Here is a 68,561-nt window from a genome sequence, read left to right as displayed (position 1 = left end):
TGGGGTGTTGCAGATGATTGATATACCTCAACTAAAGCTCAGCACTTTCACTGGTGGCGGGGAACATTCCAATGGCAGGAGCAGCCGCCCCCGTGCTGGAGCAGATCCAACCAGCCCCGGCAGCCCACGGCCCTACTGCCCACGGTCCCGCTGCCAACAGTCCTGCTGCCCATGGCCCTAATGCCCACGGTCCCGCTGCCCACGGTCCTGCTGCCCATGGCCCTACTGCCCACAGTCCCGCTGCCCACAGTCCTGCTGCCCATGATCCCGCTGCCCACGGTCCCGCTGCCAACGGTCCTGCTACCCATGGCCCTACTGCCCACAGTCCCGCTGCCCACAGTCCTGCTGCCTATGATCCCGCTGCCAATGGTCCCGCTGTCCATGGTCCCGCTGCCCACAGTCCTGCTGCCCACGATCTGACTGCCCACAGTCCCGCTGCCCACAGTCCTGCTGCCCATGATCCGACTGCCCACAATCCCACTGCCCACGGTCCCGCTGTCCACGGTCCCGCTGCCCACAGTCCTGCTGCCCATGATCCGACTGTCCATGGTCCCGCTGCCCGCGATCTGACTGCCCACAGTCCCGCTGCCCACAATCCCGCTGCCCACGGTCCCGCTGCCCACGGTCCTGCTGCCCACTGTCCCGCTGCCCACAGTCCTGTTGCCCACGGTCCTGCTGCCCACAATCCCGCTGCCCACGGTCCCGCTGCCCACAGTCCCGCTGCCCACGGTCCTGCTGCCCACAATCCCGCTGCCCACGGTCCCGCTGCCCACAGTCCCGCTGCCCACGGTCCCGCTGCCCACAATCCCGCTGCCCACAGTCCCGCTCAGCTGTGCTGGGCACCCTGCAGCAGCCAGCAGGGCTGGAGCTGGGCCTGCCGGGCTCGAGGGAGGTGTGCCAGGGGAGGAGAAGGCGGCGGGAGCCCGTCCATGCCGGTGGGAGCGGCGCGGCGCTGCAGCGGAGCGGAGCGGCCCGCTGGGGGCCAGCGCCCGGAGCCAGCGGAGGCCGGACCCACAGGAGGAGAGCAGCTCGGTGACCCTGGAAGCTCTTCTGGCAGACGGAGCAGCGCCGTGCTGCCGCGGGGCTGGACACGAGAACTCGGCCTGCGCAAACCACGCCAGCGCTCTCCTTGGCAGGCGGCGGTGGCCACGTCCCCTGACACCAGAAGCCATTTCCCATGGGCTGTCACTTCTTCTCCAGAGGCCTGAAGGACTATTTATTATGTCCATGAAAGAAACAGTTTTGCTTTTGAGTGTTGTCTTGTGGGCCCACAATTAAAGTGTAAAACGGACTCAGTAACAAGCAAACGGAGCGTGTTGCCGCCACTCTGGATTTTCCATCTTGCTTTGTGAGCTCTTATTTAATGTTGTTCTAAAACCTCAGCGTCACCTGCTGGGAAAAGGGGATAAGAGGGATGGCTTTAATTTGTTACCTGAGTGTGCTTAGCTGATCACAAGCCAGATCTGTCTCTCATTTGCAGAAATAAAATGTAAGGCCTGAGCCTTCCTTGCGTGGCAGTGTGTAATTATTTTACAAATTATTATTATTTTTATTGTGAAGTGTTTACTCCAGTTCTGGTGTCTAGGTTTCTTCTGCAAATCATAGAATTCACTCAGGTTGGAAAAGACCTTTAAGAGTGAACATGAAGACCTGCATCACATCACATCATATTTGCGTTCTGGGGTTACCTGGTGTTGGGCTGCTCCTCACCCAGCTTTGTTTTGGCAGGTTCAGGCTGTCTGAGCACTCAGGATCACGGGGAGGGAATTTAGACTTTGTCATTATCTGTGCCTCACGCAGTTCAAAGAATCGTTTCAGTGCAAGATCACCCATCAGGTATTTCAGTAAATTTGCAGAGGGCATTCATGGAAAGAGACACAGAGCGCTGCTGTAGCTGACGACACTGTGGTGTCATCACGTGGCCCTGGGATGGGTGCACGCCCTGGACTCAGAGATTTGGGCCCCGGCTCTTCCGGTTTTATTTAGAGAGCAACAGGGGGAGCAGAAAAATCCCTCCCTGAAAACTGTGGGAGCTGCTCCTGGTGGCTCCTCGCCAGGATCTGCCCTTCCACTATGGCCACCCACTGGCCACGGGTTGGAGCCTGGCAACCCATCAGGAAGGTGATTTAAAATCTCCCATAAATGTCAAAAAGATTCCTCCAACGGTTCTGTTGCTGCCCCAGTGATTGTTCTTCCTCAGTCACAAATTTGTGACTATTTTTGCTGCAGTTTATTTTTAATCGTGCTGGGACTCAGCAGCTGTTACACCATCGCAGAGCTACACTAACCAGGCCTTCAGAGCTTCACCATTGCTGTAACAAAAATATCCACTTCAGATGCCTTTTAAAAGGGGCTTTGGGGACATCCTGGGAGGTTTTTCCCGTGCAAATCCCTCCCAGATCCCAGAGCAAAACCACAGCATAGTGTCAGTGAATTTTACAAGCGGGCTTTTTGGAGACTGGACTGCAAATGATCAGTTCTGCCCCTTGGAGCAATTTCATGCCACCATCTACAGCTTTTGAGAGCTTGCAGTGAGAACACTGTATAGTGTGGCATGCAGACATTTCAGCTCTGAAATGTTCTTTCTTTTTCAGCTGGTTCTAAGAGGAATAGAGGAGAACAAATACACCATATGGTGTTTGCTTGTGAATTGTTGCCTTTGACATTTTGAAAGGCAGAGTTTGATTTTGAAGCAGTACAATATTCGGGTGAATGGAGTCCTCTCAAAGTGCATCTTCACTTTCTGAAGCTGTGCTCACCCCGGTGTTTTAAACTGCCATCTAGGCGCTGGGGAAGCTGGTTTATAACAATCACATTGCTAAATTCAGAGTAGGCTTTTATTTACTAAAATAAAAAAGATTCTGTCTTTAAAAAACACAACCTTTTCACACAGGGTCTTACCCTGCTTGGTCTTGGCTTGTGGTGGAATAAAGTGTAACAAAAGGATCTCTGAATGGTTGCTTTCATTAATGTTGCAGTGAAAATTATGTGTTTTAGGAGGTTTATATGAATTTTTATGAAGCTTTGGAGAGAATATACCCAAGGGCATCTTTGATAGCACAGGCTATTCTGAAAAATAGAGTTAATTCCTGTGTAAGTCAACGCTGCATGAAGCGTTTGCATCTTCCAGAGATTTCAAATTCCTGGGACATTTCTGCTAGTCCATCAGGCATTTCAGGAGGGAAGTGGGGGTCAGTGGAACAGCCTGAACCTGGCCAGGTCCTGTGCCGAGGGGAGCTGCAGCCGCAGGATCAGCACCCACCTGGCTGTGAGCAGGGCTGGGGACGGAGCCGGCGGTGCCCTCGCCTTTCCCTGAGCCCAGCCCGCTGCTCTCGGAGCGATGGGGTGGGTTCGTGCCGTATGGATGGGGGGCAGGATGGCAATTTAGTGCGGAAATGCTCCCTTTAAAATGTGTGTCTGTCTGTCCCTAAAGCCTGCTGGGCACCGCAGCGCCAGCGGGAGCGCTCAGTGAGAAGTGTCCCGTCACACCAGTTCAGTGCCCCAGCTCCCGGTGGCTCCCACCTGGGGACCCACAGGCAGTGACATTTCCCCAGGGAGCAGTGACATGCAGGGAGGGAAGAAAACGCTTTCAGCCCCAAGTGTCCTTCCTGTGTTCTGCAAATCCCTGTGCCCACGAGCAGCTGGACGCTGGGAAGCCACCGGTTATCCAGGTAAGTCCTTCCCTAAATCACTCCGCAGTTTAGGAGGGGAAAGGGGAGAGGAGATTTGCTGTGTGCAAGGCCTGGACTCCGCCAGGCACAGCAGAACTTACCTCTGTGTGTGCACACATAAACACAAGTGTTCCATGTGCTGAACGCCTGGCGAGCCCCGGATCAGGACTCCAGGCCGGGAAGGTTTGTTTCCAACCTCACAGCTCCATCTTGCCTTCTCATGACAAAGGTCAGCCACATCTTCTCACCCTCCTTCACCCGAGGAGATGGGAATTCCTCCATTAGGAGAACTTCTCCTGTGCTGTTGTAGGGATAAAACAGACAAGAGGTCAGCAGACCACAAGTGAAATACACAGAGGATCTGAGCTCTGCTCATACAAGCCACCTGCTTTTCCAGCTTGCTGGAGGTGGTGGATACTGGAGTTATTCCATCCCTGAGCAAGTAGCCCACGTTTTTATAGGAGCTGGATGTACGGGATGAGTGTGGATGTGCAGCACTGGCGTCCTACCAAGGAACACTCCTCAGTCCCCAGAGCGGTCCCTGCAGGGGCACAGCAGAGCCTTGCCTGAGAACATCTCCTCAGGCTCCGGAGTCAATCCTTGGGCACAGCTGGGTGTGAGGAAAGCTGGGCAAGGCAAGAGGGACACTTGTACCGCTGCTGTCTGTCCACTGTAGGTGCACAGTCCTCAGGGAGGTCCACAGACCAGAGAGAACCCTCCTGGGAACAGTTAAATACAAATTGGAGGGGCCTCCAGATTTCCTTGTGTATCCCATGGAAGTGTCCTCTGTGAAAGGAAGGAAGAAGAAAATCCTCTCTCTCCAGAGAAGATGGTATGTGATGTTTATTCATTATGGGCTCAAAAGTCTGTCACTGCAGCAGAACAAGGCTGCACATTGAGGTGCTCCTGCCACTAACTCAGCCTGCTGAGCAGCTCTGTGTCCCACAGCCCAGACAGCTCACCACCCCCTTCCTACAAAAGGATGCAGAGGAATCAGCTTTTCTGCCCCAAATTAGCAGCAGATCAGGGGCTCGCGTTGCCTGTGCGTGGCTGATGCCGTTTCTGAGCTGTGTACATCTCATCCCGCCGCCTGCTTCCAGAGCTGTGCCCCAGCACCCTCTGAGTGCCACCAGCACCTGGGGGAGCTGCCCCACAGCCCTGGCAGCAGGAGAGACCTGTGTGGGGACAGGGACGTGGCAGTGGTGTCTGCAGAGAGCTGGGTGGCAGTCACTGTGTCACCCCTTAATCCTCAGACAGGCTGTGCTGTCCCTCAGCCTCTGATGGATAAACAAACGGGGAACCCAAGGCCCCGGTGGCAGAAATGTCAGCCTTGAGCTGCTGAGCAACACGCTGAAATATTTAACCAGGGAGGCATTGGCAGCAGGAGCCCTGGTGTCTTCCTTTGGCTGTGACTCCCGTGTCTCCAGAGGCACGGAGTGACATTTCACGCGACCGAGCTTGGCGTGGGCAGACCTGTTTGTCACCTCTGCACTGGGGCAAGGGGCTGTTCCCACAGCAGGTACTGTGTCACTCCAAATTACATCCCTGGAACACAGGAGCTGTCAGTAAAGGCTGAGCTGCTCCCTCCTCTCGTCTGCCACTTTGAGCCGCTCCCCCAGGAGTGACACGGTCTCTCCGTGCTGCTGGATCTTCACAGGAGCGTCACTGTGCTCACACTCAGCTTCTGTCAGCCAGCCCTGGTGTTCCAAGCCTGTGTTTAGGAGCCAGGCTGAGCTGCTCTGGGACTTGCTCTGCAGCCTGCTCCTCCCTGAGCTCTGCTGAGCCCTGTGTGTGTGTCCTCGATCTCACTTGCAAAATAGGACGGGGTGGGAGGGGTGGTGAAAAAAAAATGCTTTGAGTCTGACTGATGAAAAGAGTGAGGTGTGATCCGGTTTTCTTTTCCAGCTGTGAAGCTTTTATAGAATCATGGCATGGTTTGGGTTGGAAGGTACCTTCAAAGGCCACCTGGCTTGGGGCACTGCAGCTAAAACGAGTGGCAGCCCCAGGGAGCCCAGCTCCTGCAGCAGCTGGTCCAGGGAAGGGCAGGCACGGAGCCCACACATCCCGGCTCACCGCTGGCTGAGGTCCCTGCTGGGCCCGCAGAGCTCTCTGCTCAGCAGCCACCGTAGAAGAGCCAGGATCTGCCCACTGAGGACAGAGAAAAGAGGGTGTGAAGGGAGAAATCCTGGGAGGGGAAGCCGTGGAAGAGCAGAGTGGTCGACTCAGGGAGCGCCAGCGGGAGCCTGTTTCCAGCTGAAGTGCCTGGGGTGCAGAACTGCAGCCAGACAAAGGTCTCCTTTCGGGCGATGCCCTCGAGCCAGGGCTGGCACTCCGCAAGGCAGCTCTTTCCCGGCCGCCGGCAGGTGGGAATAGCCGCGTGTCCTGCCTAAAACTGATTTCAGAGTCGTGCAGCTCTTGGGGCCGTGAGCCGTCTTAGGCAAGGACAGGCCGCCCTCTGCAGGGAAATTCGTCAAACTTGGGTTCCTGCTTTCCCCATCCACTGCCGGGGTTAACCCCCACAGATCAACCCCAAACTGGTGCCACCCCAGGGCTAGAGCCCTGCTCTCACCTGACATCCTCCAGCAGGCTTCCATTTCCAGTGCCTGTGACGCACAGAAGATTTGCAGGAGGGTGCACTGGCGGTCCGTGATTTGACGCCAAGCTTTTCCCCCTGCTGGGGAAAATAATGGGATCGCACCTGCTGGGATACGTGCAAGCTGCGAGGAGCAGGTGTAGGTCTGGGTTTGCAGCGTGCTGAGTGCTCCCTGCTCCTGTGAAGAAAGCCAGGAGGTGTTTAGTCCTGCTGAATTGCGTCTGGCAGGTTTTTCTCCAGTGAAGTATTTCAGCACGTCATCCCCAGGAAGGTCAGCAAAGTCATTTAAGCCAGCTTTGTTGCCTGCATGCGAGTGGCTGTGCACTTTGCTTGCTTGGGTTGGTATTTTGGCAGCAGATGTTAGAACAGAAAAGGAAATTTTGCTGTTTCTGGAGACCCGAGCCTGCACTGGCCAGGCCTCCTGGGTTGTATCAGTGTGGCTGAAGAACAAAAGTTCCCATCCTCAGCTTGGACAGCACGTTCAGTGTCCCCTCTGACAAGGGCGGCAGAAGGGATGAACCACGTTCCTCTCCCCAGGTAGGACTGAGCTGATGGCTGTGCCTGCTAAACCAAGTGGCTTGTAAAACCCAAGAGGCTCATCACTTGTAACAATATCAAAGATTTGCGTTGCAAGCTGCTTTTGGTCTCACAGAGAGCAACGTGTGATCTCTTGGAGGAGCTCAAAATGAGAAGTCGGAATCTTTCTGAGCAGTAACCTGGTGCCGTAGCTCTCGGAGCTCTGCATCTCCCCAGATATTTGGGGCAGGGATGACGGACAGGTCTCATTCACACGAGTTTATCAGAAGCTGAAAGAGCACAATGCCTGGTTGTTTGTGCCTCTGTAAGCACTCTGTGAGGTGAGCATCCCGAAAGCAGCAGGTGCAGCTGCTGCTCCCGTGAGCGTTCTCTGAGGGCCGCACTCCGCAGGAGCTGTGGGGCAGCGCTGGGGCTGAGGAGCAGCAATGGACTGACCCTCCTGAGCTCAATCACGCAGAAAACACACCCTGACTGCTGTCCTGCTCCAGGCCTGTGAGAATTCACTTGTGGGGAATTTTGGAAGGAATTTGAGACAGGACCTCTGAGTTGTTTTTGATTATGTGATTTTTTTCCTATCTTCTACACAGACAGGAAGGGTGAGTTCGGCTCACATCTTCACTGCATGCTTCAGAAGGCCACAAGACCCTAAGTTACAAGACCTTTGAAGGAATTGTTGACCAATAAAACACTGCCAACAAGGTTATTTATACTTTTGAACTGATCCTTAAATATTTCATCTTATGGACTCATGCTACAGTGTGAGCTTTCTTAGTCAGTCATGTTAAGACACATGAACCTACAGCACTGCATTCTGAGCTTCCTGTTTACCTCTGTAACTACATTTATTTTTTCTATACCTTAAACTCTGAAACTCTAAACTTTCCTCCACTTAGCTCAGCGTGTCTCTGCTTCAAACTATAAATCCACATTCTCACTTCTAGCACCTAAGTTTGGGAGCCTCTTCCAAGGTCTCAGATCAAATCCTGTGTTTAAGTCTAAGCTTTGGCTTCAGCCTCAGCCCACCTGATCCTTGCAGTGAGGAAAACAAGCTTCAACCAGGAGGGAAAAAAGAAACAAAACATGTTAGCTAAGTAGGGCTGGATTTTTAAGAGACTCAAGTTCCCTTGCTCTCAGAAAAGAGATAAATCCTGTTTGTGAAGTTGTTGAGAATTGGAGACTTCCTTTCACAACATCGATGATTAAATCTTGATTGAGTTAGGTTCTCTGTAATTTAAACTACAGAAGGGCTTCTGAGTAAGTGCCAAAGCTCGCCTTATAACACAGCTTTTGTAACTGTCTCATATCTCCCTACCCAGATGCCTCATAACCGAGACATCTAACACTGTCCCGAACCCAGATATCTGTGTGTTCTGTGAAGTCATGAAATGCACAATTGATGTAAAGGATTTCTGTCCTCTACTCTTTGTGTGAGACGTAAAAACTCACCATGATATACCCTCGATCAGGTATTTTCCAGCCTAAACGTTTCAGGGTTTTGATATCAGCCCTCTTCCACAGGAGAAGCTGGGTTTTAAGGTTCAGCTAGCAACACATGTCTGGCGGGAGCACATGTAGGATGAAATGCAGGGGAGTTCAAGCAGGACACAGAGGGAACACTGTGGCCAGCAGCTGTGACACTGCTTTAGCACAGTCCCATGGATGGCCCTGCCTTCAGCACTGCCCAGCAGGGGAATGGTGACTCAAAGAGCAAAAGCCATTCTCCGTACTGCCAGGATGGCGCTCTGCTTATCAGACTCTCTTCACTCTGGAGGAAATTTCCTAAAATTCTAAAAACTGTAGTCGTTTTCCAGTGGGTAGGATGCCATCCTTCGCTAGACACAGAGGGGCTGACTCTATGACACAGTGCTAACAAGTACAGAAAATGCATTTCACAGTGTCCCAAGCCAGTGCAGTTTGAGACCTGTGAAGGTTAATGGATCTTTTCTGGCAGGTTTCTCTATTATTTTTGTCAGTTGCTGCCTCATGGAGACAAAAGCAGAGTGTTCTCAGCAGAGACTGAGTGCCTGGGAGCCCAGGCTGCAAGTGAGGTGTCCATCAGATAAAGGCAGAAACAACTCCTCGAGTTTGCATAGGCTGACGGGACTGATTCTTTCACTTCCAGTGTTCATTCTGGCTATGATCAGTCTCTGCAAGCTCCATCCTCATCCTGCAGCAAGATCACAGCCTGTGAGGTGAGAGAGACCAAAAGCACTGATTTCAAGATCTTAAACCTGAGTGCAGTGTCGCCAGACCCGGCCGATGGGGTTAGACTCTCTCCTGAGGTGTCTGAGGGCTTTCCAGCTTAACTGAGGTCAGCGACACGTGGGGACCCGCAAACTGGCGGTGAAATTCGCGGTTTCGGTGCTTTTCAAGCCCGCTCCGGTCAGACAAAGGCTGTCAGTCCCGGCTCGGCATCTCCTGGGCGATCAGAAGAGGGCAGTCCCGGCCCTCTGTGCTGCTCGGCTTTGTGCTCGGCTCGCTCTCCAGGACGCGAGTCGGCGCCGCAGGGCTGCGTTTACGCCGGTCGGGACGGGAAGGATGCCGCCCCTGAGCCAAGGGAGCCAAGGGAGATGATTCGGGGGCAGAGGGGTTGCTGTGGGATGATTTCTGGAAGAAGGCTCCCGTTGATGAGGGCGGTGTAGGAAAAGGTCCCCGTGTGCCTGCAGCAGAGCTGGGAGTGGCGGCACAGCGCCTACAAATAAATATGCCTGTTCTCAGTGCAGCGGGTACAGCCAGCAGCAGCGAGGGGGAGGGGGCTTACCCTTCCCTTCCCCTGCGATCCCCCTCAGAAAAGCAGATTTATTAGGGGATGAAAGCATTAAAATGGCCAGCCTCCCCCAGAGCGCTGTCCCACCTGGCCTTGAATGCTTCCAGGGACAGGGCATCTATCACCTCTCTGGGCAACCCGGGCCAACCTCATTAGAAAATTTGACGCCCTCATTATCATTTACCTCAATAAATTTACCATCCTCACCATAAAGAGCTGCTTCCTTCTATCTAGCCCGAATTTCACCTGGTCAGCCCATGTCAGGATTTCTCACTGGTGCCCAGCAGTTCAGCAGATTAGAGCTGACTTGAGGTCAGACTGGCCTAAAAAGAAGCTGCAGATCACAAGAAAAGAAAGTAAAACATAAATTTAAAAGGAGCAAAAGACTGTTAACCTACAGTGAGAGTCACTGACAAAGGAATTTGTCACTCAGCACCACTGTGGGCTGTTCCCATGTGAGCTGGTCTCAGGGCCTGACACTCTTCTGCATACACTGAAGCCCAAAAAGGCTAAATGAGAAATTTTACACAGAAATGCTTTAAAAGAGAATGAAATTACCAGTCAGAAAAAAAAAAAAAAAAAAAAAAAAAAAACGGAAACAAAGTAAACATACTTGGCTCTCTGTTGTTCTAATGAAGTAAAAGGGGCAAGGCTGGTAGGGAGCAGTAATATCTTTTAGTGGAATTGGTGTAATAAAAGACATTATTTTTCTTCACAAACCTTGACTCGGGGTAGCCATCATCTTTACTGCCTCGTTCCTGCTTCAGTCTCATGTAAATGTGAAGAGTCAGTGGGGTAATCTCTCTATATCAGGCTTGTCAGAGTGAACAATTGACACTGCTTTTTAACAGAAATAAAGAGCAAAAGGCCAAGAGGCCATTTTTTATCAAACCCCAGAAACCTTCTGAGGCATGGCTTGTTCTGCTAGTTCTTACCACAAAACCATCTGAGACTGGAGTGAGATAAAAGCCAGTATCACTGCTTAAATAATTATTTGTTCTGTATTAGCTACATTATCAGTGAGTTTACGGGAGTGACAGCGTAGCACCATGGCAGGAATGAAAGGACAGATCTAGGCAACTAGAACAGAGGTTGTTTTAGTTCAGTTATTTGCATCAAGGATCAGTGATAGAAAAAGCAGGGACACAGGGTCCAGTGCTGGTGACGATACTTTAAATGAGATACTTGAAAAACTGAAAACATTATGAAAAGGAGAGTCAAAACTATCTCAGGGATGGGGAACAAAAGTCTTCTGTGTACTTTATCAAGCATTAAGTGGTTACAACCACTATGGTTTATCACGAGAAAAATGGAGGGGAAAAAAGGAAGTTCTCCTCAGCAAAGAGACAACAAACAAGCAGAAGATGACCACAAATCTAGGGCAACCCTAAAGAGAAATAGAACACTGTTTCAGCATGGTGGAAGTGACTTAAGAAACCACCTTGGTGTGATTTAAGAAAACTACCTTCAAACAGTTTTTTGGGAGATGCAGTTTTAATTTAGCACAAACCACTGGCTCCCTCTTGGAAAGGAGCCCCAGTAAAACGCAACGGCCTGTGCACGCGGGAAGTGTGGAGTGATCATGAAACAGCCATCTGCTGCGTTAGAAATTTCTGAATGAGCTGCCACCCCGCAGTGGGCGAGCTGCAGCACCCGCGGAGGCTGCTCCAGCCCAGCCAGGAGGGACGGCAGCTCCGTGCTGGCTGGCTTTGCACGGGCTCACGGCTCTCGGCAACAGCAGAGCAGCAACGTTCCGTGTGCCAGAGGAAACTTCCGAGTGAGCACCAAATAGGGTGATGAAAGCCCTGCTGAGGAAGGAGGAGCAGCAGCTCCTCTGGTTCTATAGCACAGGCAGTGGCACACAGACTCACAGAGAGAGACACCGGGGGGCTGGGACAGCTGGGAAGGGGCTGGAGCCCCAGGAGGGGCTGAGGGAGCTGGGAAGGGGCTCAGCCTGGAGAAAAGGAGGCTCAGGGGGGACCTTGTGGCTCTGCACAGCTCCTGACAGGAGGGGACAGCCGGGGGGGGGTCGGGCTGTGCTCCAGGGAACAGGGACAGGAGGAGAGGGAACGGCCTCAGGCTGGGCCAGGGCAGGCTCAGGGTGGCCAGCAGCAGGAATTTCCCCATGGAAAGGGCTGTCCAGCCCCAGCACAGCTGCCCAGGGCACTAGTGAGTCCCCACCCCCTGAGCCATGTGGCACTTGGGGACATGGGGCAGTGGTGGCCCTGGCAGTGCTGGGGGAATGGTTGGACTTGAGGGTGTGAGGGCTTTTCCAGCCCAAATGGTTCAGTGATTCCATGACCCTGCTGCCCCCCACGGCAGCTGGGGCCGTGCTGAGGCACAAAGCACGGCCAGGCCTCCTCTGCACCTGTGTCTTGGAAGAGGTTCGGAGCCTGGATTTGGGAAAGAACCAAACCGGTACCGCGGGGCTGCCGGGAGAAGGCGGGGGCTGGAAGGCAGCGGGTGCCGCGTGGAAATGACAGCTCTCCCTCCCATCCAAACCCGCCGCTGGGAGCTCTGGGCCCCGCAGCCCAGATTGCAGCCCCTGGGGTGCAGGTTTTTCTCTGCTGTGACTAATTGCAGCCCAGCTCTCCAGGCAGCCGTTCTTTCACAACAAAGTGCTGCGCAGCGTGTTCCAGCGAGGCCTCAGCTGCTCATTAGGTGATCCTGGGGAATATCCTCCGCCGGTCTGGAGTGACACGGGTTTACAGCAGAAGTGATTTATGCAATTTGGGTACGAAGCCAGGCATCTTTAAATGCCTCCAATTTGGGCTATTTTTAGCCCGGCACAAAGTCATGACCTCGCAGGTTATTTTCGCAATCTCTTTTGTTTATGGGTGCAGGGCAGCATTATTCTGAAACGTTTCAAACCTGCCACAGTCATGCTGACGGGGAGGGGAGGGGGAAAGCAGCTGAATGTGCTCTTCATGACAGGCCTCAAAATTGTAATTAGGAGAGGAGGTTTTGATTAAGTAGGTTTACGTATCTAATACTGTTACTATAGTGACTCTGCTTCCTTTAACTGCACGGTGCTCCTTCGTACATCAAACTATTTAAATCGTGTTTGGTGCTGGTGGCAGAGAATTAAAATTCTTACTTAGTAGAAGTTCCTGTTAAAATAAAATTTTCTCTTTCTAACAGAAAATGGGGAGCGTGAGATGGGATATTGGGCAGGAATTGCTGGCTGTGAGGGCGGGCAGGCCTTGGTTCAGGGTGCCCAGAGCAGCTGTGGCTGCCCCTGGGTCCCTGGAGGTGCCCAAGGCCAGGCTGTACATGGTTTGGAGCAGCCTGGGGCAGTGGAAGGTGTCCCTGCCTATAGATGAGATTTAAGGTCCTTTCCAACCCAAACCATTCCAGGATTCTGTGATTAACAGTCTCAAAATCTACAGCACTGAAAATATCTGAGTTTGGGCTGGAGAGGAGGCAGACGAAGGCTGGGATGGGCTGAGCTGTCGTGTTTCATACCCCTGTACTTTCCCTCTTCAAACTCTGTGGAGGCTGAGCTGGGGGCGGGTATCACTTCCACTGAGGTGAGACCATTCTGAGGACAAACAGCCGAGTGTTATTGTGAAAAGTGATGGCTTTGCTCTGTGCTTCTGCAATTTCAGTGCTGACCTGCAGCATTAGCTGTCCGGATGACTTCTGCCAAGCCTTCTGTTTGAGTCCAAGGGTATCCCAGCCCTCCAGGCCCCATGAGGCATCAGACCAGGCTGGGCTTACCTCAGCGCTGTGGCCCTGCATGTTCTGAGGAGCCCTGTTCCACATAGGGCATCCAGCACGGCGGCCCTGGCCACTGGGAGCAGCTTCCATGCTGCCACAAGGAACTCCGTGTGGAGTGACCCCGTTTCCCTGCCACCGTTCTCTGCTCCTTCCTTCTGCTCTGCCTTTCCCCCTCACCCTCCTCCCCGGCGGGATGCTCCTGTGGAGCCACGGTCCCCACCGTCCTGGGTGCCACACAGCGCTCACAGCCCCATTCCTTCACAGACCAGGCTCCTCATGGACCCCAGCTCCACACAGCCCCATTCCCTCACAGCCCCATCCCCTCACAGCCCCTTCGCCTCATGGACCCCAGCTCCACACAGCCCCATTCCCTCACAGCCCCCGGCTCCTCACAGCCCCATTCCCTCATGGACCCAGGCTCCTTATGGACCCCGGCTCCTCACAGCCCCATCCCCTCACAGCCCCTTCCCCTCAAGGACCCCAGCTCCACACAGCCCCATTCCCTCACAGCCCCCGGCTCCTCACAGCCCCATTCCCTCATGGACCCAGGCTCCTTATGGACCCTGGCTCCTCACAACCCCATTCCCTCACAGCTCCATTCCCTCACAGACCCTGGCTCCTCACAGCCCCAGCTCCTCACAGCCCCATTCCCTCACAGCCCCCGGCTACTCACAGCCCCTTCCCCTCAAGGACCCCAGCTCCTCACAGCCCCATTCCCTCACAGCTCCATTCCCTCACAGCCCCTGGCTCCTCACAGCCCCAGGCTCCTTATGGACCCCGGCTCCTCACAGCCTCGTCCCTTCACAGCCCCATTCCCTCACAGACCCTGGCTCCTTATGGACCCCAGCTCCTCACAGTCCCATCCCCTCACAGCCCCATTCCCTCATGGACCCCGGCTCCTCACAGCCCCAGCTCCTCACAGCTCCATTCCCTCACAGCCCCTTCCCCTCACAGACCCCGGCTCCTCACAGCCCCATTCCCTCATGGACCCTGGCTCCTCACAGCCCCATTCCCTCACAGCCCCATTCCCCTCACAGCCCCATTCCCTCACAGACCTCCATCTTATGGCCTCCAACCCCTCAGGATCCTGTCCCCTCAGGTTCCCCATTCCCATTCCCTATGCCCTCATGTTACCCATCCCCTCATATTCCCTATTCCCCAGCCCTTCACGTTCCCCATTCCCATCCCCTCACACTCACATTCCCGTTCCCTCACACTCACGTTCCCATTCCCTCACGCTCCCGTTCCCATCCCCTCACACTCCCGTTTCCATCCCCTCACATTCCCATCCCCTCACACTCACATTCCCATCCCCTCACACTCACATTCCCATCCCCTCACACTCACATTCCCATCCCCTCACATTCCCATCCCCTCACACTCCCGTTCCCATCCCCCGTTCCCATCCCCTCACACTCCTGTTCCCATCCCCTCACATTCCCATCCCCTCACACTCCTGTTCCCATCCCCTCACATTCCCATCCCCTCACACTCCTGTTCCCATCCCCTCACATTCCCATCCCCTCACACTCCCATTCCCATCCCCTCACACTCCCATTCCCATCCCCTCACACTCCCGTTCCCATCCCCCGTTCCCATCCCCTCACACTCCTGTTCCCATCCCCTCACATTCCCATCCCCTCACACTCCCATTCCTGTCCCCTCACACTCCCATTCCCATCCCCTCACATTCCCATCCCCTCACACTCACATTCCCGTTCCCTCACACTCACGTTCCCATTCCCTCACACTCCCGTTCCCATCCGCTCACACTCCCGTTCCCATCCCCTCACACTCCCGTTCCCATCCCCTCACACTCCCATTCCCATCCCCTCACATTCCCATCCCCTCACACTCCCATTCCCATCCCCTCACACTCCCGTTCCCATCCCCCGTTCCCATCCCCCATTCCCATCCCCTCACACGCCCGTCCCCAGTCCCGCCCCTCGCCCCGCCCCTCGGCGCTGATTGGCTGTCTCGCCAGTCCAATTAGCCTGCGACGGATCCCTCCTCGCCGCGCCTATCCCGCTTTCCCCTCTGCGGGGGCGGGATAAAACGTTCATTGGCCGAACGCCACTGTCGCTTGCGAGCTTCCTTCTCTTCTATTGGTTGCGTCAGATGTCAGTCACGACCAACACCCGCCTCCCGGGGTGTCCCTCCCCGGCGCCTCGGTGTTGGCTCCATTCAGTGGCGGGTTCTGCGGTGGACGCAGCTCCGGCGGGCGGGCGCTGCTCTCGCTCTGTAGGAACAGGTCCTCGGCCGGCATCGCTCAGCGGGCAGCAGCCGCAGGAGGAGGTAGATCCCGTTCTGGTAACAATTATACAACTGCGGCGGCGCACCACAGGCCCCTCTCTCTTTATAAACCCGTGTTTACGGGCCGTTCTGAGGGGCTGGAGGCCGCCCGGGCGCGGGGAGGGGATGGAGCCCGCCCGGGATGCTCCGTGTCCCCGGCCCGGCCCCGCGGGGAGGTAGTGCCGAAGCAGCAGCACGGCGGTGCGAGGCCCCGAGGCTCGGCCTGCGGCGGAGGCAGCCCTGGGCCCTGCGGCAGGTGCGGAGGTGCCCGCGAGGAGCCGGGGGAAGCAGCCCCGGCTGCGCCCGTGCGTGTTTACCCCTGTCAGAACGGTGACGAATGGAGCTGCCAGCCCGCCGGGAGCTGCCCGAGGCCGCGGGCAGCGCCCACCCAGCGGGCCCGGCCGCTCCCGCGGCCCCCCCCCGTGCCGGGCCCGACCTGCCCTGAACTTCCCCGTGGCCCTGGAGAGTGAAAGTTGGGAAGGAGCGGAGCAGCTGGCGCGGCCTTGGAGCAGGAAGCGCCGCCCGGTACTTGAGAGTTACTGTTCGGGTTTGGCCTCCTGGCTGCCGTGGCTGACACGCCGCCGTCGCTGGCTCCACGCTCCGCTAAAAAATACTGACTAAGGGGTGTTGTCTGAGCCACCCGGGGTGTTGTGTCATGGCAAGAATCTCGTAATTAACAGGAGGAAAACCAAACCAAACTTACAGCACATTGGTAAAGGGTTGGTGAAAACGGACAGCGTGGCGTCCAAGCAAGATCAGCACCACCAAATGTCGATTATTTGGCGCCTTTGTGTTGGTAATTCCAAAAAGCAGTGAACATCAAAGGGAGGTTTTCTATGTACCTGTAATTCACATGTGGGCAAATGAAAGAGCTGGGCAGAATGCGCAGCTCTGCCGGTGGCCTGTGCGTGTGCAGCCAGCAGTATCTAATGCCTTATTAGACGCTATGAGATCTGTAGAAATTTAACCTGAGCCTGTGTTTTAGAAGAAACTGTGTGTTACAGTCACAGGAGGGAAGTTCTGCTAATCCTGTGCGTTGCCTTGTGAGTCAGCAGCTTGAGTGCAGGCAAGATTGGGAGCCTTTTGCTCTGCAAACTAAGACAGAAGCTGTCAAAGCGCATGGTTGAGTGAGTACTGATTGAATGCTCATCTTTACCAGTGGTGCCAGCACCTTCCCTGCAGCCGAAGCAGCACTGTGGTGCACGGATAGGTTCTCAGGTTTTCCTGTAATTTAAGTGGGGTATTTCTTTTTAAAGCCCCGGCCAGTGCACGCCGAGGTTTGTAAGAGGTTGGCAGGCATTCGCTTCACCTGCACCGAGCTGCCAGCAGCTCGGCTTCTCTGCTCTGCTGCTTTCCCAGGAAGAACTCCCTGTTTTGTAAGTGCAGCAGTTGTTGGGAACATCCTTGTCCACCCCTCAACCTGCATCCCCAAAAAAATCTGTGCTTCTGGGTTGAGCAGCTCCAGCCCAGGGGCGTGCCACTTCTCCAGAGCATGAGTACCTTTCTGCTTATTCCTGGGCTATTTCTGAGGGCTTTTAGGATAAGGTCTTTGTCCTTGCCTTTACCACCAGTAGCCCTCCTAGTTACACAAATTAAAATAAATCAAGAATTTCAGTACGTTTTGTCAGACTTGGCCGAAAATACTGCTGCTGCGGTTTCCACAGCAAAAGATAATGGACTTCCTGGTTCTTAAGAATCAGATTATTTAGGTCAGTAAACGTATAAAAACACAGCTCTCTGATGTTGTCTGCTACCAGCCAAGACTCCAATACCAAACAATTCAGCCCTGCTTTCTGCTCGTGCTGCAAGACGTCTGATAGTACTGTGAATTGCACTAAATGACAAATACTCTTTTTAGGGAAGTGTTCTGAAATCATTCTCCCCTGAGTTCACCTAAGTGTGCTTTGTTCAGTGAATGTTTCCAGCCTCAAGTGGTGAACCTGCTTGCTCTGCCTAAGTGCTCCACACCTAACTTTTCTTCCTGTTGAACTGGCTGCCTCAGAATGAAAGGGAAGAAAAGTAATTCCAATATGCTAAAGATCTGCTTCCAAAATAACCCGCCTGCCTCTGCCAAGCACTTCATTAGTAATTTCTGCCCATGACTGTTCCTCTTAATCTGCAGATCTCAAGGTGCCTTAGAAATGTCCTTTAAAGCGGTGGCCCGGGACTTTGCTGGAGGGAACCTGAAATAGTTTTGCCACTGTTTCCTGCTGACTTTCCTCAGCAGTAGCATCTGGCCAGCTCAGGGAGCCGGAGGTGCCGAGCTGCTGTGCAGAACCACGTCCCCCCCCCCCCTCGGCCCTCTGCTCCTTCCTCCTGGGATGCTCTGTTCTGGAACAAAAGTGGCTCCTTGGCCTGCTGAAGGGTGGTGGGTGCAGGGAGAGCTGCTTTCTTTAGGTGGAAGTCTCGTGGGGAGACACACTTACAGCCCGTGCTTGCCTAATGTAATAATTTTAGACTGCTTTATCGTTACTGAAGTGATGAAGCCAGCTAGTGTGTGCCTGGTTTGTGTCATGCTTGGGTGGGCCAAGCTGGGCTGTTTATTACTGAAAAAAAAAAAAAAAAAAGAGAATAAAGTGCATGGTGCATCCGCTGCAGACCTGGGGTGGTGCAGGCTCACAGAGGGATGGCTGTGGGGGGCACAGGAGACAATGTCTATTGGCTTAGAAATGATTGAGGCCTAAAAGATTGGAAATTCTGTGGGGCCTCCATGGCCTTGAGTTAATGATTTCAAGCTTGTCAATACAGAAAAGCTCCTCAACACAGGTCAGTTTCTGTACACGGAAGAAAGGCTGGAACAAATCACTGACACGGGATTTCAGGGATTTTCATTTGTGTTTCCCCACCCTTCAGACTGAAGGCAGACTGCAGAGTCATGCAGCACGGGTTGCTGTGCAGGGACAGACACTCCTTGGCACTGAGGGGAGACCCACAGGTCAGGCAGCCTGGGCAGTAATTGAAGCTGGCCTTGCTTTAATTGACTCTGAGCTTCCCGACTCTCTGGCCAGCCCAGTTCTGCCTTTTAAGAGCGTGATGAACCTTTCCCTTGAAAGTAGGTTTTGCCATTTAACAAATCCATAATTGGAGCGGCAGAACATTTGCTCCCAGATAAGGGCGCTTGTGCATGTTGGTAATTAGTTTGACCCGGGCAGATGCCTCCTGATAAGGCACAGCGGGGAGCTGTCCTCCGGTGTGCTGAAGGACTTAATCCCCTTAACTTGTGACACAGCAACTCAAAAGTTCCCGGCTGTGCTGGACTCAGTCTGGAGGTGCTCCACAGTCTTGGTGTAGGTCTCACCATTGTCAAGCACTGAGGGGAGAGCAGAGATCCTGATTGTGCTGACACGTGTGCAGGCAGGAATTTATTCCTCATTCAATTCTGCTGCTTTCTTCCTAATTCCTCCTCACAGGACGTTGCACAGCCTCGGTCCTCCGTGTGTGTTTTCACATCGTTGCAGGTGCTGCTCTTTCCCCCACTTCACATCCCTCCCCCACGGAGCTGCTGCCAGGGCTGGAGCCCCTCTGCTCTGGAGCCAGCCTGGCAGAGCTGGGGCTGTTCAGCTGCACAAGAGAAGGCTCCAGGGAGAGCTCAGAGCCCCTGCCAGGGCCTCAAGGGGCTCCAGGAGAGCTGCACAGGGACTGGGGACAAGGCCTGCAGGGACAGCACACAGGCAATGGCTTCCACTGCCAGAGGGCAGGAACAGATGGGATATTGGGAACTGGGAATTGCTGGCTGGGAGGGTGGGCAGGCCCTGGCACAGGGTGCCCAGAGCAGCTGTGGCTGCCCCTGGATCCCTGGGAGTGCCCAAGGCCAGGCTGGATGGGGCTGGAGCAGCCTGGGACAATGGGAGGTGTCTCTGCCCATGGCAGGGGTGGGACTGGATGAGCTTTGAGGTCTCTTCCCACCCAAACCACTTTGGGATTCTCTGTCAGCTTCTACTGCCAAAATGATCTCTCCTGTTTTTTATGGTTTCACTGCCACCCTCTCAAGCCTGGCCTCTCCTACAAAACCATCATAAACCATGTTAAAGCCTCCCCAAAGAGCTGCACGATCCAGCCCCTCCATCTCCTTGAAACCAGGTGGTGGCTCGGGGACCTTTTGGGGGCCTTTCCCCCACACCTGTTCTTGTGGCTCCCCAGCAAAAGTGAGCCGCAGAGCGTGAGGCTTCGTGTCCCTTTGTCCTTCCCCACGAGTCCAGGGGACAAGGCTGGTGGCCAGCAGAGCTGGGGTGGGTCACAGAGGGCCACGGGCGTGCAGGCAGAGCTGCTGGCAGCCCTGCAGAGCAGTATGGACAGGCATGGGGAGGGATTTCCTGCTTCGTGGGGTCAGGGCAGGTGGTGTTAAGGTGGGTTTTGGAGGCAAACCCTTGCCAAACCACATTCAGAAGTCTGTGACAACAGGAGTTGGAGGAGGTGGGCAGGATAGGAGAGGAAACAGAAACGGGGAACAATGAGAAGCGCAGGGGAGGGAGAGCTCGGGGCTGAGTGACCAGTCAGGTTTTGTGATGGATATAAATTAACTGGGATAATATCTCTTGGATCTAAACAGAGGGCTCAGTGGAAAATGAAACTTGATTCTCCCCCTTTATGAATCTGAGATACCTCCATCAAGAGAATAATTTTAGGTGCTGGTGTGACACCTCGGAGAGGAGCAAGTCTCACCTCTCACACATCAGGGAAGAAAGCAAGATTTGCATCTCCTCTGAAAAGTCTTTTCCCCTCTGCCTCATTGATTAGAGTTAATTGATCAAGTTCAGGTGAATCTCGGCCGCACTCTTGTTTGGTTCTTAAATGCTCATTAATTGCACCCGAGTAATTTAAATTTAATTAGAGTTTGGTAGGGTGTGGTGCTTGTTGTACCTTTTAATTCCTTGTTTAAGGTATTTGCTGGTGACAGGCTGGCGCCACGGTGGCACCAGGCTGACGGGACTCTGGGATGGGCCTTGCTGTGACGCTGGAGTCACAGACCGTTTTTGGGCTCCCCGGCACGGGGAGATGGACCTGCCCCCGCGTGGCGCTGCCAAACGAGCAACCAGATCTAAAACCAGTTGAAACTGAATTTGGCGATCCTGAAGGCAGCACAAAATTAATGTGTTTTTGCAGCACAGCATTGATTTCCCTAGTCTGATCCTGATTTCCTGAGTGCTGGCAGCCCAGCTGGGCTCACTCCACCGCTAGCAGGTTTGGGGAGGAACGAGCACGTTCCAGGCAACATTTGTTTTGTGCTGCTGGCAAGGCTTCCTCCCGTGCCTCCCGTCCCACTCCACACAGCAAATTTATGGTCTTTACCCCAAAACAAACCAACACAGGGGGTTTGAGTGGGACTTTTGTCATTCACAGGCCTAAAAAAGCAAGTAAAGCTTGAGAGGAATGGATGCTTCTGGATGCAGAGCAGCTTCCCTGTACGCTTCATAGTGGGAAGAAGAGATACTTGGGCATATCTGATGGTGAAAAATGTTAAATGTTGGCGTATTTTTTTAATGCTTGGAAAGATTTTCAAGAAAATCCTCAGACTGTAACCTGTAAGACCAGCCATCTTAAAAGCTGATTATGTGCAAATTTGATTATAGAAAGGTCTTCTTAAGTATTCAGGCGATATTTAAGATAATGAGGTTTTGTTCCTTAATTCAATTTTGTCTCCCATCTGGAAGAAATTAAAAATCCAAGCCATGCATCATTTCATTCCTTAAAAATGTCTCATGCCCTGCTTTACTGTCCCTGCCTGTCTGGGCTGTGAGTGTGTAGCTGGGCTGGGGGGTGACGGGTCCCCTCTCCTGGTCCCCTGCTGTCCTGGCCGGCGTGTCCCCTCCCCGTGTCACCACACAGACCACGGTCCTGGTGAGGTCCTGCTGTGCTTCCCGTGGTCTCTCTGTCTTGGAGAAATAATCTCTGGGAGATGAGTCCAGGGCACATTCCCTGCTGGTCCTGCCATATACAAGCACGTGATAAATGGTATTTTCTTCTGCAAAGAGCTTGTGATCAGTAATGGAGTAAAATGAGTTCAAGAGTTGTTAACACCTGTCAGGATCAGAACTTGAGTTATACTAACAACCTTAAATTCTTTTAGGGAAACATCCTTTATTTTAAAGGATATATTCTCTCTGAAAATAAACTTTCTGTTTTTAAAGTTTGGAATTGTAAAAATCTAAGCCTGAAACCACAGTTCAGTGGAGGTTTTGGCCATTTTAATTCCACGTTTTGTTGTAGCAGAGTTTTAATACGCTGGCAGACACAGTTTCTCTCCTGTGTTGTCCAGGCCCAGAGATTTCATTGTTGGAGAGCTCCAGAGGATCTCAGTGGGGATTTTGTGGCTGCACCTGCCCAGGCTGCCCTGTCCTGGCTGGCGTTTGTGCCGCTGCCCATTCCGTGGGTCACCATGGGCAGCTAAAATCCCTGCTGCCGTTTCTGCTCTGCCAGGATGGCGTGAGGCAGCACCGAGGGACAGCTCCGGTCAGGAGCCCTGTGTGTTCCCTCCACTCTGTGCTCTCAGCATTCCAAACCCTTCCTTCCTTTTCCCCTCCTGGCTGCCGCAAGGCGCTTTTGTGTTTTCGCTTTACGGTGTTACAAGGAGTCTCACGCTGCCTGTGCTTCCCTGTGGCAGCAGACGGCCCGCGGGTGTGGCCACGGGCCCTGCTGGCTCTGTCAGGTGCCTGAGTGCTGCCTTTGCCTTGCCAGGTGCTCCGGAGGAGGGAGGATGCTGTCCCGACTGCGCGTGGCCGCGGCGCCCTGCGCGATGGCGCGGCGCAGCCTGCACACCAAGGAGAAGGGCAAGCCGCTCATGCTGAACCCGCGCACCAACAAGGTGGGTGTGTGTCCTGTTCTTCTGGTGTGTGTGTCCTGTCCTGCTGGTGTGTGTGTCCTGTCTGGCTGGTGTGGCTGTCCTGTCTGGCTGGTGTGTGTGTCCTGTCCTGCTGGTATGTGTGTCCTGTCCTGCTGGTGTGTGTGTCCTGTCTGGCTGGTGTGTGTGTCCTGTCTGGCTGGTGTGTGTGTCCTGTCCGGCTGGTGTGTGTGTCCTGTCCTGCTGGTGTGGCTGTCCTGTCTGGCTGGTGTGGCTGTCCTGTTCTTCTGGTGTGTGTGTCCTGTCCTGCTGGTGTGTGTGTCCTGTCCTGCTGGTGTGTGTGTCCTGTCCAGCTGGCGGGTTTGTGCTGTCTGACTGGTGTGTGTCCTGTCCAGCTGAGAGTCCCATCACCTTGTCCTGGGGACGCAGCCTGAGCAGGGTGTCGAGGCAGGGAGCAGTTCCTGCCCCTGCAGAGTGAGGGCTGCTGGTGGCACCTGCTGCTGCTGCAGCCATCCTGACCGCTCCGGCCATCCCGGCTGCTCTGGCCATCCAGGCTGCTCCGGCCATCCCGGCTGCTCTGGCCATCCTGACCGCTCCGGCCATCCCGGCCGCTCCGGCCATCCCGGCCACTCCGGCCATCCTGGCCGCTCCGGCCATCCTGGCTGCTCTGGCCAGCCCGGCTGCTCCGGCCATCCCGGCTGCTCTGGCCATCCCGGCTGCTCTGGCCATCCTGGCCGCTCCGGCCATCCCGGCTGCTCTGGCCATCCCGGCCGCTCCGGCCATCCCGGCTGCTCTGGCCATCCCGGCTGCTCTGGCCATCCCGGCTGCTCCGGCCATCCCGGCTGCTCTGGCCATCCCGGCTGCTCCGGCCATCCCGGCTGCTCTGGCCAGCCCGGCTGCTCTGGCCATCCCGGCTGCTCCGGCCATCCCGGCTGCTCTGGCCATCCCGGCTGCTCTGGCCATCCCGGCTGCTCCGGCCATCCCGGCCGCTCCGGCCATCCCGGCCGCTCCGGCCATCCCGGCTGCTCCGGCCATCCCGGCTGCTCTGGCCATCCCGGCTGCTCCGGCCATCCCGGCTGCTCTGGCCATCCCGGCTGCTCTGGCCAGCCCGGCTGCTCTGGCCATCCCGGCTGCTCTGGCCATCCTGGCTGCTGTCCTCACGGCCGGTGCTGCCCCGGGCACAGGAGGGGCTGCTGGCACTGCCTGGCACTGGCTGCAGGAGGGGCTGGCTGAGCCAAGGGAGAGCTTTGGCAGGAACAGGGTCTGATGTCAGAGTTTGCAAAAGTTAACTCTGAATTCGGGCCCGCTAACCATAGGAAGTGTTAGCCTCTCTGTCCTAGCCCTGGCCCTCTCCTGGGGCACTGGGAACTGGGGCTGAGCCACATCACCTAAGAAACATCCCTCTGCGGAGTCTGAAAGAGCATCTAAAAATAAACCTTGGTGGGAGCTAACTGGGAGGTAGAGATATCATGTTAATTCCATGCTTTGAGGCAGACTTACAAGAAAGTAGCATTCACACAACTATTCCTGTTTCCACAAGCCCATCCTCAGCCTCTTTTTTTCTTTTTTCCACTGGAGTTGTAGTGGCCTTCGGGAATCTTGAAGCTTATAATATGTAAGTTAAAACTGGTAAGAAATCAGGTGAGGGCTTTTGGTGGCTGATCCAAGATGCCTCAAGTGGTCAAGAAAGGTGGCAAATCTGCCTGTCTCTGGCAGGGCATTTCCTGAGCAGTGGGGCTGGGTTATTTTACCCTTCCCTTTCCCCCTGGACAGTAGAGTGCAAGATGCCTCAGTGCTGCATGAATCCAGGCTGCCTAAAAAGAGGGAGAGAGAACTGTGGAAGGTAGAGACTGGCTGACTGCAGAAGTGAAATTGAGATTGCTGTGTCAGGGAAGGAGAAAAGAGTAGATGGCTGTGATTTGTCAAGATCAGATTGTCTCGAGACTTTCTGAGCTCTAAAGACTTTGACATGCCAGTGGAAATTACTTCAACCCCTGTAAGCTTTTCCAAATGCTGATTATTCAATAGCATTCAGAAACGAGAACAATAGGTCATTTCTTACTGTTTTCCTAGTGGTAATGTCCTTCCATTTTTTTGGTTTTTTTAACCACGGAATTCTCAGCTGGACTGAGCACAATGCAATTTTGTTTCTTGAGGAATAGAAGGGAGTCGGGAGCTTCTGGTTAATGGCAATTGATTTTTTGAATTTTTTAATGCCTCCAACAAGTTACACTGGTGAGAGGGAAGCCCATTCTGCATTAGTTTGTCTCTGCTGTATCAGCCTGTCCTTCCTGCTGACGCCTGTTGGAATGGATCAGAAAGCTCACTGAGTGATACTGCTGGATGCCGTATCTGTATGGAAATGCATTTTGGATATTCAGCAAAGACATAAGTGATTTATTAAACACACCGAGTACTTTGCCCCTTGTGCCTCACGTGTGCATAGATATATATATATATATTATCTATGTACAGAAACAGATAAAGGGTGTTATTTCTTGCTGTCAGCTTGTTGAGGTTATCACGTTTTACTTGATTACATTTCATTTTTACATCCTGTCTCAAGTCTTCGCAGCAGTTGGTTTCCCCTAAGGCACGTGTCCCAAAAACAAGAGCTACAGAAGGACAGCATCGGGGGCAGGACCCAGCCCTCGCCCTTGTGCAAACTAATGTGTTGCTCTTTGCCACTGGAGTAGGTTTTCCTGTTAACAATTGTTTTTCTTTTCTCGCCCACCCTTAGCTGCGTGTTGCAGGTGGACACTGCAGCTGCCACCAGCTGGTTTGGGTTTTTGTGTTTGAAGGCCGGATTTGAGGTGTTCGTTGTCGGGGTGGCTCCAAGAGGCGGTGAGCTCTCTGGGCCACCTCAGTGCTGCAGCCAGCAGCCACAGAGCCTGCTGCAACTGTTGTGGCGTCCTCCTCTGCTCAGAGCGCTCTGTGATGTGTGACTCCTGCTCCCTGACAGGGCTTCCAGTGCAGGTAATTGGCTTCAGGACATTCTGTTCCGCTGGAGGTCCCTGCTGGGCCCAGGCAGCATTTTAAACTTGCTTAGAGCAGTGCTAGGACAATCTCAGTGGTTTAGTGCTGGCGGTTAAATCCTTACTGATAGGGTAAGGATTTGTTGGGGCAGGGTTTGTTATTCCAGCACAGAACAGGTGATGCACGAGGACAAGATCCCTGACTGGTGATGTCTGTTCTGCCACGTGGAGTGCCATCAGAGTGTTCTTGTCTCCACTGGGAATACATGACCTGTAATTTTATCCGTGTGTTTGTTTTCTGTGGCTTGCAGAAAATTTGTGACTGAATAGTTGGTGACGCCTCCTGTGCTTTAGTTGGTTATTTTAGTTGGTTATTTTTGGTATTCTTGAGAAGGGTGTGATTGTATTATGTACTGTGGATTCCATAACCCCGTTTTCCGTGACTCTGTTCCTCAGGATTGTTAGGTTATCACAGAATCCCAGAATCCCTGAGGTTGGAAAAGCCCTCCCAGCCTCCCAAGCTGTCACCCGATCCCCACCTTGTCATGCAGCCCAGAGCTCTCAGTGCCACGTCCAGGCCTTCCTTGGACACCTCCAGGGATGGGCACTCCAGCACCTCCCTGGGCAGTTCCAATTCCTGACCTCCCTTTCCATGGGGAAATCCCTTCTGATGTCCAAAAACTCCTCCTGCACTGACAGCGCCTCTCAAAATTTTGGCTTCAGTGGGTATCTTTAGGATTTATATTGCCATTTTTAAATGGCAACAGATATGTGCATGGAAATAGGTGATAAATGTGGAAGAAACATTCCCTGGTGGCAGGTTAATAATCCGAGACTGATCCTGAGGAGTTTTACCAGTGTCATATCATTCATACAGGTGGTCATCTTCTTATATTTTGCTCACGGTTTTATGTGTTCATTCACAGCTTTTTCAGCCCAATTTCTTTTCATGCACAGCTTCCAGAAGACTGCCAAAAACCGTGAAAAATTCGCCTTTGCGTATAGAGATTATTTTCTTAGCAGACTTGTACATGACCTCACTGACTTGTGGGAAATACCCAGCAGAACATTTCCGATTCAGAATAAAAAATAAACAGAAAAAACCCAACCAAAGTCAAAGCTATTTTGACAAAATAAATGGGATAGCACAAGAGAGTGTAAAGAAAGGATTGTATGAGCTTGAAGATGTAAAAGCAGATGCTCCCTTTCCTCTGCCCATTCTCACCATGCTGGATTTGACACATTTCATTTATTTTAATACATTTTAGATTTAGAGCCAGCTGGGTTGAGCAGCCAGGGCATGGAATACACAGTGTCCCTGTGCCTTCCTGGGGAAACCAGGATAACCAGGATGTGGGGAGGGAATGCACGTGGTGATCATTGCTAAGGAGTGCAGTGCTTGAAGTGTTGCTGTCAGTTTGTGATCAGTCAGGAGGAAAGACCCGAGAAGGCAGGAGAATGACAGAAAATGTGCACACACCCCCCAGCCCAGAAATCCCACCGCAGCTCTGTGTCCTGCCCAGGTGGTTTGGAGGGATTCCTGGATGGAGCTGGCGTGGCCACACACCTGCAGGTTTTATCAGCTTCCCTGAGATCTGCGTGCTTTCAGAAGGAATTACATGTGGGCACGTGGAGCTGTTTAATCGGTAACCAGGTGCCAAAGGTGGTGGGAGGGTATCAAACCTCCTTTACCTTGGACCAGGTGTTCTGCTCAGCACCTCTGGGCTGGGGGGTAGGGGATGGAGGAAGGGCACTGCCTGGGGGTGTTTATTGTGGGACTAATCCCTTCAGGAGAGCAGGAGCAGCCGCATCTGCTCAGCTGGAAAAATAATTTAAAGAGATGTCCCCGGGGATGCCATTGCAATCACGGGGCTCACGACTTGGTGGTGTCCGTGGAAAATGTACCCAGGAGAGCCTGGGCCACTTCCTTGGCAGGGAGTGGAGGCTTTCTGCTCCTGCCTTTTCCCCTCTTCTGCTTCCAGCTGCTCCACATCATCGGCAAGTCCCAGGGAGCCAGCTGCGGGCTGGCTGAGCGTGGGTCAGCAGCCAGAGTGGCGGAGTGCTCCACCTCGCAGAGGGGTCCCCGAGCTGGTGGCGTCTCTGCCTGCAGAGAGAGAGGGAGGTGTTCAAAGGGCTGGAGACCTGAGGGGATCCGGGTTATGTCACAGTGCGTTGCCCCGCTGTGTCAGCCACACCCGCCAGGGTACACACTGTGCTGCTCTGGGAGAATAAAGGGACAGAATCCAGTTTAAAAATGAAGGAGGAAAGAAATCAGGAGAGATTTTCTGTTCTCATAAACTTTTATTCTCTGGCAGAGATAGCAAAGACACCTTTGATTCTTATGAATGAACTTTATTAATTTCCCGTGGAGGCATCTTGTGCAATAGTGAACTTTGTGTTTACCCCAAGGGAGCAAAGTCAAGACGAGCAGCCCACGATCCAACATAAAATCTACTTTATTTTCAAGATGTTTATGATGCTGCTTCAAAGGCTGTGCTCCACTGCTGAATCTGTTCTAACAATTACTAGGAGTTACAAGGAAACCATTTTTTGAATCTCACGAGTAACTGATTTTCCAAACAGTGGCGTGTCTGTATATAAACTGTATGTACATCTTTGTCAGGAGCCTGGATGGGGTTTTTGCTGTATATGAGAGCACTTATGTTTGGTTAAAAGTACACTCTCATATATATATGGCTGCAAGACGGCGGGCGGGGAAGGCTTACCGCCACTACTACTTCTCTGCTTGGAAACCTCTCAGAATTACTTACTCAGTGCTGCTATAAAAATCCTGCTTGCAGCATCCAGGCTGCTCCATGCAAGGCAGGCAGCTAGAATTTGTGTGTGCTGGTATTTATAGCGGCACGGGCTTTGTGTGATGGAGCCCAGTTGCTGCGAAGTCCCAGTGCCAGAGTTTGTGGGTTGAAGTTCATGGTTGTTCAGTGTGAGCTTTCTAAACTAAAATAGCATCAACATTTCGCTCCGGTAGCATTTTTTCATTCCCCCTCCCAGCAGCAGGTTGTTTTTGTGGCAGTGAATTTGTCCGTGGAGTGTTAATTAATTAATTAATTAATTAATCTGTGGGCTTTGAGGTGTGCTGGGCTCCCTCCTGGACGCGCTCCCTGCTTTGTCTCTGCTGCCCTGGAGGTGACCCATGCTTGTTCTGAGCTGACAAGAGGATTAAGGAGGCTGATGGCAGTGAAAGTCAGCACACAGCAACTGGGGAAAGGACACCCGGCCTGCAAACACAGATCCCAGACTGCAGCAGTACTTTAGCACTGAATCCCAGGGAAAGCTGGGGGACTTTGGGCCTTAGGGGCGGCTTTACTGTGCCTTTGAGCAGTCAGCGGTGCCGGCTGCGTGGGCTGAGTGCCCCTGATGTCCCGGGGCTGGCCGTGTCACTGATGTCCTGTGTGTGGCTGTGTCCCTCATGTCCTGTGTCTGGCCGTGTCCCCTCATGTCCTGTGTCTGGCTGTATCCCTCATGTCCTGTGTGTGGCTGTGTCCCTCGTGTCCTGTGTCTGGCCGTGTCCCCTCATGTCCTGTGTCTGGCTGTGTCCCTCATGTCCCGTGTCTGGCTGTGTCCCTCATGTCCCGTGTCTGGCCGTGTCCCGTGATGTCCTGTGTCTGGCTGTGTCCCTCATGTCCTGTGTCTGGCTGTGTCCCTGATGTCCTGTGTCTGGCTGTGTCCCTCATGTCCTGTGTCTGGCTGTGTCTCTGATTCCTGTGTCTGGCTGTGTCCCTGATGTCCCGTGTCTGGCCCTGTCCCTCATGTCCTGTGTCTGGCTGTGTCACTGATTCCTGTGTCTGGCTGTGTCCCTGATGTCCCGTGTCTGGCTGTGTCCCTCATGTCCTGTGTCTGTCTGTATCCCCTCATGTCCTGTGTCTGGCTGTGTCCCTGATGTCCCGTGTCTGGCTGTGTCCCTCATGTCCTGTGTCTGGCTGTGTCCCTCATGTCCTGTGTCTGGCTGTGTCCCCTCATGTCCTGTGTCTGGCTGTGTCCCTGATGTCCTGTGTCTGGCTGTGTCCCTGATGTCCTGTGTCTGGCTGTGTCCCTCGTGTCCTGTGTCTGTCTGTATCCCCTCATGTCCCAGGGCTGGCTGTGTCCCTGATGTCCTGTGTCTGGCTGTGTCCCTCATGTCCTGTGTCTGGCTGTGTCCCTCATGTCCTGTGTCTGGCTGTGTCCCTCATGTCCTGTGTCTGGCCCTGTCCCTCATGTCCTGTGTCTGGCTGTGTCCCTCATGTCCCGTGTCTGGCTGTGTCCCTCATGTCCTGTGTCTGGCTGTGTCCCTCATGTCCTGTGTCTGTCTGTGTCCCTCATGTCCTGTGTCTGGCTGTGTCCCCTCATGTCCTGTGTGTGGCTGTGTCCCTCATGTCCTGTGTCTGGCTGTGTCCCTCATGTCCTGTGTCTGGCTGTGTCCCTCGTGTCCTGTGTCTGTCTGTATCCCCTCATGTCCCAGGGCTGGCTGTGTCCCTCGTGTCCTGTGTCTGGCTGTGTCCCTCATGTCCCGTGTCTGGCTGTGTCCCTCGTGTCCCGTGTCTGGCTGTGTCCCTCATGTCCTGTGTCTGGCTGTGTCCCTCATGTCCTGTGTCTGGCTGTGTCCCTCATGTCCCGTGTCTGGCTGTGTCCCCTCATGTCCTGTGTCTGGCTGTGTCCCTCATGTCCTGTGTCTGGCTGTGTCCCTGATGTCCTGTGTCTGGCTGTGTCCCTCATGTCCTGTGTCTGGCTGTGTCCCTCATGTCCTGTGTCTGGCTGTGTCCCTCATGTCCCGTGTCTGGCTGTGTCCCTGATGTCCTGTGTCTGGCTGTGTCCCTGATGTCCTGTGTCTGGCTGTGTCCCTCATGTCCTGTGTCTGGCTGTGTCCCTCATGTCCCGTGTCTGGCTGTGTCCCTGATGTCCTGTGTCTGGCTGTGTCCCTGATGTCCTGTGTCTGGCTGTGTCCCTGATGTCCTGTGTCTGGCTGTGTCCCTCATGTCCTGTGTCTGGCCGTGTCCCTCGTGTCCCGTGTCTGGCTGTGTCCCTGATGTCCTGTGTCTGGCTGTGTCACTCATGTCCTGTGTCTGGCTGTGTCACTCATGTCCCGTGTCTGGCTGTGTCACTGATGTCCTGTGTCTGGCTGTGTCACTCATGTCCTGTGTCTGGCTGTGTCCCTGATGTCCTGTGTCTGGCTCTGTCACTGATTCCTGTGTCTGGCTGTGTCACTCATGTCCCGTGTCTGGCTGTGTCACTGATGTCCTGTGTCTGGCTGTGTCACTCATGTCCTGTGTCTGGCTGTGTCCCTGATGTCCTGTGTCTGGCTCTGTCACTGATTCCTGTGTCTGGCTGTGTCACTCATGTCCTGTGTCTGGCTGTGTCCCTCATGTCTTGTGTCTGGCTGTGTCCCCTCATGTCCCGTGTCTGGCTGTGTCCCTGATGTCCTGTGTGTGGCTGTGTCCCTCATGTCCTGTGTCTGGCTGTGTCCCTCATGTCCTGTGTCTGGCTGTGTCCCTCATGTCCTGTGTCTGGCTGTGTCCCCTCATGTCCTGTGTCTGGCTGTGTCCCTGATGTCCTGTGTCTGGCTGTGTCCCTGATGTCCTGTGTCTGGCTGTGTCCCTCATGTCCCGTGTCTGGCTGTGTCCCTCATGTCCCGTGTCTGGCTGTGTCCCTCATGTCCTGTGTGTGGCTGTGTCCCTCCGTGTTCTGTGTCTGGCTGTGTCCCTGATGTCCCGTGTCTGGCTGTGTCACTGATGTCCCGTGTCTGGCTGTGTCCCTCATGTCCCGTGTCTGGCTGTGTCCCTCATGTCCTGTGTGTGGCTGTGTCCCTCCGTGTTCTGTGTCTGGCTGTGTCCCTGATGTCCTGTGTCTGGCTGTGTCACTGATGTCCTGTGTCTGGCTGTGTCCCTCATGTCCCAGGGCTGGCTGTGTCCCTCATGTCCTGTGTCTGGCTGTGTCCCTCATGTCCCATGTCTGGCTGTGTCCCTCGTGTCCTGTGTCTGGCTGTGTCCCTGATGTCCCAGGGCTGGCTGTGGTCACGGGCAGCTGGAAGGGTGCCCGTGTGTGATACTGCAGCTCCATCCTGGGAGATACTGCGTGGGCCATCCCAAATCCACATCCGAATCCAAATCCAAAACAAGCTCATGGTCATGGACAAAATACTGCAAGTGTTAGAAGGACTCAGGGTTTTTTATCCTGCTGCTCTGGACTAAACTTGTTCTGTTCCAGTTGGAGCAAGGACTGAATTTCTGTGTGAAGGCTGATGTCATTCTGATTGCTGATTTAGGCCTAGGCAGAAATTAAAGCATCTTTGACTATGGTAAGTTGTAATTGTCATGTAAATCACCAGCTGAAAGTACTTAGTGTCACTTAAAAATTCATCCTCTTTGATGGTGTTGTAACTCCGGAGACACTGAGCAGCCAGGTTCCCTACAGACAGGAAAGAGTGTGAATAAACTGAATAAGGATGGGTCTCTCTTCTGCTTGGAGCTAAGCTCAGGGCTCCTGGGCATTATTGGGGGCACAGGTTCCACTCTACAGGGAAGTTGGGAAAAGCCACGTTCCGGTGTCATGCTAACGGAAATTATGAATCTGGTAGTCGTGGTTTTTACAGGACCTGAGGCTTTCTGGAGGGGAGGATGTAGGTTTTGGTAGTGAGGTGTTTACAGGTTTTTACAGGACCTGAGGCTTTCTGGAGGGGAGGATTTAGGTTTTGGTAGTGAGGTGTTTACAGGTTTTTACAGGACCTGAGGCTTTCTGGAGGGGAGGATTTAGGTTTTGGTAGTGAGGTGTTTACAGGTTTTTACAGGACCTGAGGCTTTCTGGAGGGGAGGATGTAGGTTTTGGTAGTGAGGTGTTTACAGGTTTTTACAGGACCTGAGGCTTTCTGGAGGGGAGGATGTAGGTTTTGGTAGTGAGGTGTTTACAGGTTTTTACAGGACCTGAGGCTTTCTGGAGGGGAGGATTTAGGTTTTGGTAGTGAGGTGTTTACAGGTTTTTACAGGACCTGAGGCTTTCTGGAGGGGAGGATGTAGGTTTTGGTAGTGAGGTGTTTACAGGTTTTTACAGGACCTGAGGCTTTCTGGAGGGGAGGATGTAGGTTTTGGTAGTGAGGTGTTTACAGGTTTTTACAGGACCTGAGGCTTTCTGGAGGGGAGGATTTAGGTTTTGGTAGTGAGGTGTTTACAGGTTTTTACAGGACCTGAGGCTTTCTGGAGGGGAGGATGTAGGTTTTGGTAGTGAGGTGTTTACAGGTTTTTACAGGACCTGAGGCTTTCTGGAGGGGAGGATGTAGGTTTTGGTAGTGAGGTGTTTACAGGTTTTTACAGGACCTGAGGCTTTCTGGAGGGGAGGATTTAGGTTTTGGTAGTGAGGTGTTCCTCTCGGGTGTGGCACCACCGAGGGGACCCTGGCCTTCCTTCCCCAGGCTGTAAACTCCAGTGGCCTTGCTGACCAGAGATGAAACTTCTTCCTCCCTTCCTCCTCTTCTTCCTCTCGACACTGTCAATATTTTGGCACTGTTTTTGTTGCTGTGGTGTCTAGAGTAACAGTCAACATGCTGCAAATATTTGCCAGCTGTGCTCGGCCTTGGGGCCTCAGCCACTCACACTGCAAGCAGTTTGTGTTGGGAGAGGGCTGCTTTTGGAAGGATTTAACTGCATTTAGAGGTATTAAACTGCTGATGGCAGCAAGCCAAGGGGTGCTGGGGAAAAGGGAAGTTAGCTGAGAGGAGTTTGTGCGGAGCATGCATTTCTGCCCAAAGAGAATTAATATCTCTTGTGAAGTATGCAGAAGTGGAACTAACCCTTTGCAACACAGGAAGAGCCTCTGTGGCACCCTGAGCGTGTTTCCACGGGTTCTTCTCTCGTGTCAGTTTCTCTCTGTTTACGTGGTTGTGTTCTTTGTGGAAATGTTGCATTATTCAGATCAGTGTTTGGGAAGAAGTACCACTAAAGTGGCTGAAGTGACTGTTGCACCCCACCAAAAAAAAAAAAAAAAAAAAAGAAAAAAAAAAAGATAAAATAAAAAAGCCAGCAGCAAGGTTAAAAACTTGAAGAATGAACTGTCATCTGAAATGTATTTGTATTTAGTATTGGAAGAATACTAGGGAATAGCAATTAGACTGGGAAAGAAAACAGTGGTTTGCAAGTGACTCCTGACTTGTTGTAGAAAAACTCTGCTGTCCTAGTAGTAAAAGGTTAAATCGGAATCAGTATTTAGAGTCAAATCTATTACATGAAAGGTTGGCAGACATGAAAATAAATACAGAGAAAAACAGATTCGTTTTAGGGCTGAATACTTGGAGTTTTCTGCAAGAGGGCAAAACAGTGAAGTTTTTGGGTTTGGGTTGTTTTTTTCTTGCTTTCTAGCTCTTCAAGTATTTTATTACTGTAGAATCAGTACAGAAAAGCAGGTGGACTGCTTTAGTCAATGTCATTAAAACAACCAGTATTAAATGTGACCTAAGTAGGAAAGAGAAAAACAGTAATTATTTTAATAATGGGATTTTTTTCTCTAAGGAGTATTGTTTAGAAACTATCCAGGTAAGATGAATTACACTACAACTGGACCCTTTTCAGAAATTATTGTTAATGGGTATTGTTAATGCGTTCTACAAATACCTGTGAAGAGTCTGTTCTCACACAAGCAGAGGTGAAAAAATATTTGTATTCTGATCTGAATTGATGCCTTTACTGTCAAGTGGAAAAGTACTGATTTTTTTTTTTTTTTTCCTTGTCAGTTGAGGAGTTGAACATGGATGATCCTTGTGGGTCCCTTCCACAAAGATCATCTGATTCTGTGACCTTTCTGATGGCAGGAGGAATTTGGAGTGCAATTACAAGGCATAAGGCAAACCTTAGAAAGGCTTTTTTTTTTTTTTTTTTCCACTTGGCAGTAAGAATCTGAAGGCTGAGAGACAGTTCAGTTGAGTATTTAATTAACAATAAATTTAAACTGTGTCCACCCTCTGTCCACTCTCCATCTCCCAAATGGAGAAGAGGGGGAAGTTTTTGCAGTTGAGCTCCTCTAATTTGCCACCAATGAGACTTTTTGGTAGTAGACAAATGGATTAGATCCGTCCCTAAGTGAAAATTAAAGTATTTGGGTTGAACTGTGACCTTAATAGAAGCATCAGGGCGACTCAAGGCATCAGGGGCATCAGTCTGTATTAGTGAAAAAAGCAGCAAATGCAGCAATTCAGGTAAAAATCTGAGTGTTACCGTCTGTGACTGTAGGGCCCAGCCTGGGTGACCCAGGTGAAACAGCTGAAAAAGCAGCTGTTATTTCACTTCTAACCCGTTTGCAGCAGCGCCTCTTTGCTGCTCCCCAGCTCCACAGAGCAAAAATTAACTCTGGCAAGGTCTGGGCAATGTGGGCAAGCTGTGGTGGAAAGGAATAGCCCCAAAAAGCGAGGAGAACCCCAGGAAAGGCAAACACGCCCCGACCCTGCTGGAGAGAAGGGTGCAGCAGAAGAGCTCCTAGAAAAGGGATGAAACTGAGATTTTTGGAGTTAAGTTAACAAAATGAATTAAGCATTTATAATCTAGCTTGTAGAGTTATGTGTTGAATTTTAACCTTTTACTTAAGAAACCTCTGCCTGGTAAAAAATGGCATAAGAAGATGCAAATTTCTGGAGCTTCTTGCATAAAGAACAATACCAGAAGAGGCAAAGAACCCAGATAAAGAAGCTCCTCTGTCTCCAAGCCCATCAAGACTGACAGACGTACTCAGATCAGCACCAAAGGACCAAAAGCGCACGCGCAGAGAGGAAAAGTTCAAAGGCTCAGCCATGAGGAAGACCAAAATCTTCAGCCTCAGGACCACCAGAGACCCCCGTGCGACCACCACGGCAAACCAGGCGTGCCCAGAAGGGCGGGGACTCATTTAGCGTGAGAGGCGAGGACAGGCGGGGCCAGGGGTTGAATATGCATGAGAAAGTTGTGCAGTGTATTGCATATGGAACATCTTTAAAGAATAAAGGTGTGGGTCAGACTGAGGCTCGGGGCACAAGTTTTGGAGAGCGATCTCACCTGTGCCGGGCGCTGACATACACACCCACCTCATAACTACCCCAGGGTGTGGGGTCTGTCTATTTATTCCGTGTATGGCTTCAGGGAGGTCCTGGGGCAAGAACTGATAATTGCTGCTCGCCTCTCGTTTTCAGGGCATGGCCTTCACCTTACACGAGCGACAAATGCTTGGGCTGCAGGGACTCCTACCTCCCAAAATAGAGACACAAGACATCCAAGCCTTACGCTTCCACAAGAACTTGGCAAAAATGACCGACCCCTTGGAGAAGTAAGCGCTGCTCCGGCCTTGTCCTGTGGTGGGAGTGAGTGGGAATATTGGGGCTGGAAATAAGATGGAAATGTGAAAATACTGAGCGGGGGTAACCAAAGTTTCTAGTGCCTCCGCTGGGTTTTTCAGTTCTTGGGTGTTGTTTTCACGCTGGCACAGAAAACTGCTTTCATCCTGCGGTCACATGAGGTTGGGAAGCTTTTTTTCTTCCTTTTTTTTTTTTTTTTTTTTTTTCCCAATATTCCATGTTCATAAAACAGCAAAAGAGAATGTGTGAAAGTCAGTAACAAAGCTGCAAACCTGCCTGTAAGCTGTCACACGTATTTCTGTGATATGTAAGATGGAGTGGCGGGTTGTTAGAGCACAGGAGGTGGCATTCAGCCCGATCTGTAAAAACGTGTGATAATGAAGGTAAACTGAGCACTTGAGATACCACAACCAGTGTTTAACATATACAGTAGTTACTGCTGAAAAGGAACTACGAGAGTAGAATTTTAAATCTCACAATGTGTGTGGGTTTTTTTGTATATTTTATTACTTATCGCACTGGTTTGGTGAACCACAAAGGATTTTGCTGTGTTTTATTTTTAGGGTGCTGTGTTTTTAGCATCCCGTTACTGTTTTCACACAATCTTTATGTATCCCTGCCTGTGAAAATACACAGTCTCCTGCAGGCTGGAGGAGAACTGGAGTGGCTTGGGGCTCGCAGGACCACGTCAAAGCTCTTTTGTTCCCATCAGAACTGAAAGGTGGCTCTTAAATCCACATCATGTCACTTGCTGGCCCAAAGCAGTCGCGTCATCTGTATTGGCCGAGTGCCCAGCTGAGGCAGATTGCTAATTCATTATCTTTATGTCCTTGGGTCAGCAGGACTGAGTGTGGGTTGATACGCAGTAAATTGGTGGGGAAATTTGCAGAAATTCAGATTTAATTTACGCACCCAGGTAAGTCCTTCAGGATGAACCTTCTGACAGGGCCCAGTTCGCTGCACGTGTGTGCTGGCGTTGGGATTCACGAGACACGTCTTCTGGATGGAGAATTATTTCCAAAGGGGGTTATTTCCAAGTGTGAACAACGCCAATCACTTGGTTTTTTAAATTTTTAAAGTTTAATAATAATAAAATGGTTATAAAAATAGTAATACAATTAGAGTAATAAAAATTTAGAGTTAGGACAATCACAAGACAATAAAAAGCAAAGAGTTACGGACGTCCGGATGCTCTCGGGCACTTAAGCCACGACAAGCATGCCTTGTGAACAAAGGAATAACCTTAAAAGCAATATTTGTATATGCAAATATTTGTTGCATATACAAAACACTTCATGATTATGCATATATTTTATTTAAAACAAGAAATTCATCTGGTATTTGTCAAAAAGTTTCTGTTAATTCCCAGGCGCCTTCGAGTCTAAGTCAGGCTTGAAGAAGTTCGTTTCTGTTGATAGGGAAAGCCATAAACTCCTCTCCTCTGGAAAATGTAGGGGTTTCTGTAATTGTTATCCTTGTGCGAAGAATTCCTCGATTATCTCATCTCTTTCTTGAGCTAGTTAAAAAGCATCTTACATAGTATAGTTTCTATTTTAACATTGTGTTATAACCCAAAAATACATTCAACACACCACTTGAGAGAATTAATACAGCATAACTTTCCAACGTTACACATACAATATTCATTGTAACTATTGCGTAAAGCCAATCATAAAATACGGATTTTTCACACGAGGGTACCGAGACTCCCTGCTGCCTCCTGCAGCAAATCCTGGGCTTGTCTTTAATCACGTTTGTGCATTGTTACCTTGTCGGCACACACGGCGTGTCCCACCCAGCGCCTCTGTCTCACCTTCTCAGCACCGCTGCTGCCCCTCCCCAAATTCCCTTTGGTGCTCCAAGCCTGACTCGAAGGGAGGGCACTTCCCCGAGGAGACGAGCAGGAGCGGGAGGCGGTAAGCGGCGCTTTTTCCTTGTGCTGGTTAATTGCAGGTATATCTACATCATGGGGATCCAGGAGAGGAACGAGAAGCTGTTCTACAGGGTGCTGCAGGACGATATTGAGCGGTTAATGCCCATCGTGTACACCCCAACCGTGGGCCTGGCCTGCTCCCAGTACGGGCACATCTTCAGGAGACCAAAGTAAGGGCACAAGCACGCCTTGCTGCCGCTTTTGTTGTCCTTTCCTCTGCGTTCTCGCCCGAGCTCTGCAAACGGCCTGCGTCGTTTTCATCCGGGCGCAGCTACCGCGGGCCTTGTGCCCACGTCAGGGCAGTAAAAGTCTGTTAAGATATAATCTCAGCACACGGTTTATACTGAGAAACAGAGCACTGGGAAGCAGACATGGACATGGGTCGTGTAAATACTCCCAAGTGCGGGGCTTCAGCCCCGTTTCCAGCTCTTCCTAGATGCCGCACAGCTCTGTAATTCCAGCAGGGATTTCCCCAGCTGTCAGAGTCCCTTCTGTGGCTCTGAGGATCTGTGTCATCTGGAAGGCAGTGTAGATTGAAAGGGATTTCTGGACCTCACCCTCAACCCCTGCTGCAGAGGGGTGGTTCCTCAGGCAGGAACAGATATTGTCCTTTGAGCGATTTACGTCAAGTTGTGTAAAACTTTGAATTTTAATTTGTCCTGTTTGGCATTTAGTTTTACAAAAGCAAGGTGAAATTTCCGATTGTCACCCACAAAATATTTCTGGTTTGTGATTTTTGTTTTGTTTTCTTTTTTTTTTTTTTTTTTTTCTTTCAGGGGATTATTTATTTCCATCTCAGACAGAGGCCACATAAGGTCAATTGTGAACAACTGGCCAGAGAATGACGTTAAGGTACTGTCACGGTGTGGTTTAGTTTCTAGTTGTTATTCCATCTCAGCTGAGTCTTTTAATATTTACTAGTATTTGATGGAAACATAAATATTAAGTGATGCATTCTTGGCTATTTAGTGATGATGGCAGAGTGCAGCTAATGAAGGTAATGCATATCTTGAAGATCAGGGTTTCATCCTAAAAGTCATGTGAGGTTTATGGGTTGAGGAAAATATTCCTCATGATCCATTCTTCGTTTGACTGTGCAAACATACCTTAGTTTTCGCCTGGGAAGAAAACACAAGTGCCATTGATCTAATCTTTATAAATTTCAGTGATCATGTGTGATTTGACCTGCTTTTTTTTTTTTTTTTTCCTTTTCCATCAGGCTGTTGTCGTCACTGATGGAGAAAGAATATTGGGTCTTGGAGACCTGGGCGTGTATGGGATGGGAATTCCAGTGGGAAAGCTGTGTTTGTACACAGCCTGTGCAGGGATACACCCAGATAAATGCCTGCCTGTGTGCATCGACGTTGGGACTGATAACACAGTGAGTTACCCCTATAAAAACGGCGTCTTTTTGAAAACATTCCATACTATAACAGAGCTGGGGCGTTTTTCGAGCGCTTTCATTTGAGATAATTATATATTTTATGCAAATATAATTATGCAATATTTTATGCAAAGGGTAAGTGGTTTGGCGTTCACTGTACAGAGATTTAAAAGTTCCCATTGATTTGTCCATGAAAGGGTGCGTCTGGAAGTAATTGGAATGCTGGAACACTGCGAAATAGGCAGCCAGTTTTGACCTGACTTTTAAGAAGCTGGAAACGGGAATTAGACCTATTAAAGCAGTTTATTGTTCAGAGTATTGATTTGTTCTGTTTTAAGAGCAGCCATCAGCAGCCCCGAGTGGCAGCTGAAATTAGGGGAACGTTGATGCAGGCTGGGGCTGTGTGGCCGCAGCATCTCACAGGGTGTGGAGCGTGCTCCTGCCAGCTCTGCTGGGCGTGCCCTGGGGAGGTGATTCACCCCGCTGCTCTGCCCGGTTTGCAGACACTCCTGAAGGATCCGTTCTACATGGGGCTGTACCAGAAGAGGGATCGCTCCCAGGTCTACGATGACCTGATCGACGAGTTCATGGAGGCCATCACAGACAGGTAGGACACGAGTAATGCTTTTTCTCTTCGAGCCAGGTCTCATAAGCTCTCAGAGATAAGCATTATACCCTTGATAGCTCAGCTACCTCAGGTGGCATAAAGAGGCAGGATGGCTCCTGTGACAGTGTTGGAAACAAAAAGTTTCAATAAAAGGCAAAATAACAAAGCTTTTTACAAAGGAAAACGGAGCCAGGGCAAGAGGTTCTTGCTCCTGCTAAAACACTTCACAAAGGCGATTACTTCTTTTGTTCTCTTCTTTTTCTAGTGAATTGCTTAGGTGGGACCTTTTGGCTCCTGTCCAATTGGCTATCCTTAAGTTTGAGGTGAAGTCCCCAAATTCCTATGAGGCGTCTTTTAACCAGACTGAGGAGAGAAACTTCTGGGCCTTTTTTCCCTTTTTAAGGACACCAAGGGTGACTTGTTTACTCCATCAACAAAGGGCACGTTCCTACACAGGAGCGCTGTGCACAGAGCAGCCCTAACGCGCTGTCCTTGAAGCAGCCACCCGGGGGCTGGGGCAAGTCCCTGGAGCGACACCGCCGGTGACCTAGAACTCGTTATCTGTCACTAGGCACGGGACGGAGTCAGAGCTCTGCCTGAGGACAGCCTGCCGCCAGAGATAAGGGATTAGGCTCTGCTGCTCGGCAGGCTCTGCTGCTCTCCTCTGCCTCCCTCCAGTGACGGGGGTGTTTGCCGTCTCCCGTAGGTACGGCCAGAACACGCTCATCCAGTTTGAAGACTTCGGAAACCACAATGCGTTCCGGTTCCTAAGGAAGTACAGAGAGAAGTACTGCACCTTCAACGACGACATCCAAGGTACACCCTTCGTTTGTGTTGCTGAATATCCGTGCAGGAGCTCCTCCCAAAGCCGCAGCCTGCCACCTAGACGTGCTCAGCTGCCCTCAGATTTGCTCTGCTCTCACAGGGACAGCCTCGGTGGCCTTGGCAGGACTGCTGGCAGCACAGAAAGCCACTGGGAAACCACTCACAGACCAGAAAGTGCTCTTCCTTGGAGCGGGAGAGGTGAGTCCTCTTCAGGGCCCAGAGCAGCAAGAGACATTTAAAATGTGTATTTTCTCATTGTGGAGATTTGCCTTCCCTGAATTCCTTTGCACAGCTTTTCGTATAAGACCAGCTGAAATGCATTAGCAGAAAGGACTCTGCCTAAACAACACCGTGTGAAAGGTGTTTAACATTTGCAGGGACTCACATCTTTCATTTCCCTGCATGGCCTTGAAGAAAGCACCAGGGACTTGTGTGTATTTGAAGGGAAACTCACCATAAAATCACGGTGTAGAGAGACCATCTTGTTGGTTTTTATAGCACCGGAGGGAAGTGCAGGGAGTTTTTTCTCAGCAAGGTGATTCAATTTGCAGCGCTGCACCGGTTACTGGTGCTGCAGTGCCAGGAGCAGCCCTGTGCTTCTCGGTACATCAGCACAATTGCTCCTGTGGTGCTGACAAAATGACTTAATTATCTGAGAAGTTCTCCATCTGGGGAAAGGCCCTGATGGCAGTAATTGGCTGGTGCTGCACCGAGCCCTGCTCTGTGCCTCATTTCCCCTGCCAGGGAGGGCACGGGGGCCAGCGCAACCCTGCCTCGGCCAGGAGGGCAGGTTTGGGAGCACAGGGCACACACAGCTCGGGTTGGTTCTGAGCACCTCTGTCCCTGCCGGGCTGGGCTGCCCTGGCGTGGCTCACAGCACCTGGGAGAGCTGCCCCTCTCATCCTGCCCGCAGGGGCGTCGCTGCTGTCCCAGGAGCCTGCCTCACGCAGGGAAACACTTCCTGCGTCTCAGAGCAGGCTCTCCGAGGGGTTTTGTGGGGATGCTGGGCGGGGTGGGCTTTGATGGCAGACATCTTCTGTGACCCTGTCACAAACCCGAGTCCTTTCATCCGCCAGGCCGCCCTGGGAATTGCCAACCTCATTGTCATGGCCATGATGGAAAGCGGCGTTTCCTATGAGGAGGCCTCCAGGAGAATATGGATGTTCGACAAGCATGGCTTGCTGGTCCAGGTAGGGGTTCACCACACCTGGGAATCCCACGGCACAGGTGAGCACTGCCTTCCCCGTCCCCTCACAGGAGGAACCAATGCTTTACCTGCAGGGCCGAGAGCAGAAGGTGGATTCCAACCAGGAGCAATTCACACATCAGGCTCCAGAGCACATACCAAAGACATTTGTGGAGGCAGTGAATGTACTCCGGCCTTCAGCTATCATCGGTGGGTGAGGTTATTTTTCTATAACTTGGTTTTTGGCTGCCTTCAATTTGCCGTCAGGGCTCTGGGAAGCTCGGTGACAGCCGTCTGCTGGTGGAAATGTGAGGTCAGTTTTCTACTTGAAAATACACTGAGCTGTGCTGCTCCTTCTGAGCCTTGTGCCCTTAGTGACAGAGAGCAGCCACAGCCATTGTGTTTTCCACAGGAGCTCCCTAACTCGAGCTGTCTGGGGGTTTTCTGACCTCCTGTCCCCCAGTCACCTCCTGTGGTCACACTCTGCCAGCAGCACAGCTGGAAGCAGAGGTTCCCTGCTGCAGATGACCAGCACCTCTTAGGTCACTGACATCTGTAGGCACTGATTTGCAGCTCTGGCCATCTGCAGAGAGCAGATCGGATTACAGGTATTTCCTGCTGTGGCTGCACGTTGATTTATTTGGAAAAGGAGAGGGTTTTTTGGCCGAGTACCCTGCAGCTTGTGGCCGCTGTACAGATACATCCTAGCTGTGTGTTTGCACCTCTGGGTTCGGGTGTGGTCAGGAGCACCAGGGTCAGGTGTGCATTGCACAGCAAACACCCAGCCGGGATGAATCATCCACAAAGCACCTGCAATTCCCGCTTGCTTATCCAGGACCGTGCTCTTTGTACTCGTCAACACCGAAAAGTGGTGTGAAACAGCAGGCTTCTGGAGCACACTCAGGAGATGTTGCCGTGGAAATCGTGAGCGTCAGCCAGCCAGGAGCAGTGCCTGGTCCCCATCTCCAGCTGCCGGAGGAGCTTTGCTCCGCTGGGAGGCTGGAGGGCTGGGTGTGGGGTGGCTGTCCGTGCCCCGAGGCAGCCAGCTGAGCTGGGTGTGGGGTGTCTGTCGGTGCCCCGAGGCAGCCAGCGTTTATTCTGGTGGTGTGTGTTTCCCTCTCCCGCAGGAGTTGCTGGGGCGGGGCGCCTCTTCTCGCAGGAGGTGCTCAGAGCCATGGCTTCCATCAACGAGCGACCCATCATATTTGCACTGAGCAACCCCACGGTGAAGGCTGAGTGCACGGCAGAGGAGGCCTACACGGAAACAGAGGTGTGTGAGCTCGGGGCTGCCTGAGCACCAGAACTCGAATTGTTCTGGTATTGCTTGGGCTTCTTCAGCGGTCTGACAATACAGCTCTCCCTCTCCTTCTGGCAGATTTGAAAAAGCGCTTCATTTTTAGGTGGCAACATTTTGCAAAGCTTAAAATAGCCTGAATCTTGTTGCCGCTTTTTTAAGAGAATGACCAGCAGTAGCTGTTACATGGCTTTGAGCAAACAGCTCTTGTTTCTCACCGCTCCTTGTAATTATTTTGTGTTTTAATGAAGCGTGCTGGCCTGGCAGCAGAGACTCAGTGCAGGCTTTGCGGTGTAGTGGCTGAGCAGAGTCCTTGGAGCAGGTGATGCCCTCGCAGCCGTGCAGGAGCTGGGCTTGCACCCAGTCCTGCAGTGACCCGTGGGGCCCTGTGCTCCCCAGGCAGGGTGGCCTCTGCCTCCTTGTGTCCCCGGGCAGCAGTGGCCCCTGTGCCCTCGTGTCACTGGGCAGGAGTGGCCCCTGTCCCCTCGTGTCCCCAGGGGGGGCTGGCCCCTGTCCCCTCGTGTCTGCAGGCAGGAGTGGCCCCTGTGCCCTTGTGTCACCAGGCAGGAGTGGCCCCTGTCCCCTTATGTCACTGGGCAGGAGTGGCCCCTGTCCCTTCGTGTCACCAGGCAGGAGTGGCCCCTGTCCCTTCGTGTCACCGGGCAAGGGTGGCCCTGTCCCCTTGTGTCACCGGGCAGGAGTGGCTCCTGTCCCCTCGTGTCCTGGGGCAGGAGTGGCCCCTGTCCCCTCGTGTCCCCGGGCAGGGGTGGCCCCTGTCCCCGCCACAGCAGCTGTGTGTCTGTGTTTTGGCAGCAGCAGGCGTCGGGAATGAGTCAGCCAGGAACACACACACCCGGTTCCCACCCTCCCCTCGGGGCCACTGCACCCTGCGGGGCCCGGCGGCGCTTGGGGTTTGGGCTGGTTTTTCCTTAGTAGCTCTGCCATCACCTCTGCAGCACCTCGGTTTAGCCTTTATGAAGGCAGTCCTTTCTCCTCGTTCTGCACAGTCTTTTCCCGACCTCGGTTTAGCCTTTATGAAGGCAGTCCTTTCTCCTCGTTCTGCACAGTCTCGTCCCGACCTCGGTTTAGCCTTTATGAAGGCAGTCCTTTCTCGTTCTGCACAGTCTCGTCCCGACCTCGGTTTAGCCTTCACGAAGGCAGTCCTTTCTCCTCGTTCTGCACAGGTTTTTGTGCCAAGCCGGCAGCCTCGGCGGGGCAGGCGCAGCAGGGCTCCGAGCTGGCTGCTGGTGCCGCTCCTGCCGCTGCTGGGATCTCTGCGCTGGCCTCAGCGCCCGCCCGCAGGCTCCGGGGCTCATGCTTTCTCGATTTCTCCTCTCTTCATACAGTCCCAAATCAAGCGACTGGCATGTGGAAAGGGGTGGGTGCCGACCTTGCCGTGTCTCCTGCTGCACACCGAGCTCCTGCCGCGCACTGCCCGCGGCGCTCAGCATCACAGCCCCAGCCTGGCGGCGTCACCCTGCCGGGCTGGCGCTCGGCTGTCCCCATCCGACACCCCTGGGACTCTCTGCCACATTGCTGGTGCCGGCAGCTCGGGGAACTCCTGCTGCAGAGATCTGCAGCACAGAGGGGAGCCCTGGAGCAGCAGCCTCTGGACAAAGTCTGGATCTTACCTCTTAACAGTAGCATCATTTGGTTTGGAAAAGCCTTCCAAGGCCATCGAGTCCAGCCATTCCCCAGCACTGCCAAGGCCACCACTGTCCCGTGTCCCCATGTGCCCCATGGAGATGGCTTTTAAATCCCTCCAGGGATGGGCCTCCAGCACTGCCCCGGAGCTGGACAGCCCTTTTGGTGAAGAAATTTTCCCTGCTGTCCAACCTGCCCTTCCCCTGGCCATTCCCTCTCCTCCTGTCCCTGTTCCCTGGAGCAGAGCCCGACCCCCCCGGCTGTCCCCTCCTGTCAGGAGCTGTGCAGAGCCACAAGGTCCCCCCTGAGCCTCCTTTTCTCCAGGCTGAGCCCCTTCCCAGCTCCCTCAGCCTCTCCTGGGGCTCCAGCCCCTTCCCAGCTCCGTTCCTGCACTGGACACACATTTCAATTAAGGTGGTTTAATATCTCTCCGATACCTTGCATTAACCAGAGCAGTGAGCTGGGCAGTGTTTCAGTATATAAATTCCAGTATCTTGGATAGAAGGTAAACAGGAGTTAGCTGTGCAACCAAGACTTCAGTCGGCATAAATAAATATAAAAAACTGCTGCAGTCTGTAGCTGAAGGAGGCCAGGGGGACAATTAGAAGGGGAAGCAGCCTGATTTTTGCTTGCACTTCTTAGGGAATATCAGGGGATGAGGAGAAGTTTTAAGGCTGACTTTGCCATGGCTGAGTGCTGAGCCCCAAGGAGCTGTCCCTGTCAGGGGCAGAGGCTCTCTTTGGGGTTTTTTTCCCCTGTATTGGATCCATGTGTTCTTTTGTTAATGATTCTCCGTGTTCCTGGTTGCTCGTACACGTGGGTTATTTGGGCAATTTAGCACTGCTGGTCAGTAGACGAGCGGGTGTAGTTTTGTTCCAGTCCTTCCTCACAAATTCTGTACTGTTTATGTCTCTCTAAACTTTCCTGCAGCCCAGCTGTTTGTTTTCACCAAGCTCTTCGGTTCTGTGAAACGTCCTCAGCTGGGCCCTTAGCTTGCCCTTCAAAATGTATTTTCCCTTCGAGATGCAGTAATTACCTAGGAAATGGACTCCAGAGCCCTGACTATTGTGTGGTTCTCTGGAAATCTCCAGCTTCGCTTGCTTTGTCACATAGCTGATGCAGTTTGTCAGGTTGTTGGGGATCAGAGCTGTCACCCCGTGTGTCCCCAGGCCTCGGGGACAGCCTCATTCTGGGCTGGGGTGACATCTCAGGCTACACAAAGGCAACCAAGAAACAAAGCCACCATCGCTAAACCTTTCGTTCCTCGTTTTTGTCCCACTAGATGGCACCTGTAAAAGCCTGTCGAGGCTCCTGTGTTTTCTGAGGGCTTCTCTGCCTCTTAAATTGCTTTGTCTCTTGGTCCTGTCCTCTCCTGCACCCATCTGCTTTGCTCCCTCCACAAAAAGGCTCTTGTCGCGGGTATGCCCTGACATCCAAACACATTTCCAGAGCCTTCAGCCTCTTCGGTAATTTGATTTCAAACACAGTAGTCCTGGGGAGCCTTAAAGGCTTTAAACTGACGTTCCCAAACCTGTTACTCTAGAGAAAGTCAAGATTTTTTTGCTTTCCGTGGCTTTAAATGGGAAGAGGGCCATTTATCTAGAGGGTGTGGTTCACACTCAGATACGTTTTGATATTTAGTGCAAATTGAAATCCTTTCCAAAGGCAGGATAAGCAAACGGCATTATTCAGTGCTCTGATTGCTCTCAGCAGCAGCAGCAGTCTGACACAGCAGCTCCTCCCTCTACCCCCACACCCTCCAGTAACAAAGTGATCTTTTATTCCCACTTGCGCTCCAGCCTGCTCTGGCAGTGGCCGCGACTCAAGAGTCTGCAGGGTCCCTGCGGGTCTGGCCTGTGGCTGTGGTGTGGTAAGGGTTAACACAGCAATACTGCAGCGGTGTGGCAAGGGTTAACACAGCAATACTGCAGTGACACCACTGCTGGCAAGAGTTAACACAGCAGGGCTTCGTGTGTCAGTCCCTCATGTCCCCTCCTCGGAGCAGGGCTGGCCAGTGCCCCATGTCCCCTCCTCAGAGCAGGGCTGATCATTGCTCATGTCCCCTCATGTCCCCTCAGAGCAGGTCTGACCAGTGCCCCATGTCCCCTCATGTCCCCCCCTCAGAGCAGGGCTGATCAGTGCCCCATGTCCCCTCAGAGCAGGGCTGATCATTGCTCCATGTCCCCTCATGTCCCCTCAGAGCAGGGCTGACCAGTGTCCCATGTCCCCTCATGTCCCCCCCTCAGAGCAGGGCTGATCAGTGCCCCATGTCCCCTCATGTCCCCCCCTCAGAGCAGGGCTGATCAGTGCCCCATGTCCCCTCATGTCCCCCCCTCAGAGCAGGGCTGATCAGTGCCCCATGTCCCCTCAGAGCAGGGCTGATCAGTGCCCCATGTCCCCTCATGTCCCCTCAGAGCAGGGCTGATAAGTGCCCCATGTCCCCTCCTGGGAGCAGGGCTGCCCAGTGCCCCATGTCCCCTCATGTCCCCCCCTCAGAGCAGGGCTGATCAGTGCCCCATGTCCCCTCAGAGCAGGGCTGATCAGTGCCCCATGTCCCCTCATGTCCCCCCCTCAGAGCAGGGCTGATCAGTGCCCCATGTCCCCTCATGTCCCCTCAGAGCAGGGCTGATCAGTGCCCCATGTCCCCTCATGTCCCTCCCTCAGAGCAGGGCTGATCAGTGTCCCATGTCCCCTCAGAGCAGGGCTGATCAGTGCCCCATGTCCCCTCATGTCCCCTCAGAGCAGGGCTGATCAGTGCCCCATGTCCCCTCATGTCCCTCCCTCAGAGCAGGGCTGATCAGTGTCCAGTGTCCCCTCCTCAGAGCAGGGCTGATGATTGCTCCATGTCCCCTCCTCGGAGCAGGGCTGACCAGTGCCCCATGTCCCCTCATGTCCCCTCCTTGGAGCAGGGCTGATCAGTGTCCCATGTCCCCTCCTCAGAGCAGGGCTGATGATTGCTCCATGTCCCCTCCTGGGAGCAGGGCTGGCCAGTGCCCCGGTGGTGTCCCCTGCTGGTCCCTGGCTCCCGGTGGCCGCTCCGAGGCTCTGGCCCTGCCCAGCCGCCGCAGCCACCCTTCCTCCCCCCAGGGCCGATGCCTGTTTGCCAGCGGCAGCCCCTTCGAGCTGGTCACTCTGAAGGATGGAAGGACCTTCAAGCCAGGCCAAGGAAACAACGCTTACATCTTTCCAGGTAATAAATGAAACTGTCCCAGTTTAACCTCTAAGACTGGGCTGCCTGCGCCTTTTCTTGCTGCACGAGGCACAGTTAGTGAAGCAGCGTGCAGAGGTGCTGCCAGCAGTTGAGAGCTTGGAGAAATGAGTGGCTGGATGACAGACAGTCAGTCCAGGCTGGATGTGGGGCACGTGCATCCGCAGCGGGCAAACCCAGCTGGATGTTGCTGAGAAAACAGAAGGGTGTTATTAAAGGCTTTGGGAGCTGCTGCGTTGTGGTTCTGCTGGCTGTTTGGGGAGGAAAGGAGAAAACAGATGTTGGTACGCACTTGGAAGTTGTGTTAATAACTCTCAGAGTTAATGGTTCCTAAAGCTGTATCTGCACGAGGGGCGTAGAAAAGTAGCACTGGGGGCGTTTCTGTGCCTTCCCCTTTCCTCCCTGCGCTGCAGAGCTCCAGCCCCTTCTGGAAGCCACCGGCTGTGGCCAGTGGCTGCCCCCGTGGCAGCAGTGCTGTGAGTGTGGAAGCTGTCCCTGCCCGAGGCAGGGGCTGGTTGGAGATGCCTTTGACCCGAGCCACGCCAGGGCTCTGTCAGCACGTGCAGGAAGCTACGGGAAGGTTTTCAGGGGTAACGCCGGAGGTGACTGGCAGCTTCTTGCAGCAGGCTGCACCTTTAAAGTGATGTGGCCCTGACTGGCAGTGATTTCCTTGCAGGCGTGGCTCTGGCTGTGATCCTCAGCAGCGTCCGGCACATCAGCGATAAGGTTTTCCTGGAGGCTGCCAAGGTAAGTCTGGGAGCGGAGCAGGCTGTGGCTTCTGACACGACAGGGATGATCTGGTGGGCACTTCTCTCAAATCCTGGTGAAACACAGTGGTTTCCTGTTTGGTTTCTGTTGGCTTGTCCCTCCACAATGGGGGGAAAAAAGGTGTTTTGATCAGACAAAGCTGTGCCAAGAATTGGGTTCCATTGCAGTTGTGATGGAGTAGGAAGTGTGTCCCTGTGTGAAGTACTGTGGCAGCAGGGCTGCCTCCTGCCCTGCCCTGCCCTGCCCTGGGTTCTGCAGCTGGCTCTGTGGCCAGGGCTTTCTGTGGCTGTGGGGGATTCGTCCCCCAAAATACCAGAGCTCGTTTTGCTAAATTTTCCTCAGACGGAAAATGTTGAGATCCCGAGTGCCTCACTCCAGTGCTGTGGGAGCACTCTGGTGCTAAGAGCACTGCAACTTCATTCTCTCAGGTGTTCTGGCCTGTTATTACTCACATTTGGGGTGCAGTAAATAAAAAGTGTTTGTCTCTCTGACTCAGGCATTGGCAGAACAGTTGACAGATGAAGAGCTTGCCCAAGGAAGACTTTATCCTCCACTGTCCAATATCAGGGAAGTTTCTATTTATATTGCTGTCAAGGTGAGTATGAAATACAAAATTGCACTGCAGTAAAAGTGGTTTATGTGTACATTAACCTGCTGAGTTGCACAGTGTGACCCTGGAATATGAGGTGCTTGGGCAACACCCAGTTCTTTGTGCCTGCAGTAAGAGAATCGTATAAAAATGTTCCCATTGTTGGGTGCTTCAGCTTGGCAGCCACGACGGGCCAAAATTACGCCCCTCTGATTCCTGAAACTCAGCTTTGAGATCCCATCTAAGCCATGTAAAGACACTGAGGTGCCGAGGAGACAGAGGACTCTGCAGATTCAATGTGAATCAAGCAAAAGCCCTTTATTGTGCTTCTAAGCATTGCTTATATTCCTTACCTTGGTCTGCGCAGTCACGCGTTGTTTGATGGGTAGCTCTGCTTTGCCCACGGGGCAAGCACACGCCCCTTCATCAGCCAGCAGCCTCTCTGCTCCTTCTTCCTTCTGGCAAACCAGCTTTTCTGTCCGCAAGGACGGCCCCATTCTCTGGTTCCAGGAGGCTCCATTCAGCGCGTGTGCGTTCCCCTGCGGCCGTGCGCCCGCGCGCTGCCGCGGGCTCAGCGCCGGCGGCGTTCCCTCCGCAGGTGATGGAGTTCCTGTACGCCAACAACATGGCCTTCCACTACCCCGAGCCGGCCGACAAGAACCGCTACATCCGCTCCAAGGTCTGGACCTACGAGTACGAGTCCTTCATGCCCGACGTGTACGACTGGCCCGAGTCCAAGGTGCAGTGACGCAGCCCCGCGCCCGCTCCTCAGGCAGCACCTCCTACTCTGCAGGGATCCCCTCCTCAGACCAACTGTAATCATGATCTTTGACTCCTCTAATTTATTTGCGCTCATTTCGTTGCCTTTTGTTTGTTTGTTTGTTTGTTTGTTTTTTCCCCCCCCACCCTTACACCCTGTTTTTCACCTGATTCCTCCCAAGTACCTGATAAACTGTACGGATGATGGCATCTGCCACAGGGATGAGAGAGCCTGCCAAAATTAATTTAAATTGTAACATTGCATTTCTGGCTTACAGCCAGCACCACACGGAAGAATTCCATTAATGATATTTTAGCTACATGTGTTTGATGATGAACTGTAGCTCTCTCATCTCTGCTGATCTCCAGAATGATTTATTATTTCTGCCTTTAATAATCAGTCTTCTAATTGTTCCAGTGTTGTGTCACTGCATTAGCTGTGACATCAAGGGAGACCGCTTGCCATAGAAAAAGCAAAAGGGCAGTTAAAGACAACTTCAAGAGTCTGATGGGCCTTCTGTTTTGTTTAATGTTTAAAGATGCCCGTGCCCAGGCATCCTTGTGGCATTGGCTGCTGTTTCCTTGAGGAGCAGCAAGTGTACACCTGTGGAGTCTGCAGCAAAGTTTGCAGCTTTGTTTTCATCACTCCATGAAATTCGTTCTCAGGAAAAATGTGAGCTAGTTCAAACTGTCCTTGGGAAGCCTGAAAACAATACTAATCACTTAATAGCTTTTAAAAACAAAGCCGTGCTGTTGCAGGATAAATTTTATCTGGTAGAAGTAGGACCTGAAGTAATTTATGGAAATCTTTTTAGAGATTTTGCAAGGAGATTTTAAGCAGTGGACTGCAAAATGATGTACCAAAGGATCTTAATTTTTAAATTTTTTTAAGGTTCTGTTTTATCTAAGTCAGGTTGTTTTCTCCCTTGCACCTCTCACAAAAAGACTCGTGCGTGATGTTCACGACACTGCGCACTCGAAAGCTCCGGAGCGGGCTCACTCGGAGCCAGCACCCCGCAGGCAGCTGATGAGGCTGGAGCAGGAATGCTGTCAGGCAGCTACTGACCCCAGCCTGACTGAATGTTTCCTGAGCTCTTGGTCCCGTGCGCTCTGCTCCGTGTGAGTACTGGAGCCAAAAGACGCTGCAAGCCCTCTACTGAGCGCTCCAGCTTACTCCGCTTACAGGCCTCGTCCGTCCGAGTTCCTGTGTGACAGCAGAAGTTCCCAGCTGAGCTTCTCCTTGCCAGGGGTAGTGCTGCACGTTTGCTGCAGGTGCCCGGGTCACTCCGCAGGGACGCCCAGTGATGGCCACAGGCTGTGGCTGCCCCACGTGTGCTCCCTGCAGCGGGAACAGCCGGGGGTCAGGAACAGGAATAAAGATTCCGGCTGCCCCGCTCTGCTGCAGCAAGGCAGAAAAAGGACAGGAGTAAATAGACAGACGGATGTGCCAGCAGTGCTGCACTGGCAGGCATCATGCAAAGAGACAAAGTAGAGCTTGCTCAGAATTCACCCATGGCAAGCACTGCTCTGGTATCCTCAGTTACACAGGAACATGCGGTCTCCACAGAACAGGCCAGAACAGAGCAGGGAAAACGGTCTCCGTACCCCCTTAGGCACCTACAGGCTCTAAAATTATGTTCATGCAAAGAACAGTAAACTTTGGGAAGGTGCTGCCTGTGTGGGGAAAGAAGACTGATTATATAAACACAGAAAAGAGTGATGTGGGGAAAAAACTGTGGCGTTCGAGCTGTGGTAAAGTGTTGTGTGGTGGGGCTCGAAGTGCTTCACTGCTGAGTGCTGACACGCACATGGGCAGGAGCTTGCACTTTGCACGTGAATGTACAAAAGACACCGACACACACGTAGGACGTTTTTACAAAGAGTTCTTTTTTTTCATCTATTTTTGCTATGCCTTGTTTGTATCGTATTTAAATTAGTGATCTCACTGAAAAAAAGAAATTATTTATTCAAGGTATGAATTATTTTTGCCTTCTGAAAATCCAGCTCTATCTGAAGCCTGTTGTATTGTGCCAGTGGAGTTCTGCGTCACTGGATGCCGGAGCGCTGGGAACACACGCTTCCTCCCTTCTGCCAGCAGCCAGTTAGACAGATGAGTAACAAAAGCACCCAAAGTGCACTGATCTCGTGTCCCAGCTGAGAGCGATCACAGAGGCAGGGGAGCTCTGCCTGAGGAAGTAAGGATCCGTGCCCACCCCTTCAGTCTGATGGTTTTGTTTCCAGGGACTGCGGCTGTTGTCCACAGCCAGTGGCCCTTGGCAGCACTCAGGAAAAGCTGTAGCTTGGGGAAGCTGCGTTCCCTCCGAGCAGCAGGGCCCTGCTCCGGGCAGGAGCGATCCCGTTCCCCGAGGGAGCTCCTGCACCCGTCAGGCTGAGGAGGACGCGGTTCTGAGCATTCCTTGGCCCTGCTGTCCCGGCAGGTGCCGGCAGGGATTGCTGGGAGCTGGCTGGCAGCGGGATTTTCCCAAGCACAAGCGTTCCCACGTAGTCATTCTTCTGGAAATCCCGCTGCGGAGGTGGGGGAAAAGCCAGTCCCTGAGAGAGCTGTGTCAGGAACAGCCCCGGGGTGTGCTGGAGGTCTGGCTGGCTCTGCCCCCGTCCCGGCCGGGTGGTGCCAGCCCGACCTGAGCCAGGCACGCCCTCCTGGGCGCTGTCTGTCAGGCTCTCTGCATCCTCTGTGGCTTGCAGTGTGGACATGGTGGGATTTTCCCTCCCAGCCATTGTTTCCTGTTGGCAGCAGGTAACCCGTCAGCTCACAGAGTTTTGAGTCCGTTTCACTCTCTCTTTCATCTTCTCCAGAATTATTTCTTTTTGATACGTAGAGTTTTAAGATACACAGATTCATGTTCAGTTTTCCTTCAGGTACAATTAATCCTTGAACTAATTACAACTGCTAATCTTGCTGGCTAGTAAGGAACCAGTTTCCTTTTTCATATTCTACTTAACATGATTTTTTCTGTTCGCTGCTTTATTCAAAATACTTACTGGTCTTTATCTGTACAGAAAATTCTCTTAGACAGTATGCAAAGGGAAACAGGTGTCACCAGGATGCATTTTGTCATGTTACATAGTGTAAGTTAAAAAAATACGTCACCTAAAGGACCACCAGTGTTGTAGCTTGTCACACAGCCCCCGTGACTTGCCCTCCAAATGATTTTATAAAAGGACTGTCTTCCATGTCTCCTTGGGGTATGCAGAACCCTTCTGAGAGGATCAGGAACTTCCCTGAGCTCAGTCTTTTCCAGGGTTTGTCCAATCCTTTCTTCCTTAAAATCAGCAGGAGCAGGACTGAGCCTCTTGGCAGCAACCTGTAGGAGTGTGAAGGCACCTAATGAAGCACAGCCTTTCTTTATGAATTACCCGTGGTTTTGTTCAAAACATGTTGCAAAGGTTTGTGTGTTCCTGAAGCCTCTGCCCAGGTGCCGAGGTGCCGTGTAGGAGGAGAGGACAGAAATGTTGTGTCTGATACATTTTAAACCCCCATTGTGACTCGGTTACGTTTGTGGACAGTGATGCATCCTGATCTGTTGTGTTCGTTTTCCAAGCTTCAAACCAAGTGACACTTTACCTGCAGAGTGGCGTGTAACGGGTTTCCTGTGGTCGGTGCGTGTCTTCCTCTTGTACTGTTGTTTGCAGCACGCTGTTTTATGGGGATAAAGTAACTCTGTCACACTCCTCCGGTAGTACCTGCGAAGATGAACGATACAATTTTTAGTTTCTCCTTAGCAGCCCTCCGCGGAGACTGTTCCTGTGGGAGAGCGGGGATCACTGTTGCACAGCTCCCACCCAGGTTTTCGGTTCAGCTGACTCCGGCCCCGCCGTCCCGGCTGCTTTTGTTCGCTGGGGCTGGCTGCGGAGGGGCAGAGCCGAGCTGCTGCCCTGCGGCTCAGAGCGGCGTGAGAACCAGCCGGGGCTGCCCCGCTGCGAGCGCTTCCTGCTGGGGAAACCGCTGGCGTTTCTGCGCTGCGGACGACGCCCCGCTCCCTGGCAGCCGCGGGCGCTACACGGCGGCAGGAGGTGCAGAGCAAAGCTCTGGCAGCTGAAAATCCGAGCGAAGCCGTTCAGCGGCTGCTGAAGGCGCACCTAACTCCGTGTGCGCCTGCCCTGCCCCGTGTGCTCCCGCCGGGACAGCGCGATCCAGCAGGGCTCCGAGCGCTTCCCCCCTGTGCCTCCCGTTCTCCGTGGGGATGGCAGGGCTCAGCCGCGGCTGCAGCGGGGCCAGGAGGAGGTTCTGTCAGCGCACCCTGCTGCTGCTGCTGCTGCTGCTGCAGCCCCGAGCCGCCTGCTCGTGCTCCCCGAAACGCGCGGGGCTGGCGCCAGCCCGGGCGCGGCTCTCCGCCTTCCCTCGGCTTCGGCTCATCCGTTCTTCAGCCAGACCCTTCCTCACGGGAATGAAACTGCTCTCAGCACTAAAGATGGCTGCTTTGTCAACAAAACAGCAAAACAATCTGCATTTATTTCCTATCTTAAACATATCTACCTTATGCAAATCAATGTGAGCCTGCTGGGGCGCTTGTGAGAACAGTTCCGGCCTGATCCGTGCGGGGCTGGCTGTGCCTGGGAGGGTCATTGCTCAGCTGAAACTAAAACTGTATGTAAAATGTGAAGTGGTTGGGGTTTCTTCCTACTTTATAACGTTGTAACTCTATTGAAATGTGTGTTTTAGTCTTCTATTTTCTTAGTAAAATGCATTCCCTTTGCCTAAGTCGTACCTGATGCTTTTTATTCTGAAAAAAAACCCAAACAAAACCAAAAATGTTTGATCTGTCTAAGACTGGGAAAAGTCCTTTTGCCAAGGGGCTTTGTAAATGGTTGAATGTGATGATCTTTAAAGTCTTTTCCTAGAATCATGGATTCAGAGGATGGTTTGAGTTGGAAGGGAACCTAAACGACCATCCAGTCTCACCCCCTGCCATGGGCAGGGACACCTTCCACTGTCCCAGGTGGCTCCAAGCCCTGTCCAGCCTGGCCTCGGACTCCTCCAGGGATGGCCACTCCAAACCTCCCCAGGCAGTTCCAGTTCCTGACCCTTTCCATGGGGAAATTCCTGCTGGTGGCCACCCTGAGCCTGCCCTGGCCCAGCCTGAGGCCGTTCCCTCTCCTCCTGTCCCTGTTCCCTGGAGCAGAGCCCGACCCCCCCGGCTGTCCCCTCCTGTCAGGAGCTGTGCAGAGCCACAAGGTCCCCCCTGAGCCTCCTTTTCTCCAGGCTGAGCCCTTTCCCAGCTCCCTCAGCCTCTCCTGGGGCTCCAGTCCCTTCCCAGCTCCGTTCCAGCCCCTCAGGGTCCGTTCCCGATGGTGGCTCCAGAGCAGGACAAGGCTGGCAGTGCCAGCACAGGGGGAACGCTCTGGGCCGCGAGGGCGACCCCGTAAATGTGGCCATGGGAACACAGCCCCAAAGGCGTGCAGCCCCACAGGTGCAAAATGTCTCAAATCAGAGGACACTGGGATGCTTTGGATTGAAAGGAACCTTAAAGCCCATCCCATCCCATCTCCTGCCATGGGCAGGGACACCTCCCACTGTCCCAGGCTAATCCAAGCCCCATCCAGCCTGGCCTTGGGCACTGCCAGGGATCCAGGGGCAGCCACAGCTGCTCTGGGCACCCTGTGCCAGGGCCTGCCCACCCTCCCAGCCAGCAATTCCCAGTTCCCAATCTCCCACCTGTGCCTGCCCTCTGGCAGGGGAAGCCATTGCCTGTGTGCTGTCCCTGCATGCCTTGTCCCCAGCCCCTGTGCAGCTCTCCTGGAGCCCCTTGAGGCCCTGGCAGGGGCTCTGAGCTCTCCCTGGAGCCTTCTCTTGTGCAGCTGAACAGCCCCAGCTGTGCCAGGCTGGCTCCAGAGCAGAGGGGCTCCAGCCCTGGCAGCAGCTCCGGGGCCTCCTCTGGGCTGGCTCCAGCAGCTCCACGTCCTTGTGCTGTTGGAGCCAGGGCTGGGGCAGCTCTGCAGGTGGGCTCTCAGCTGAGCACAGGGGCACAGGGGCAGAATCCCCCCTGCCCTGCTGCCCACGCTGGGGGATCAGCCCCGGGCAGGGGGGTTCAGGCTGGGGCAGGTCCAGCTCTCACCCACAGCACCCCCAGCTCCTTCTCCCGGGGCTGCTCCCTCTGCTCATCCCCAGCCTGGGTGGATCCCGGGGGCTGCCCTGGCCCGGGCGCAGCTCCAGCCCCGGCCTTTCCCGACGGGGCCAGTTCCAAGGAGCGATTCCCCGCTCCCTCCGCTCCCTCCGCTCCCGCAGCGCGGCCCGTCCCTGCCGGCCCCGCCCCCGCCGCCGCCGGCCCCGCTGACGCCGCCCGGGGAGGTAAGGCCGGAGCGGGCGGGCACCGGGCCCTGGCCGCAACCGGGAGCGGGCCGGGGGGCTGGGGCGGGTCGGGAGCGCGGCCAGGCCCCGATAGCCCATCCTCGTGTCCCCGTGTCCCCGCCTGACCCCACAGAGTGCCCCGCACGCCCCGAGCCCGGGCCGGGAAGCGCGGGCGGAGCCGGGGGCGGCTGAGGGGAGCTCGGTCCGGCGGTGCCTGGAGAGGCTCCGGGAGAGCTCAGAGCCCCTGCCAGGGCCTCAAGGGGCTCCGGGAGAGCTGCACAGGGACTGGGGACAAGGCCTGCAGGGACAGCACACAGGCAATGGCTTCCACTGCCAGAGGGCAGGGACAGGTGGGAGATTGGGAACTGGGAATTGCGGGCAGGCCCCGGCCCAGGAAAGGTGTCCCTGCCGTGGCAGGGAGGTTGGAATGCAAGTATTTTCAAGGTTCCTTCCAACCCAAAGCATTCAATTATTGTATGATTCCATGATTTTACACAGAGGAAAAGGAAATTGCAAACACTCGCATTTGCAAAGCGTTTGTTTCCACATTTTGGTTTGAGGTGGACATGAATGGTGGCTCCCCCCGAGCCCCCAAGGTCAGGCTGCACCGTGGCGTGCTTGGGAGGACCCTGCTAGCCCTCCTGGCAAGAGAGTGCTTTCTTTTGGGATTCCAGAATCCTGGAATGGTTTGGGTTGGAGGGACCTCAAAGCCCATCCAGTGCCACCCCTGCCACGGGCAGGGACACCTCCCACTGTCCCAGGCTGCTCCAAGCTCTGTCCAGCCTGGCCTGGGACACTTCCAGGGATGCAGGGGCAGCCACAGCTGCTCTGGGCACCCTGGGCCAGGGCCTGCCCGCCCTCCCAGGGGAGAAAAACTGGAATGTTGTGGGAGCGCCTCTAAAAACTACTGAACTCGAGGAATTACTTTGAAAGATAGCTGAAAATGTTAACGCAGCTGGAGTTTTAAATTCTTCTGAAAAGAAGGCAGGGGCAAATTCTGGGAAGGCTAGGGCTGGAGGAAGCCCACTCCATGAGGTGAGAGGGCAGTGGGTTGTCCATGTGGGCACTGCTGTCCAAAGGCTGTCCGGCCCTGCAGAGCGGCCAGGCTCCTCATCCAGGCACTATCGCAGGTATTTGGGGTGAAACAGGTGTCCCTGGCCTGTGCTCTCGGGTCACCCCTGCCTCTCGTGGGCTCTGGAGTTGCTCTGGGGGGAGTTCCCAGGCTCCCATCTCCAGGCTGCCAGCTCCTGAACTCCGGGAATGGCGTTTAAATGTCAGCAGAGACTGTTCGCTGAAACTCATCCTGAAGAGCTCCTAGAGGGAAGGCTCACGCAGGAAAGCTCAACATTTAAACAGAGATCAGAGGAAACAAATAATGGTGGGGTTAGGGCTTAGGGCTGTTCCAACTGGATAGGGCTGTTTTCTCTGGCAATCCACACAGGCCTTGTGCTCGGGCTGTGCGTTTGCAATCTGCCAGCGACATAAGAAGGAAATCTCTGCTTGTGAATAACGTGTTGTCTGAAAGTCATATCCTGCCCTAGGCAGGTTTTACTTTGATGTTTTAAGGGAAAGGGAGTTTTATCCTCACACTGAACTGTGGAGGATGCCTTCACTACAAACAAAAATGTTTGTTGGTTTCCCTGCATAAATACATCGAATCACAGAACACCCTGAGCTGGAAGGGACCCCCACGGATCACCCAGCCCAGCTCCTGCCCCACACAGACCCCCAACAATCCCACCCTGTGCATCCCTGGCAGCGCTGTCCAAAGGCTCCTGGAGCTCTGGCAGCCTCGGGGCCCTGCCCATTCCCTGGGGAGCCTGGGCAGTGCCAGCACCCTCTGGGGAAGAGCCTTTCCCAAAATCCAGCCTGACCTTCCCTGGCCCAGCTCCAGCCGTGCCCGGGTGTGTCCCTGTCACAGCAAGTGTCCCCCGCAGCTGCGGTCTGTGTGACAGATCTGTGTGACAGGTTTGTGTGACAGGGTCTGTGTGACAGATCTGTGTGACAGGGTCCGTGTGACAGGTCTGTGTAACAGATCTGTGTGACAGGGTCCGTGTGACAGATCTGTGTGACAGGTCTGTGTGACAGGGTGTGTGTGACAGGGTGTGTGTGACAGGGTGTGTGTGACAGATCTGTGTGACAGGGTCTGTGTAACAGGGTGTGTGTGACAGGGTGTGTGTGACAGGGTCTGTGTGACAGGGTCCGTGTGACAGGTCTGTGTGACAGGTCTGTGTCACAGGGTCTGTGTGACAGATCTGTGTGACAGGTCTGTGTGACAGGTCTGTGTGACAGGGTCTGTGTGACAGGGTGTGTGTGACAGGTCTGTGTGACAGGGTCTGTGTGACAGGTCTGTGTCACAGGGTCTGTGTGACAGGGTCTGTGTGACAGGTCTGTGTCACAGGGTCTGTGTCACAGGGTCTGTGTGACAGGGTCTGTGTGACAGGTCCGTGTGACAGGTCTGTGTGACAGGTCTGAGTCACAGGGTCTGTGTGACAGGGTCTGTGTGACAGGTCCGTGTGACAGGTCTGTGTGACAGGTCTGTGTGACAGGGTCTGTGTGACAGGTCCGTGTGACAGGTCTGTGTGACAGGGTCTGTGTGACAGGTCTGTGTGACAGGGTCTGTGTGACAGGTCTGTGTGACAGGTCTGAGTCACAGGGTCTGTGTGACAGGGTCTGTGTGACAGGTCTGTGTCACAGGGTCTGTGTCACAGGGTGTGTGTGACAGGTCTGTGTGACAGGGTCTGTGTCACAGGGTCTGTGTCACAGGGTGTGTGTGACAGGTCTGTGTGACAGGGTGTGTGTGACAGGTCTGTGTGACAGGGTCTGTGTGACAGGGTCCGTGTGACAGGTCTGTGTGACAGGTCTGTGTCACAGGGTCTGTGTGACAGATCTGTGTGACAGGTCTGTGTGACAGGTCTGTGTGACAGGGTCTGTGTGACAGGTCCGTGTGACAGGTCTGTGTGACAGGTCTGTGTCACAGGGTCTGTGTGACAGATCTGTGTGACAGGTCTGTGTGACAGGGTCTGTGTGACAGGGTTGTGTGTGACAGGTCTGTGTGACAGGGTCTGTGTGACAGGTCTGTGTGACAGGTCTGTGTGACAGGGTCTGTGTGACAGGTCTGTGTGACAGGTCTGTGTGACAGGGTCTGTGTGACAGGTCTGTGTGACAGGTCTGTGTGACAGGGTGTGTGTGACAGGTCTGTGTGACAGGGTCTGTGTGACAGTTCCGTGTGACAGGTCTGTGTGACAGGTCTGTGTGACAGGGTCTGTGTGACAGGTCCGTGTGACAGGTCTGTGTGACAGGTCTGTGTGACAGGGTCTGTGTGACAGGTCCGTGTGACAGGTCTGTGTCACAGGGTCTGTGTGACAGGTCTGTGTGACAGGGTCTGTGTGACAGGGTGTGTGTGACAGATCTGTGTGACAGGGTCTGTGTGACAGGTCTGTGTGACAGGTCTGTGTGACAGGGTGTGTGTGACAGGTCTGTGTGACAGGGTCTGTGTGACAGGGTCTGTGGGACAGGTCTGAGTCACAGGGTCTGTGTGACAGGGTCTGTGTGACAGGTCTGTGTGACAGGGTGTGTGTGACAGGTCTGTGTGACAGGTCCGTGGACAGGTCTGTGTGACAGGTCTGTGTGACAGGTCTGTGTGACAGGGTCTGTGTGACAGGTCTGTGTGACAGGGTCTGTGTGACAGGGTCTGTGTGACAGGTCTGTGTGACAGGGTCTGTGTGACAGGGTCTGTGTGACAGGTCTGTGTGACAGGGTCTGTGTGACAGGGTGTGTGTGACAGGTTTGTGTGACAGGGTGTGTGTGACAGGGTCTGTGTGACAGGTCTGTGTGACAGGTCTGTGTGACAGGTTTGTGTGACAGGTCTGTGTGACAGATCTGTGTGACAGGGTCTGTGTGACAGGTCCGTGTGACAGGGTGTGTGTGACAGGTCTGTGTGACAGGTCTGTGTGACAGGTCTGTGTGACAGGTCTGTGTGACAGGTCCGTGTGACAGGTCTGTGTGACAGGTCCGTGTGACAGGTCTGTGTGACAGGTCTGTGTGACAGGGTCTGTCTGACAGGGTCTGTGTGACAGGGTCTGTGTGACAGGTCTGTGTCACAGGGTCTGTGTGACAGGTCTGTGTGACAGGGTGTGTGTGACAGGTTTGTGTGACAGGTCCGTGTGACAGGTCTGTGTGACAGGGTCTGTGTGACAGGTCTGTGTGACAGGTCCGTGTGACAGGTCTGTGTGACAGGTTTGTGTGACAGGTCTGTGTGACAGGGTCTGTGTGACAGGTCCGTGTGACAGGTCTGTGTGACAGGTCTGTGTCACAGGGTCTGTGTGACAGGGTCTGTGTGACAGATCTGTGTGACAGGTCTGTGTGACAGGTCTGTGTGACAGGGTCTGTGTGACAGGGTCTGTGTGACAGTTCCGTGTGACAGGTCTGTGTGACAGGGTCTGTGTGACAGGTCTGTGTGACAGTTCCGTGTGACAGGTCTGTGTGACAGGGTCTGTGTGACAGTTCCGTGTGACAGGTCTGTGTGACAGGGTCTGTGTGACAGGTCTGTGTGACAGGTCTGTGTGACAGTTCCGTGTGACAGGTCTGTGTGACAGGGTCTGTGTGACAGGGTCTGTGTGACAGTTCCGTGTGACAGGTCTGTGTGACAGGGTCTGTGTGACAGGGTCTGTGTGACAGGTCTGTGTGACAGTTCCGTGTGACAGGTCTGTGTGACAGGTCTGTGTGACAGGGTCCGTGTGACAGGTCTGTGTGACAGGGTCTGTGTGACAGGTCTGTGTGACAGTTCCGTGTGACAGGTCTGTGTGACAGGGTGTGTGTGACAGGTCTGTGTGACAGGTTTGTGTGACAGGTCTGTGTGACAGGGTCTGTGTGACAGGGTCTGTGTGACAGGTCTGTGTGACAGGTCTGTGTGACAGGTCCGTGTCACAGGTCTGTGTCACATGGTCTGTGTGACAGGTCCGTGTGACAGGTCGGAGTCACAGGGTCTGTGTCACAGGGTCTGTGTGACAGGGTGTGTGTGACAGGGTCTGTGTGACAGGTCCGTGTGACAGGGTCTGTGTGACAGGTCTGTGTGACAGGTCTGTGTGACAGTTCCGTGTGACAGGTCTGTGTGACAGGGTCTGTGTGACAGGGTCTGTGTGACAGGGTGTGTGTGACAGGTCTGTGTGACAGGTCTGTGTGACAGGGTCTGTGTGACAGGGTCTGTGTGACAGTTCCGTGTGACAGGGTCTGTGTGACAGGTCCGTGTGACAGGGTCTGTGTGACAGGGTCTGTGTGACAGGTCTGTGTGACAGGGTCTGTGTGACAGGGTCTGTGTGACAGTTCCGTGTGACAGGGTCTGTGTGACAGGTCTGTGTGACAGGGTCTGTGTGACAGGGTCTGTGTGACAGGTCTGTGTGACAGTTCCGTGTGACAGGTCTGTGTGACAGGTTTGTGTGACAGGGTCTGTGTGACAGGTCTGTGTGACAGGGTCTGTGTGACAGGGTCTGTGTGGCAGGTCCGTGTGACAGGGTGTGTGTGACAGGGTCTGTGTGACAGGGTCTGTGTGACAGGGTCTGTGTGATAGGTCTGTGTCACAGGGTCCGTGTGGCAGGTCCGTGTGACAGGGTGTGTGTGACAGGGTCTGTGTGACAGATCTGTGTGACAGGTCCGTGTGACAGGGTGTGTGTGACAGGGTCTGTGTGACAGATCTGTGTGACAGGGTCCGTGTGACAGGGTCTGTGTGACAGGGTCTGTGTGACAGGATCTGTGTCACAGGGTCCGTGTGGCAGGTCCGTGTCACAGGTCCGTGTGACAGGGTCCGTGTGACAGGGTCCGTGTCACAGGTTCCCTGTAACAGGGTCCGTGTGGCAGGTCCGTGTGGCAGGTCCGTGTCACAGGGTCCGTGTCACAAGTCCCTGTAACATGGTCCGTGTGGCAGGTCCCTGTGGCAGGTCCGTGTCACAGGTCCGTGTCACAGGGTCCGTGTCACAAGTCCCTGTAACAGGGTCCGTGTGGCAGGTCCGTGTCGCCGGGATGTCTCTGGAGCTCACCTTCCTGGGCACGGGCTCCGCCTTCCCGAGCCCGGGCCGCGGGGCCGCGGCGCTGCTGCTGCGCCGGGAGGGGCAGTGCTGGCTCTTCGACTGCGGCGAGGGGACGCAGACGCAGCTCATGAGGAGCCGCCTCCGAGCAGGTGCGTGCCCTTCGCGTGGGGCGGCGAGAGGTTCGGGGAGGGCCGAGCGAGGGGCGCTGTCCCCGCCCGCGGGGCTGCCGGGGGCGAAGCTGCCCAACCTGCCCGGCATTCATCCATCTCTGACCGCCCCTCGGCGGAGAGCTGCCTCCCACGGGCAAGCCGAGTTCGTCGTCGGGCTTGGCAACGTCAAACGCGGCCCGCGGAGCAGCTTGGAACAGGAACGGTTTGTTTGTTGTTTGTCTGGAGGCAGCTCTAGACAGACCTGCGGTGAGCCTCCCTGTGGGTAAATGTCTCTTTTCAAGCCAGGCTGTGTGTATGGGGGGTAACTTTTAACTTTTGCCAAATAAATCAGAAATAAAGCTCACCTCACTGTCACCGTGCTTCCGCAGTCCTCAGTGGCAGGAGCTGACTTCTGTCTCCCAAGGAATGAAGATGAGCTGTCAGTTACAAACTGAAAGACAAGCTCCTGCTCCTCCAAAACCTATCAGGGAATTTAATGACAGTTAGATGGAGCAATTTCTATGAAATCGTTTACCGAGTTCATCTTAAAACAAAAGGAGGGGTTTCTGTCGTTCCCGTGGCTCGGTCCCAGCAGGTGCTGGAGGAAATGCCTGGCTGTGTGGAAGTGGGAGCTCAGCAGAGGAGACAGAGGCAGCCTGGTTGAAGGACGTGTGTCTGCACCGAGGGAGCGTTCTGGGCTCTTCTGGCCCAGCAAGGGCAGGACCCAGCTGGGGCGAGACAGCCCAGGCACGAAAGAAAGCCCAGACATTTACAGAGCGATTTTTTTTTCCTCTTGTTTTAAACAAACCAGTCAGCAGTGGTGGGGTTCTTGCCTCTTAAAAAACTCTGAAATCAAAACTGCATGCTGGTTTGGTTTTGGTTTATTTTTGATTTTTGTTAATTTCATGGGCTCTAGTCAAAAGGAGGAGCAATGCAAATTCCTCATTGCGTTCCTCGTTAGTTTTCCTGTAAGATTTAAGCTCAAATGCTTCCCAGCACTTCTTTGCGTTTCACATGGCAGATGTCACCAGCCAGGCCCGTTCCCTGCTTGTAGAATGCTTGGCTTAGAAGGAGCTAAACCTTGAATCTCTGCAGCCTTTTCTTGGCGTCTCAGGCCAAAACCTTCCTGGTGTTGCAGGGATGGGGGAAGAAATACCTTTCGGTTTGGGATTTGTTTGTTAAGCACTGGTTTTAATTTCCCTCCTCGCTTATTTCAAACATCTTGCCGAACAGCGGATCATTCCTGAGTTGTTGCATTGTTTATTTTCCTGGCTTTGCCTTTTCCTGTTCTATTCAACAGCCAGAATTACCAAGATTTTCATCACTCACCTTCACGGCGACCACATTTTTGGACTTCCTGGGCTGCTGTGCACGCTCAGCCTCCAGAGCAGCCCCGAGGCCAGCAAAGCGCCCATCGATATTTACGGGCCCCTGGGGCTGCGGAGCTTCCTCTGGAGGAGCCTGGAGCTGTCCCACTCCCAGCTCCTCTTCCCCTACGCCGTCCACGAGCTGGTCCCCACGCGGGACCAGTGCCCCCCAGAAGAATTTAGGGACTTCTCTGGCTTGGACCGAGGCGAGGCGCTTCCCCAGGCGCCTCCAGGGAGAGTTCTGCACCTGGATCCAGGAGAAGACTCCTACTTGCTGCTGGAGGATGAGCAGCTGGTTGTGAGAGCGTTCCGCCTCTTCCACCGCGTGCCCTCCTTCGGCTTCGTGCTGGAAGAGAAGCCCCGGCCTGGGAAGCTCAATGTGCAGAAGCTGAAAGACCTTGGTAGCTACTTTGACTTATTTTTCCTCTTTTTACCTCTTTTACGACCACCTTCCTACGTGTTCTAGCAAGTCAGAGCTGCTGTCTCTCTCTGTAGCCAGTTTTAACTCAATTTTCCGTTTTCTGTCAAAGACATCTGACAGAAATTGCCTGGCACCTGGCCCCCAGGCAGCACCCTGGACCGGTGTGTAACACGGGTGCCAGGGAATATCACAGACCATTTTCATGCTGGGGACAGCTGACAGCTTCAGCTGCCAGAGTTTGAACAGCTCAGTGCGGCTTTCAGGAAAACGCACGGCCAGCGTACCTGCGTGATTTTCTTTACTTTAATAGGAGCAATACAACTGGGGTTTTTCTCTATAGTTTCCCTGAGCAGTTTCCCTGTGGCTGCCCCATCCCTGGAAGTGCCCAAGCCCAGGCTGGAGCACCCTGGGACAGTGGAAGGCGTCCCTGCCCACGGCAGGATGAACTTTGATCCTTCAAACCCGCTTCCTGCTAATGTTACAAGCTCTTAATTCGTACCAAAAAAAAAAAAAAAAAAAAATCTGAAATACGAATCGATTTTCGTACTGAGGCTGTGCTTTTTTTCCAGCGAGTCAGCTTTCTGTCCAGCACACCTCGAGCAGTGCTCCTTAGAGCGGACGCTGCTATAATGAGGTGATTCGTGCAGCACTTAGGGGCTGTTTACCTTTACCTGCCAGGAGTCCAGCCAGGCCCCTTGTACGGGAAGCTGAAGAGCGGCGCCGCCGTCGTCCTGGAGAGCGGAGCGACGCTGCGTCCCGGGGACGTGCTGGGAGCGCCCGTTCCCGGCAGGAAGGTCTGCGTCCTGGGCGACTGCTCGGGGCCCGTGGGGCCGGGGGCCGAGCGGCTGTGCCGGGGGGCAGACGTGCTGGTGCACGAGGCCACGCTGGGGGACGAGCTGCGGGACGCGGCGCGGGAGCGCGGGCACAGCACCCCCGCCGCGGCCGCGCGCGTTCGCCCGGGGCTGCGGCGCCAAGAGGCTGGTGCTGACCCACTTCAGCCAGCGGTACCGGCCCGCCGAGCACGGCCGCGGACACCTCGGAGAGCTCCAGAGGCAGGCCGAGGCCCTGCTGGCTGGCCAGGAGGTGACGCTGGCCGAGGACTTCATGACCATCGAGGTCCCACTGAAACAGTGAAAGACGAGGACTTCATAATGAGATCCCACTGAAACAGTGAAAAACGAGGACTTCATAAGGACATCCCAATGAAACAGTGAAAAACGAGGACTTCATAAGGACATCCCAGTGAAACAGTGAAAGACGAGGACTTTGTGACCACAGAGATCCCAATGAAACAGTGAAAGACAAGGACTTTGTGACCACAGAGATCCCAATGAAACAGTGAAAAACAAGCACTTCATAAGGACATCCCAATGAAACAGTGAAAAATGAGGACTTTGAGACCACAGAGATCCCACTGAAACAGTGAAAAATGAGGACTTTGTGACCACAGGGATCCCACTGAAACAGTGAAAAACAAGGACTTCCTAATGAGATCCCAATGAAACAGTGAAAGACGAGGACTTCATAAGGACATCCCAATGAAACAGTGAAAAAGAAGGACTTTGAGACCACAGAGATCCCAATGAAACAGTGAAAAACGAGGACTTTGAGACCACAGAGATCCCAATGAAACAGTGAAAGACGAGCACTTCATAAGGACATCTCAATGAAACAGCGAAAAACGAGGACTTCCTAATGAGATCCCACTGAAGCAGTGAAAGAAGAGGACTTCATAAGGACATCGCAATGAAGCAGTGAAAAACAAGGACTTCCTAATGAGATTCCAGTGAAAAAGTGAAAAACGAGGATTTTGTGACCGCAGAGATCCCAATGAAACAGTGAAAAACAAGGACTTCATAAACAAGATCCCGATTTTTGTCCTATATTTGAAAGTGAAATAACAATAACAATAACAACAACAATAATAATAACAATAATAACAATAAAAATAGTAATTTTTTTCCCCACTGAAGGCTCCTACGGAAGGTTTACTCAGTATTGCTCAGGGCTGGCAGTGGAGCGGTGGGGACGGCGGTGCCGGCAGGCTGAGCTGTGCGGGGGCGCAGGGGGCAGGTGGGGTGGTGCCCACTGAGGTTAACAGCAGCGCCTTCGTGCCCCGGTCAGCTCTGTGGAACTGCAGACGGGAGGGACGGAGCTGTGCTGCCTCTGTCAAGCCAGAGGAATCCACAAGGGATGGATGTGAGTTTGCGGGCCCCAGGTTGGGAAACTCCCTGGGGGCTTCCCTGGCAGGGGAGACCCTCCTGGAGCAGCTCTGTGTCAGGAACCCAGAGACACATTGGGCTTTTTCGGTCTTGAGCTTCTGTTTATTGTTATCTTATCAAAACCGCAGCACGCTGTCTGCACCAGACTCTGCGTGCAGGAAAAACAGCACAAAAATGGCCAACAATCTCTTGTTGCAAGGCCTTTTAAGTGTAATCAAAACCTAAGCCACACAATTAAGAAGTGACACCTAAATTATTTTCCTTTCTAACCCAATGACTGACCCCCAAAGACCCGTAGTGCGGATTTTCCCACCCAGTTACAAGATACCACCCAAACCCAAGAAGAAGGAAGAAGAAAGGAACTTGAGACAACACCCTGTACCCTCCACCTTGAACCCATCTAGAACATCCTAAAAATCCCAAAACCTAAATTCCTCACCCATGTGACACACTACACTGCTCTCCACAATCCATTTCACACTTGTGTGGTTTCTGGTTTACCTTGAGGCTTTGGAAGTTTTCTCCATGGACGAGGGTCAGGGTCAGCATTCCCCTGAGGAGTCAGGACACCCCAGGGCAGACAGAGGAATATTCCCGGTGCCCTGTGTTCCCACAGGTGGGCGCTGAGCCTCCCCAGAGCACGGGCAGCTCCAGCCTCGGGGGGCTTCCCCTGGGGCACGGAGGATTCCTGGGCGCAGCGCTGCCCCATCAGCCTCCGTGCGCCCCTCTGAGGGCTCTGTGCACGGCATTTCGGGTGCGCTGCCCCCGAGAATCCTCGGGACAACGTCCCTGCCAGCCCCACGCACAGCGTTTTGAGGCCCGATTTCTGCACAGGGGGACACTGACATGAGCAAAGCTCCTGAGAGCTCTGCCGAGTTGCTGTGCTCAAGTGCAGGAGCTCGTCTCGTTCCCCACCTGCATTTGAGGTTTTCTCAGAAATAAGTAGAGTTTAGGCTTCCTGTCAGAAGTTGATTACTCCTGACAATTCGGTCCATTCGAAGCTCTGGAGCACCAGCACTGCATTTTCACCCCCAGCGAACTTCCAGCTTCGCCCTGGAAGCCTCTAGGCAGGTGGCAAGTACTCTTCATTGAACTGTCCCTCCAAATGCATTTTAAAGGATAAATTACCCTGACGGAGGCATGTTTGTGTCTGCAGAAATGCCCCTGTGGGGGAATTTCACCTGCACACGCTCAGTCTGTTTCTGCAGTGACTTTATTCCGTCCGTTAAGGGACACGCAGACCCTGCTTTTATCTCCTGTCCTCCCCACCTCAAACTAGAAGCTGGGGTCTCCCAGATTTTAGCTGAATTTGCAGATCTGAAGGTGTGAGGAATTTTGAATTGAGACGACACTTTTGAATCATTTTTGATGGTGCGGTTTAATGTTTTTATCTTTTACATAAGTAAGAAAGGTGAGTTCAGCTCACATCTTCATAGTGTAGCTCAGAAGGTCACCAGACTTCTAGTTACAAACCTTTTAAATATTTATTAACTAATAAAACACCATCAACAAGAACTTAACCTTTGAATATTTTATCTTGTAGATTTACGCTACAGTGTAAGTTTTATTAGTTAATTATAACACACAAACTTACAGTACTGTATTTTAAATTTCTTGATTGCTTTTATAACTACTTTTATTTTTTCTATATCTTAAGTTTTAAAACCCTAATCTTTACTTTACTTAATGTGGCTCTACTTTAAACTATAAATCCACATTCTAACACTTAAGTTTAGAAATCTTTTCCAAAATCTCAAATCAAATCCTGTGTTTAATTCTAAACTTTTAACTTACAAACCCGAAATCCTTAAAGTTTTCTTACATTTCGAATTCCAACACGAAGCAACACCAGCACTCTTGAAAAGCCTTCCCTGAGTTTCCCCTGGGAGCTGCAGAGCTGGAAACGCTCAAAGCCAGGCGTGAGTGCAGCACCCGTGCTGGTACTCCTGCGGCTGAAATGCAGCCAAGCCTCAGGGAGAAGGAGAAGGGGTGAGGTTCCCTGGAGTCCGGCTGCGTGTCTGGAGCAAGATGAATTCCAGGGCTATCCCCGTCCTTCACGCAGACTCCGTCTTGCCCGTGCTTTCGGTAAGTCAGAGCTGAATCACACCAACATCCGTGTTTTCCCTTCAAACGTGCCTCAGATGTTGGAGGGATTCTTTGATTTCTTGAGACAATAAAGCTGGGGAGAGTCGCAGACTCGAAGAGGCTGAAACTCACTGATCCCTCCGTTTTTCTC

The 68,561-nt window shown here is 53.2% G+C and overlaps 2 protein-coding genes and 1 long non-coding RNA gene across 4 annotated transcripts; 2 read left to right on the top strand and 1 right to left on the bottom strand.

Moving 5' to 3' along the window:
- Positions 1-1,320: 1,320 nt before the first annotated feature.
- Positions 1,321-8,241, bottom strand: LOC128821887 (uncharacterized). Its single transcript, XR_008441266.1, has 3 exons — positions 6,241-8,241; positions 3,773-3,972; positions 1,321-1,392 (listed from the first exon to the last, which is right to left on the bottom strand). It is a non-coding gene; the product is annotated as an uncharacterized LOC128821887 (long non-coding RNA).
- Positions 8,242-15,406: 7,165 nt separating this feature from the next.
- Positions 15,407-58,045, top strand: ME2 (malic enzyme 2). Of its 2 annotated transcripts, XR_008441285.1 has the most exons (17): positions 15,407-15,583; positions 22,256-22,382; positions 35,472-35,605; positions 37,587-37,736; positions 38,343-38,418; positions 38,786-38,947; positions 39,454-39,557; positions 40,264-40,373; positions 40,483-40,580; positions 41,459-41,572; positions 41,664-41,778; positions 42,696-42,838; positions 47,594-47,696; positions 48,391-48,461; positions 48,979-49,077; positions 49,670-51,091; positions 58,035-58,045. XR_008441285.1 is itself a non-coding variant. In XM_054003368.1 (16 exons), exons 2-16 carry the CDS (start codon positions 22,275-22,277, stop codon positions 49,817-49,819), a joined length of 1,737 nt encoding a protein of 578 aa, XP_053859343.1. In that variant the 5' UTR covers positions 15,407-15,583; positions 22,256-22,274; the 3' UTR covers positions 49,820-54,553. The 2 variants fall into 2 exon arrangements, 1 of the variants encoding a protein (XP_053859343.1); XM_054003368.1 differs by lacking the exon at positions 58,035-58,045 and having other exon boundaries at positions 49,670-54,553.
- Positions 58,046-62,135: 4,090 nt separating this feature from the next.
- Positions 62,136-66,070, top strand: ELAC1 (elaC ribonuclease Z 1). The gene is given in 4 exon segments (XM_054004372.1): positions 62,136-62,315; positions 63,616-64,083; positions 64,782-65,050; positions 65,052-66,070. Coding segments are annotated over 4 exon segments (1,080 nt in total). The 5' UTR covers positions 62,136-62,158; the 3' UTR covers positions 65,238-66,070.
- The last annotated feature ends 2,491 nt before the right edge of the window (positions 66,071-68,561 follow it).

This window comes from Vidua macroura, chromosome Z, assembly GCF_024509145.1.
Source record: "Vidua macroura isolate BioBank_ID:100142 chromosome Z, ASM2450914v1, whole genome shotgun sequence".
In the NCBI taxonomy this organism is placed as follows: Eukaryota; Metazoa; Chordata; class Aves; order Passeriformes; family Viduidae; genus Vidua; species Vidua macroura.
Note: the sequence above shows the minus strand (reverse complement) of the source record. Positions and strands in the feature narration are given on the sequence as shown.

What these genes read in the sequence shown, in the direction of transcription:
- ME2 (XM_054003368.1), top strand. Translation starts at nt 22,275, where the DNA reads ATGCTGTCCCGACTGCGCGTGGCCGCGGCGCCCTGCGCGATGGCGCGG. An exon ending in CTTCAACGACGACATCCAAG is followed by an intron (nt 40,374 to 40,482) that starts GTACACCCTTCG and finishes CTGCTCTCACAG; the next exon opens with GGACAGCCTCGGTGGCCTTG. An exon ending in AGCATGGCTTGCTGGTCCAG is followed by an intron (nt 41,573 to 41,663) that starts GTAGGGGTTCAC and finishes CTTTACCTGCAG; the next exon opens with GGCCGAGAGCAGAAGGTGGA.